At 38.0% G+C, this 61851-nt stretch overlaps 7 protein-coding genes and 2 long non-coding RNA genes across 14 annotated transcripts; 5 read left to right on the top strand and 4 right to left on the bottom strand.

Moving 5' to 3' along the window:
• Positions 1-783: 783 nt before the first annotated feature.
• LOC110758937 (subtilisin-like protease SBT3.6) lies at positions 784-4568 on the bottom strand. The gene is made up of 10 exons (XM_021960915.2): positions 4449-4568; positions 4259-4350; positions 3864-3961; positions 3589-3744; positions 2741-3414; positions 2577-2662; positions 2119-2364; positions 1907-2021; positions 1627-1819; positions 784-1538 (listed from the first exon to the last, which is right to left on the bottom strand). The coding sequence occupies exons 1-10, from the start codon at positions 4566-4568 to the stop codon at positions 967-969; spliced, it is 2352 nt and encodes a 783-aa protein (XP_021816607.2). The 3' UTR covers positions 784-966.
• A 2996-nt stretch (positions 4569-7564) lies between these two features.
• On the bottom strand, positions 7565-11608 carry LOC110758877 (subtilisin-like protease SBT3.4). Of its 4 annotated transcripts, none has more exons than XM_088253847.1 (11): positions 11234-11608; positions 11043-11142; positions 10832-10923; positions 10615-10712; positions 10281-10436; positions 9516-10183; positions 9349-9434; positions 9009-9254; positions 8804-8918; positions 8255-8447; positions 7565-8177 (listed from the first exon to the last, which is right to left on the bottom strand). In XM_088253847.1, the coding sequence occupies exons 2-11, from the start codon at positions 11133-11135 to the stop codon at positions 7603-7605; spliced, it is 2322 nt and encodes a 773-aa protein (XP_088109973.1). In that variant the 5' UTR covers positions 11136-11142; positions 11234-11608; the 3' UTR covers positions 7565-7602. The 4 variants fall into 4 exon arrangements, with proteins under 4 accessions (XP_088109973.1, XP_088109975.1, XP_088109974.1 ...); XM_088253849.1 differs by having other exon boundaries at positions 11266-11608; XM_088253848.1 differs by having other exon boundaries at positions 11319-11608.
• A 5986-nt stretch (positions 11609-17594) lies between these two features.
• LOC110758870 (Galactosyltransferase family protein) lies at positions 17595-21708 on the top strand. Of its 2 annotated transcripts, none has more exons than XM_021960823.2 (12): positions 17595-17714; positions 17804-18033; positions 19281-19383; positions 19469-19530; positions 19649-19860; positions 19953-20016; positions 20117-20189; positions 20420-20540; positions 20652-20739; positions 20824-20940; positions 21035-21144; positions 21413-21708. In XM_021960823.2, the coding sequence occupies exons 2-12, from the start codon at positions 17930-17932 to the stop codon at positions 21559-21561; spliced, it is 1203 nt and encodes a 400-aa protein (XP_021816515.1). In that variant the 5' UTR covers positions 17595-17714; positions 17804-17929; the 3' UTR covers positions 21562-21708. The 2 variants fall into 2 exon arrangements, with proteins under 2 accessions (XP_021816515.1, XP_088109777.1); XM_088253651.1 differs by having other exon boundaries at positions 17596-17714; positions 20815-20940.
• Positions 21709-25233: 3525 nt separating this feature from the next.
• CP5 (Polyketide cyclase/dehydrase and lipid transport superfamily protein) lies at positions 25234-28787 on the top strand. Its single transcript, XM_021960876.2, has 6 exons — positions 25234-26231; positions 26418-26580; positions 26743-26919; positions 27024-27107; positions 27674-27755; positions 28008-28787. The coding sequence occupies exons 1-6, from the start codon at positions 25876-25878 to the stop codon at positions 28451-28453; spliced, it is 1308 nt and encodes a 435-aa protein (XP_021816568.1). The 5' UTR covers positions 25234-25875; the 3' UTR covers positions 28454-28787.
• Positions 28788-39272: 10485 nt separating this feature from the next.
• Positions 39273-40673, top strand: LOC110758891 (uncharacterized). Its single transcript, XR_015835817.1, has 2 exons — positions 39273-39949; positions 40113-40673. It is a non-coding gene; the product is annotated as an uncharacterized LOC110758891 (long non-coding RNA).
• Positions 40674-42659: 1986 nt separating this feature from the next.
• LOC110758897 (granule-bound starch synthase 1, chloroplastic/amyloplastic) lies at positions 42660-46847 on the top strand. Its single transcript, XM_021960859.2, has 14 exons — positions 42660-42823; positions 43476-43842; positions 43929-44009; positions 44143-44241; positions 44347-44436; positions 44561-44624; positions 44718-44818; positions 44891-45000; positions 45106-45349; positions 45430-45606; positions 45698-45889; positions 45975-46061; positions 46179-46307; positions 46405-46847. Exons 2-14 carry the CDS (start codon positions 43492-43494, stop codon positions 46519-46521), a joined length of 1842 nt encoding a protein of 613 aa, XP_021816551.1. The 5' UTR covers positions 42660-42823; positions 43476-43491; the 3' UTR covers positions 46522-46847.
• A 333-nt stretch (positions 46848-47180) lies between these two features.
• Positions 47181-48144, bottom strand: LOC148294543 (uncharacterized). The gene is made up of 2 exons (XR_015835935.1): positions 48015-48144; positions 47181-47427 (listed from the first exon to the last, which is right to left on the bottom strand). It is a non-coding gene; the product is annotated as an uncharacterized LOC148294543 (long non-coding RNA).
• A 498-nt stretch (positions 48145-48642) lies between these two features.
• LOC110758898 (Glycosyl hydrolase superfamily protein) lies at positions 48643-51378 on the top strand. Of its 2 annotated transcripts, XR_015835934.1 has the most exons (4): positions 48643-48990; positions 49120-50249; positions 50558-50764; positions 51161-51378. XR_015835934.1 is itself a non-coding variant. In XM_088253273.1 (3 exons), the coding sequence occupies exons 1-3, from the start codon at positions 48927-48929 to the stop codon at positions 50624-50626; spliced, it is 1263 nt and encodes a 420-aa protein (XP_088109399.1). In that variant the 5' UTR covers positions 48643-48926; the 3' UTR covers positions 50627-50867. The 2 variants fall into 2 exon arrangements, 1 of the variants encoding a protein (XP_088109399.1); XM_088253273.1 differs by lacking the exon at positions 51161-51378 and having other exon boundaries at positions 50558-50867.
• Positions 51379-51545: 167 nt separating this feature from the next.
• On the bottom strand, positions 51546-59489 carry LOC110758896 (ubiquitin carboxyl-terminal hydrolase 9-like). The gene is made up of 14 exons (XM_021960857.2): positions 59296-59489; positions 58963-59139; positions 58080-58328; positions 57743-57887; positions 57093-57152; positions 56879-56974; positions 55829-56230; positions 55584-55724; positions 55210-55380; positions 54297-54554; positions 53807-53958; positions 52863-53390; positions 52476-52746; positions 51546-52217 (listed from the first exon to the last, which is right to left on the bottom strand). The coding sequence occupies exons 2-14, from the start codon at positions 59112-59114 to the stop codon at positions 52053-52055; spliced, it is 2790 nt and encodes a 929-aa protein (XP_021816549.2). The 5' UTR covers positions 59115-59139; positions 59296-59489; the 3' UTR covers positions 51546-52052.
• Between the last annotated feature and the right edge of the window lie 2362 nt (positions 59490-61851).

Genomic DNA, 61851 nt, shown 5'->3' with positions numbered 1-61851 from the left:
TTGAATATGATTTGTTAACTGCAAATACACCAACTAAAAATTATGGATTGCTTATATCTAAATATAAAAAACTCATCTGTGAAACTCTATAATATATTATGTGTACTTTGATTGATAGTCTGTCCTCAAATGATGAAGAGTGTTAGTTGAATGATTGTGGTGCTGCACTGCACTGCATTGAAGTAGGCCCCTACCACCACGTTTATTGGACTGGCTTTTTATGAGAGCCCTGCCGTGAGATTTCCAAACCCACAACTTACGAGTGGTGCTTTTGCCTTCCATTAGTGGGACTATTTTCTTTTTCAAGGAAAAGCAGGATTGTTTTGGGACGAAAAGCATTTCTGTAGAAACCCCATCATGTTTCAAAAAGTAAACATGATGACAGCAGAAGGTGAGTGGGAGGATGACTTGGGAAAGTTGGGGTTGCAATTGACTTCTGTCTGTCCATTTGAGCTTGGTTCATGAATCAAAAATAATGCTAGCGAAAGAAAATGCTGTTGCATCATTTTTCATATCCATATCAATTCACCAAGGCACCTGGTTCTCTGTTCTTCAGTGCACTCACAAAAGAGAATCAAATTCCTTGTCTACTTTCCTTGTTCATCAAGCAGACTCATATATTCTTTATCTATCAATTGACATTTCAATTATGGCAACAAAAAAAAAAAAGGCTACCAAATGACATTTCACTTTGACTTTTCAATGGCCACACAAGAAAGAACAAACATAAGTATACTGGTCTCCTGCAGGGAGGCCCTGGGCACAGGCAGGCAAGGCCTCTGCCTAGGACCCCCAATTTATATAAACCCTATAACTTATGTTTAAACTCAAAAAATGTAATAAGCTCAGAAATCTTATTAAACTATAATAGTATTTTATTAGATCTTGATTATTACATTCTAATGCCAAATTACAACTCCATCATTAATTTGCATAGTTATCCTTCTGGCATGGATTATTAGATTTTCAATTGCCATCTGTATAATACTGAATGATTTGTGTTCTAACAGATATGGGACTTGTCGCCAAATGCTCCCCATCTGTCCAAGTGAGGCTTCCGAAGTAGTATCCTGTGTTCACTTGGTGGGTGGTGGAAACTGCAACAGTGAAAGAAATTGTTTTAATGGTGGAGTTGAAGACCAAAGTGTCAGGCCTAACAGCTACACTGATGCCAGGTGGAGGGTCTATGTTAGCTTTGTATACTGAGTTGACTGGACCAACATTTGTGACACTTCTGGTGAGTGTAATATTTTCTCTCAGATTTGGAATTGTAATGGAAGGCAGGTTCACATCCAGAACAGAAGGCTTGACCATGGAACAAGCTGTGGTTTGTCCAACAAGTTGAGAGATAGCTGAGGTGTTGTAGCCAACAGCACAAAGGTACTTAATATAGTCTTCTGTGCCCATGTCATATATGAGACCAGGGTCTGCTGCCTTGTTTGGGTTCACAAGGCCTCCTCCATAATCAAATGGATTAGCAACCTTCTGGGGTGACCCCTCAGCGAAGATAGGCTCTCCGAATGGATCCGTTTTCCATGCTGTCATGAAATTTTGCATTAATGTGGTTAATTAATTTACACCAAAGGTTGCAACTTTTGTTTGTAATCATAACGGTAATGGATGAACCTGTTGTTACTAGGGCTGATCTTATTGCAGCAGGGGACCAATTGGAGTGCAATGCTTTCAAAAGTGCCACAATGCCTGAGACATGAGGAGTTGCCATTGATGTTCCTGAATGCAAGGCAAATCCTCCATCCATGAAAGGATCATAGGGAGAACTGCCAGCTAATATGCTCACACCGGGAGCGGCTATGTCTGGCTGCGACAGCAAAAATACTAAATGGTTTAATTGGAATTCAAGTTTGTTACTTTTAAGGGGCTTCAAGTAGTAGGGTTTATTTTTTACCTTGAGTATGGCTGGAGCAATGGAGTTAGGCCCTCTAGATGAAAAAGTGGCAACCTTGGTTGATACAGGCTTCCCAACCAGTGTTGCAGAAGGGCTCAATTTTACGGTTGGAGATCTGTTTACCAAAGAGAGTAATGGAAATTTAACATGTCAACAAAGAAAATGAGCATGATGGTGAACCGATTGATGAGGATGGTTAAGAACAAAAGTACCCGGTGGAACGGATGTAGAATAGTATCTGAGTGCCAAGCTCATAGTCTACTTCAATGCATGGGAAGTCATTGCTGCATGAACCTAAGACATCACCAGGAGCTTTGGCAACAATAACCCCAACCCCACCAGCTGCCCTAACACTGGAGACCGCAGTTGCTACTGGAGTTCTACTGGCCACTGTTGTGAAGCAGAGAACTACATTTCCAGCCACCGGTGTGTTGTTAAGTAAAAGGGACTCGCAGACGCTGCAAGTGAATCTTTGTTATAGGACAATGCAATGTATTGTGCAAAAATCTACTTACTACCATGATCTTTGAACAGTATTTAAGCACCAAAAATAAGTATAAAGAAGGCAAAGTTTTGGATTTATCTCAAGCAATCATTTAAAAATTCAAATCTGCTAGACAATAAGGGAGACAGAAACTAATTAGAACAACTGGACACATAAATACATTACCCAGCTAGTGAAGGGATAAGTCCTGGGTTCTCTGGGTACACCAAACCAGTAAAACCAACTTCTTTTCCTGCAAAAATGGCTTGACCCTACAAAATAAAATAAAAACTTAGATTAAGAAAATGAATTATATATATGGTAACTTCATGAAGTTTGCCACAAATTACCAGAATGGTTAAGTTGTTCCCAAGTGTAATAGGTGTAGGAAAGGATCGATCAATTGTAGTAGCTGCTACAGTTAAGATCCATGGTGCTGTGTTTTCAACTGTGTATGCAGAAGGCCCCTCATTTGCAGCTCCACAAACAACAGGTATACCCTTGGCCACAGCATGGAACGAACCAATGGAAATCGTATCGCGGTCATCAACCTCTGAAAACAGAGGAAGTTGGGTGCCAAGAGATACTGATATAACATCAACTCCATCATGAATTGCATCATCAAAAGCTTTCAATATGTCAGCAGATGAGCACTGCCCCCTTGGCACATTCCAGCACACTTTATACATCGCCAAGCGAGCGCGGGGCGCTCCACCTCTTACTGATCCCAGGCCAAGGCCTCTGTAGCTGGCATTGTACACAAAGGAGCCACCAGCAATGGTAGATGTGTGTGTTCCATGTCCAACAACATCTCTTGGGGACAAGAAATCTGGGCTGTCAGTGGTGTTGAATGGCTGCTTATTCTCAGCAAGGAAACCATCAATGTACCATTTTGCTCCTATAAGTTTTTTGTTACAATCTGCTGAGGCATTGAAGCTCTCTCCAGATACACACTGACCTTTCCATTGGTTTGGGATTGGTCCAAGCCCTTCATCATTAAATACCTTTGACTCTGGCCATATACCTGCCACCATTTTAACACTACTTTTTAAAATCATATTTTCTATAACTAAACTCACAAACACAAACACATCCACCCCTGCACCCTAGGTACTAGGTTTGATTCCCCTCTCGCCCAATATGGCTTGTCTCAAAAAAAACTTACAAACACAAATACAGAAAGAGAAGTGAGAGCAACCTGTGTCCAGAAGGCCAATGACAATTCCATCTCCCAAGTTTGTGTCATGCAAAAGGTTAGTGGGAGAACTAGGAGAGAGGCCAAGATAATCCCAACTCCTAGTTGTTTGCAGAGAATAAAAGTGACTGGGCATAACCCGGATAACTCCAGGTAACTCTGAGTAAATAGAGATCATAGAAGAAAATCAGTGAGAGTAATATTTGGAATTTGACTGCTGAGCCACAAGAATTGAATCTCTTTAATAAGTTGAAGCCAGTGTAAACAGGAAAACCTACCTGCAATCTTCTGAGCTTGAGATTCTGTGACTTTAGCTGCGAAACCGGAGAATCCATGCTTGTAACTGTACACCATAGAATCATAAGCGGCTTCTTTGCTGCATGGACATAATGAGGCAAATAGTCAACTTGAAAGTCTTGAACAAACATAATACTTGTGCAATCAAGGATTTCATCAATTCCTCTGGGGCCTAATCTAAATTTTTTTCAACTATAGTATGTGTGGAAAATGATGTTATCATATAAAAACATATGACACTAACATTCCATTTAATGAGCGTAAAGGTATTAAGGGTTTTTTTTTTATAACTCTTTCGTTTAAGTGGTGCTTCTTTTCCCAATATTGAAAGAGGTTCTGAATTCGAAGATATATAACGGGTTTACAAGATAAATACCTCCCAAAAACTGAGGCCAGCATGTCGTGATGCAAACTGGTTACAACCTCAGGATCGTGGTGACGCTTTTCACCCATATAGACTATGTGAACCTTTAAAAAGAAAAATAAAAAAACAATAGTAAGAACCACAAATATATGTTTTTTTTGTGTTTGGAGAAGGAAGAGATTTCTAGTTTGGGAGCATTCACTTTACTCTTGGCATGGACCGTCCTAACCATAGTGTTTTGGGTACAAAGCACTAAGAAAATATTAAATGTCACAAACATTGAAACTTTGTTGCTCATCTTCTTCAATAAAAGAGAAGCCATGGCGTTTAAGCTTCAAGTTTTTGAAGCTTAAAAGTTTGGTGCATTGCCTTATATAGTGTTTGATTAAACACATTAAGCCCATGGGAGGGTAGGATTGTTTCTTATGCAAGCATTATATGATGCTTACACAAATGAAATTTGACTTTGACACATATTATATACATTCTGTATGAATTTTGTTAATGAAGGAGGAAGGCTTCCTGATTCGTCGAAATTCAAAGATTGATCAGTACTTATCCGAGGGTTTTGTTACAAAATATGATTGTGAAGTGGCTAATTGGATCATAAGCCTTGTCTTTGCAAAGATTGTAGAATAATATAAGTCTCACATTGGAAACTTGACTAAATAAAATACAACATATAATGAATGGTACCACTACTAATATTACTGAGGCCTTCTGTAATAAAATCTCACACCTATTAGGCTTTATAGGTGGTTAAGTTGGGGGACAATATCAGTGTTGCTAGTAGTGGGCTATTGGCTTGTCTATCTAAAATTTAACAAAAATTTGACTAGGGTTATGAACTCTACAACCTCCTGGAGTTAATTAGCATAAACAAAGACAAAGCGTAAAACAACTAATAAAAAATGGTATTACTTATCTGGGGCTGATTAGAAAAGGGGTCTAAGAAATTGGTTTGGAAGACTTGGGGACTAAAAAATGAATAAATTTATGTTAAGAACAAATTAAAGGATTGGGGCCTAAGAAACTTGCCAACCAATGTAATCTGAGAAGATAAGTTTGCAAAATAAACAAATCAAATAATTGAGAAGTCAGTCCTGAACCCATTTCTTTATGAGCTCCTAGAAGTTCTTGCTAGAATGATAATGATGAATATGATATAGAATAACAATGGAAGAAACCCTCCTATTTCTTAATGATCCTAGTCAAATCTCTTTTTAATTATAAAAGTAAGAAAGATAATGGGTGGTTCCATAAAAATAAGACCATTTTCTGAGTTTGTTTTTTATTTGTTGAGGCCCAAAAAATCCACGGTTCGGCCCAAATAAATTCTCGGCCTAATGCAATACCTTACCGAGGAGAAGCTCGATTAGGGCACGCGAAAGTTCATCATACGCGCTTGCACACATGCCACGCCAAGCAAATAAGCTACACGTCGCGCTACAAGCTTAAGTGGGCCCAAGCCACTCAAATGCCCGGGGCTTGCTTGAGTGGGTTGTGGTATGGATGGTAATAAATCAACATGAGGCCCATTGATGGGCCAAGAAATGGAAGCCCTGAGTCGCTTGGGAGCCTTGGGACTCAAGCCCATTTCTTAGGCCCAAACATGTGAGTGAGCACAAGAGGAAGAAATAGCCCAGTCAAAATAGCCTATGAACCTTACCAAAAGCCCAAACGTTTAATGAAAATAGCCCAATCAAAAATAGCCCAATCAAAAAGTAGCCTATTGACTCAACCAAAAAGCCCACTTACTTAATGAGCCATCTTGGCCCATACAATTACCCCAGCTGGCTGGGAGAACAAAAGCCACGAAGGGGGAGGTCTGAAGGTTTATTGAATAAAGCTGCTGGAGGTTCCAGCACATGGGGGAGCAAGTTCCAAGCAAAAATCCTTCAAGGAACCAAGGGATATTAGCACGCAAGGAGGGATGCCATCCCTTGAACCAGCATACAAACCCATTTTCTTTCCTTCATCAAATTTGGCCATGGAAAAAGGAAGAAAGAAGAGAAAGAAGATGGGTGAAAATAGAGGCTCTCCTTTGAAGCAGCCAAGGGAGGAAGCCTTGAGCCCTCAAAAGTCTCTGATTTTGTGGGATTGGGCAGAGCTAATTATTGCCACCATAAGGTAAGTCAAGAGGGAGGAGAAGAAAGAAGGAGGAAAGCTTAGCTAGATTGGGAGGAAACCATTAAGGTTTCTTGGAGAAGAGCAAATCCCAGCAGCTATAAATAGGACCCCTCTCTACCCAACACAACACACACTGGGGAGAGCAAGCTTCCTCTCCTACCTGCAAGCTCAGTAATTTTCGTGCTTTGCTGGTCTATCACCCTTATTTCCCTCATTTTTTCCTCTTCTGGCAGGCTGCTCAGAGTCACCGACGAGTTGCCGGAAGTGATACTCAAGTCACCCATTTCTCTCTTTCCCTCAATCTCAACCAAACCTCTCTGCAAAACCCTTTCCTCTCCTACCTTAATACCCCATCTTTCCCCTAGAAACACTTAATTTTCCCTCAGTGCTAAACTCATGTTGATTTTGCTTCCATGCCACATGCCTCTCATGCCAAGCCCAAGATTTTATCTGTAAGCATGAAGAAATTATCTGTAAGTTGCTGTTGTTTTGGTTGGTGAAGGTAACCAAAATACTTCCTAAGGCCCTACTGCCATTTCGAAGCATTTGGGGCTTAATTTTCGAACTCAGACAAAGGGGACAATTTCATCAGCTAAGCCCACCTGCCGCCGGAAGAAAAAAAGCCCCTACATTATTTTACATTTTTTAATCCAAAAATATATAAATTTAAGAAAGATAAAATGGGTTGTTCAATTAAAAAAGGAGGCATTTTCTGATTTATTTTATATTTATATTTTTTTAATCCAGAAAGATATAAATTTACTATATTATCGTCATCAATTTAATATTTTCAATTCTTAATACTATCATCAACCAAGGACATTTTATGGTATTTTGAATGTTTCATCATTCTCCGCGAAAGTATTTAACCTGTGTTAAAGGGATAAAATTGTTATGAAAAAGTTAAAACAAAAATATCGAAGATTATATAAATGAACCATTTGTTTGGGAATTTTTTTTTATTTTTTTATGGGTCAAAAACATTGCTTCATTGTATCCCCAAAACAATTTTATAAATTCATGAAACCAATTTTACGTTGCAGTTCAGTTTTCTTGGATTTTGGGTTTTTGGCCCAAAAATTAGTTAAATCAGAAGTGAGGCCCAAACTGCTCAAGACCAACGGTTATTTTGGTTTGATGTGGGGCTGATTAAGGAATTTGACCACTCTAAATGTTCATTAACACAACTTTGACAGAGTAAATAGCTTACTAAATTATTTCATTATTCAGTCATCATTTGCATCATAAGGTTGCAAAAACTCTGTCCTCACAGACAAAGGAATCCTTACAACATGCACTCCATCAGCCCAGCTAAGGCTTCCGAAATAGTATCCAGTATTCATCCGGTGGATCGCGGAGATTGTGATCGTGAAATCGAGCTTTCGAACTGTAGAGTTGAAGACCAGAGCATTGGGATTTAGAGATACAATTGTACCAAATGGAGGCTCAATGGTAGCTCTGTAAATGGATTCAGGGGCTCCCACATTTGTTACACTTCTTTTTATTGTGATGGGATTTTTGAGACTTGGTATGGTTATGGAGGGTAAGTTCATGTCAAGGATAGAAGGCTTCTTAATGGGACATTTTGTGTTCTGCCCTACAAGCCTAGAGATGGCAGAGTTGTTGTAGCCCCTTGCACAGAGATATTGCATGTAGCCGGCTTTGCCTATGTCATATACTAAACCAGGGTCTGCTGCTCCATTGGGGTTCATAATGCCGCCTCCAAAATCGAACGGATTTGCCAGCTTTTGAGGCGATCCCTCTGCGAAGATCGGTAAACCAGACGGGCCATTCCTCCATGCTGCATGAAAATTTAGAACATGGTTAAGTTTAGCATGTATCGTCAATGAAATTAGGAACATGTGATCATGTGGTTACCAGTTGTGACAAGTGCCGATTTAATGGCTGCTGGAGACCAATTGGGATGCATTGCTTTGAGAAGAGCCACAATGCCCGCGACATGAGGAGTTGACATTGATGTTCCTGAGTGCATGACATATCCACCCTCCCCTAGTGCATCAAGTGGAGAAGTTGCAGCCAGAATGTTCACACCAGGGGCAGCTATATCTGGCTGTCCAACAGAAAAATAACAAGAAGATGATCTAAGAAGAGTTTTATGGTGAATCTTGAAGCGAAATTGGAGCATAGACATGGACTTCTCTCTAAATTTGAAGAAGGAACTAGCTAATGTTATAGGAGACAAAACTTGAGAGCTTTCCAGTAACATGAAGGAAAAATAGATGATCTCTTGAAGAACATGTTTAGTGTTCAATTTACTAAAACTTTCGGAGGCGAAATTTCACTTTGTTGTCTGGTTTTTGTAGGTGTCCAGGGTAAGTAGAGAAAGATTTATGTGGACAAGAACTACATAGGCCCCCTGCCTTTTATATATTAAACATTTGCATTCAGTGTAGTGTGGATGCATACCTTAAGAATTGCTGGTGTAATGGAGTTTGGACCCCTAGATGAAAAATAAGCCACCTTGGCTGAGAGTGGCTTGCCAATAAATGTTTTAGGAGGTCTCAATTTTACAAGAGGAGATCTGTGCATTCCAAACAAAACTTGAGGATCACAAACAAACCTAGCCATAATAATCACGGTGTCAACAAGGATGATAATTAATCGATGTTACCTGGTAGACCGAATGTAAAACAGTATTCGGGTGCCAATTTCATAGTCAACTTCAATGCATGGGAAGTCTTCATTACATGGATATAAGGCGTCACTTGGATTCTTTGCTACAATGAGGCCAACACCGCCGGCTTCTTTCACAGCTGCTGAAGCACTTGTTATATCTGTCCTAAGACTGACTGTAGTGAAGCAAAGAACCACCTTTCCAGCTACCATAGTTTTGTTAAGTGACAGGAATTGGCACACACTGCAAAAGGGTAACTCATGAAAATGAACTATACATAAATACATATTGTTACGCTAATTTTGGGGATGTATTACAAAGTAAAAGATCATGTTACCCTGCGGCATTAGGGTCAAGCCCTTCGGATTCTGGGTATATCAAGCTTGCAAATCCAATCTCTGGCCCTGTAAACATAGCTAGTCCCTACATAAACAACAAAGTATATGCATGAAGTTGGAAATGCATACCAAGAATGTTATTTGCCACAATCACAGAAATACATACCAAGAAAGTTTTGTTACTTCCTAAAGTTATCGAAGTAGGAAATGATCGATCCATGGTGCTTGCTGCTACGGTTATGATCCATGGCGCTGTGTTCTGAACCGTCTCAGCTGAAGGTCCATCATTTGCTGCTGCACAAACAACAGTAATTCCCCTGGCCACAGCATGAAAGGAACCAGTTGCAATGCCGTCACGCTCATCAACCTCTGAGAAGAGGGGAATTGAAGACCCAATTGACAATGACAACACATCAACCCCATCATGTATGGCTTCATCAAAAGCTTTCAATATATCAGCTGATGAGCATTGGCCTCCAAGCACATTCCAGCAAACCTTGTAAATGGCCAACCGAGCATTTGGGGCACCCCCTTTGATTGTCCCATGACCAAGGCCCTTGTAGCTCACATTGGTCACAAAAGAACCAGCTGCAGTGCTAGAAGTGTGAGTACCATGTCCATGTGCATCTCTGGAAGACAAGAACTCTGTAGACCAGTTCAGTGGTTTTCCATACTCAGCAACAAGTCCATCGATGAACCAGCGGGCTCCAATGATTTTTCTATTGCAGTGTATTGTAGCATTGAATCTGTCTCCAGATTCACATACACCCTTCCAGTGGGATGGAACTTGCCCCAGGCCTTTTTCATTGAATGATTCAGACTCTGGCCAAATACCTGTTTCATTGAGTGCTTGTTCTCAGGGACCATTACATAAGTAGGAGTGTGAGTGTGTGCGTGTGCGTGTGCATTTTTAAGATAGAAAGAGAGCAACCTGTGTCAAGGACACCTATGATAACTCCATCACCCATGCTGCTCTTGTGAAGAATATTGGAAGGGGATTGAGAAGAGAGGCCAAGAAAATCCCAACTCCTAGTCGTTTGCAGCTTGTGAAGGCTATTCGGTATGACTCGAACAACACCAGGCAGCTCTAGAGTTCACCATTTCATAAGCATAAAAAAGCAACAATAAGCACAATCCTTAATGATGACATCTGAAGGTATAGCTCATGAATCCATTACATATCTATATTGTAAATAATTGTCAATCATTGCAAACCAGACATATCTTTGTTGCACCTATATATAGCAATACTTTTTAAAATATACCTGAAAGTTTCTGGGCTTGAGACTCTGTGAGCTTGGCTGCAAACCCAGAGAAACCATGTCTATAACTGTATACCATTAATTCTGAGGCCAATTCCTTGCTGCAGCATAAGAACCAAATTACTTAATAAACATTTTACTCAAGATTTGGATCATTTAAGCATTCGAGATTTCAAATTCACAGAATTGGTCTTTCTTTTCCTAAATCCATGTAAATTACCTTCCCACTATGGTGGCAAGCAAATCATGATGTGTATCTGTGAGCAACTTGGGGTTGTCATGCTGCCTCTCTCCCAGATAAACAATGTGTACCTGTTGGTTGAGAGATATATCAGAACACCATATTCAAGAAAAAAAGAATGAAAATGAAAACGAAAACCTTAAAGAACAAGAACAAGCGTTTGAGATGTGGAAACATGTATATAACATACTTGGCTATTTGCAGCCACCTTTGCTATCATTCCCTGGCCATTAAGAAAGCAGAGGAGGCAAAGTATAGCAAGTACTGAACTTGGGCTGCTCATATTGTCTCTACCACATAGAGAAAGAAAAGGGTTGGAGAAGGGTGATCAGAGACCAATTAAGGATTCAGAATATATCAAATATATGGATTAGAAAATACCAAAGTCAAAAATCACTTGCTATAAAATATACCAAATGCATATATGAAAATTTGATGAATTCTGCAGAACGCGGTTGTTTCTTACTCTTTTTATAACGGCATTTCTGTTGGTGTATGTTAGCTTGGAGGATCAGCCAAGTCAAGAAAAGTTGTGGAAAACTAGAAGATTATGAGCAGTGTGAAAAGTCAAAACTTCAAATCCCTTAATCAGTTTTCCATTAAATCATGATTTAAACCACTAATCAGTTTGGTTTTACGGCTTACGGATTAGTACTTAAATTTAGCCAAGGAGTTAAGTTCTATAGACCTTAGCTTAGCTGGGGATATAAACACTCCACACACTTTGCTTCACGCCAGCATAAATTTTTTTTTCCAGACAAAAGCTACAAACAGTAATTCTTATTTTTCGTTTAGTTATTTCTTGACCCAAAAGGAATTTGGGAAGAGAAAACTTGAAGGATACTGCAGAAGCAGCCAGACCTGGACAGATTCAAGGGAAGGGAAACTTCTCTGCTATTGCACAATATTTGACTTGGAATATTCTAAAATCTTGAGCATAATCCATAACCCTTATGTTGACTATTTACGTACTAGAAGAAAGAAACAAGTCATTGCTGAAAAGAAATTTAGAACTTAGAAAATAGAATCTCTGCCTTCTTTTGAAGCTTTGAAGATAATCCACAAATCAATTCATGTAAATAGTGTACTTGTTTATCAAATTTAAATGAAACCACATATAAAGACAAGTCGTTTGCAAAATTAATGGATTAGAAATAAAAAGTCTGCTCATATGACTTATGACTAACAAACATTAACAAGTGGTTGACGATTCACGTTCTTCTAGAGCCTAAGAGCACCTCCACCCAAAAGGCAAGGACAAGGCAAAGGCAAGGCAATAGTGTCAGCCTTGCTTTTTTTGGTTCCACCCAAAATGGCAAGGGCAAGGGCAAGGGCAATTACTATTCATTTTAAATTTTTATATATTTTTTTATACTTAAACCATTAATTTTGGCATGATAAGTGAAAAATAGGACTAGGTATTTATATATATAAAAAATTCTAAAAATTTTGGTTTTTTTAAAATTTTTTGAGTTGTTGACGTCATCAATGACGTCAGCAAACCCAGGCAAGATTTGCCTTTGGGCATGCCCAGGCGTGTGGACCACATCAACTACCTAGTCTTACCATTGTGCGCTGGAGCCAAAAGCTGGGCCTAGGCCCCCTCTTGCCCCAGCAAAACAGCAACGCTGGAGGTGCTCTAATGAGTAATGCTAGAGACACTCATTTTTAGATATCAAACTAATACCGCAATATTTTATTTGTTCTCATTTTAACGCAACTCTGAACTTTATTTATTCATAATAAATAAGAAATTGTCATATCAGTTAGTGTTCATAAATTTATATAATAAGTTGGAATTTTAGTATTACACAATATTCCAATTCTTTTTATTGTTTACAACAACTGTTTTGAATTGATACCACACAATTTTATTAAGAGTCAAATGCATGATAAACCAAAGACGACTTTGGAGCTTTTTAGTATGAATGGAATATGATATATGAGGTAACGTAAGCTTTATCCCTCATTCATTTGATTTTTCATTGGATAACAACCTAGGCATATCGATCCCTCATTCATCAATGAATCATTGAAAAAAAAGAAGACACGTTTAAAAGAACAAGCCTTCCACGCAGCCACTCTAATGTGCATAAACATAATCTTGGACAGAAAAAATTAGATTACCAAATTATGACATAATGTGGCCCTTTTGCCTCTTTTTGTTTCTTGGTTTTTTGTTTGTAAGTGACTAGAATATATGATATATTTTAGACCAAGTCGAGCTTTCCAATGAACATATTTTTTAGTACAAGTGATAGTTTAAATTACAGGATATGGGTTTTCCCTCACACATACACACAATGTCATGGGTGTTTAAACATAAGACCACTAATCTACAAGTCAAAATCCTTTTCTATTAGACTAGACCGCATTGACCGACCAATCTTAAAGAACCACATTGACATTTCTTTTTCTTATACATGTTTGATGAGGAATTTTGTTTTCAACAGCTGAACTATAGCGGGCAAATTCCAAATTCCTGCAGAAAAATTAAGAGCTCTAAATTCTAAGTATCCAATCAGTCCATGATTAAAAAAGAAAAAAAAACCCTCAGTATGACCAGACTTTTGCTACAATCCGAGATGATCATCTGTAAGGTAAGAAGCTCCACATTACCAAATTACTGTGACAAAGCTACTGCAGTATATAAAAATAACCCAAAAGTTATTTTGGAGCGTAATTTTTGTTCAGGTGGTCAAACGTTCATGGGGAATTACTGCATTTCTGATTCTGATTTACCTAAAAGAATCATTGGCTGTTCCCCACTATATATCTCAACTATATAGTTCAATGGGACCCATTAAGATTGAAAAATCTATGAACAGATGAAAACAAGCTTGTTGATCCTGTTCTTATATTACATTGAGAACTGTTTAACTGTTTGTGTTTCATGATGCGTATGTTTTGAATTTGATCCTACATTGGTAGCAAACATGATTTGGTTTTCTGCTGCTTATTGTTCTATAACATCTAGGCTTTTTATCACAAATGGTCCCTTAGGTTTGCAAAATTATCGCATTTCATCCCTAACGTTTTTTTGTGACACTAATGGTCCATAAGGTTACCCTTCACACATCAAAATGGTCCCTGCCGTTAGCTTCCGTCAAATTTTCTGTTAAGTAGCTGATGTGGCACGTGTGTGGAGCCCACACATCCAATAGTATACATCCATGTGGCTTTAAATAAAATATATTATATTTTAAATATTTTATAACTTAAAATCCAAAAAAAAAAAAAAAAAAAAAAAAGACATGTACCTCCTCTGCCGGCGCCTCGCACCCATCCTCGCATACCCACTCTGCCTCTCTCCCTCCTTTTCCTCCCTTCTCTTCTCTCTCTCCCTCATCTTCCTTGATTTTTACAAGCTGATCTACCATAGCTTGATGAAATAAACACTTGGGTCCTTTTTTGTTTGAAAATCAATGAAACCCACAACCAAGGAAGATCATTTGCTTCAGTTTTTAAAATAGAAGCTAATCATTTTTGTTGAATTTCTGCACTCGTTTTTACCCAGAGCATTGGAACCAAGATCGGGCTTAGCATAGTTGCAGTACCTTGGGTCCTTTTTTGTTTGACCAAAACCTGCAAATCATTTCCATTTTAAAAGGTAAGTAATTTGTTTAATTTATTTGTTTCTTAATATAATGGCTCCGACATAAATAAATTGTTGTGCAAATATAGTGTCTGATTCATCATATAATTTTTCTTTCTTTCTTTTTTCACGTTTATAATCCTAATAAAGTGCCATGTTTTGTTTTGATGTGATAACCTTGTTCAGCTCAAGAATTGGAGAAAGATGTACTTGGTTCATCAGCTAATTCACTCCCACCAGAGAAAAAACTAGGCATTTTTGACAAAATCTTTACTGCATACCATGAGGCAAGGAGCTGCATTCGCAATGAGAATGACTTGGTATGGAAGTTGCCCAATATTAGAACATTCCTGTTTTGGAGAGAGGAGGGAGGAAGAGAAGGGAGAGAGAGGCAAAGAGTGGGTCTGCGAGGGTTGGAGGTGCTGGCAGAGGGAGAACGCAGATGGTACAGGTTTTTTTTTTTTTTTTTTTTTTGGATTTTAAGTTTAAAAATATTTATAATATAATATATTTTATTTAAAGCCATGTGGATGTATACTATTGGATTTGTAGGCTCCACACACGTGCCACGTCAGCTACTTAACAGAAAATTTGACGGAAGCTAACGGCAGGGACTATTTTGATGTGTGAAGATAAACCTTAGGGACCATTAGTGTCATAAAAAAACGTTATGGACGAAATGCGATAATTTTGCAAACCTAAGGGACCATTTGTGATAAAAAGCCATAACATCTATGAACATTTGGCTGCCTAAGATTTTGTAGCCAACCATTAAATTTGTGTCACCAGTTTCAGATCTCAAATTGGTTATTTGAGAACTGAAAGTAGTGACATAAACAAAGCTTAATTAAGTTAAGAGAACATCCATCCAACACAACTGACAAGCTCAACAACTTTATAGGCTTGTTTATTTTCTTCTGCAGAATCTGAGCCTGACATTATGAAGGCATGAAAAAACTATTAGCATGAAAAACAACCTTCAAACACAATCAACTAAGACACTTGAGCTCACATATTCAAAGCTTAAATTTGCCTCAAATTGCAGCATTGGATTTAAAAACCAGAAAACAAAACAGAACAGAACAAAAACAAAATCCAACACTTGATCTTATGAACTGCTAAAATTACTCATGTCAGAAACTAAAGAAAGTTGAAAACATTAAAACAAAAAGTGGTCGTGGGGACCAGTCCAAATGAGAGGTCATGGCATGCAATCAGGACCCGTGAAGGGGGGAGGCTGCCTGCCTGCTACTACTCTACCACACTATACTAAATTAAGTGTGTCCTTCACTTCATCATGCATTCACGTCGTCTCTTCTCTATCTCTCTGTGCCTCTCTGATTTGACACCCTGGCATGAAATGGACTATATTATCCTCTGCTTCATGTCATATTTTCTATCACCATTCACCAACCTACCTTTTTCCAGCTTTTATATTTTTGAATTCTGCCACAGAAAAAATGGTACCAATTTATGGCTTTTGCATGGGACCAAACTGCCCTATTTGGCTTCATAAAGTGTTTACGTCTTCTCCTAAATTGGAGGGGAGTACTATAATTCAGTGAAATGGAGTTTTGTGATTTGCAATAAAGGCATTCTTTTTAGCTGGAAATGTTGTTGAAAAATAAAAGTTCTCAGTTTCATACAATGCTTTCTTATAAAATATTTTGTCCATAAATTATAATAATTATTAAGTATAATCATGTTTGCATGTGTTATTAATCCACCACACCTCATGTTTGACAGATAACCTAATAAGAAAAACCCCTTTATTAATTTACCATAAAGGAAAATAAGAAAGAGGAATACAATGTTGAGCTATCAAGCATCAAGCGTTTTTTATTGGCAAGGGAAAAAAAAAAAACAAGAAACTAACAAGTTTTCTTTCAGAACATGCCCAAACATGTAGGTTAACGATGAAAATGCTTTTATGCAAATTTCCTATAAATCATAACATTAATATTCTACAAAAACTCTATAAATATATCCTTAAATAGAGTTCTTGATATATATCTGTGAATGTTATTATCGTGCGGAAGTCATGTATTTTCTACTACCTCTTTGTTTACAATAATATCCGCATGAGAATAACGTGTGCGAACATTTTAATGAGAGAATAACTATATATATATATATATATATATATATATATATATATGTATCAATTAGTTGCAGGCCAAAAATCCGAGCAGTGAAAAAGTTGCCTGCCAAAGTAAATGGATAATTTTAAAAAACTTTGTCAACTAGTTCAACTAAGTGCATACTCTCAGTTGTATGATTACATCTCCATAATGAAAAACGTGTATTTGCCATATCGTGTAACAAAATAAACGAAGACAAAACTAAAACGATGTCAATTTGGTTGCATAAAATGATCAAATAACATTGTTAAATCAATTATTAACAATGATTTATTAGAGTCCAAATTTGATTGGATCATTCGAATAGAATTTGATTTAGACAAACCGTCCCAACGACTCCAAGGGCCAAATCTACCTGAAATTTTTGTTTCATGTCAAAAGTGAGTTTTGTACTTTTATGCAGTACCAAATTGTTGTTAAAAAAATGTTGATTACAGCCAAGAAATTCAATATAAGTCCTAAAATGTATCGTGATTGTTGCGTGAAACACTATACCATATGTGCATCGAGATCCCAACTTTGATTTTTGTTACATAAACATGATCTCTGTCACTAATTCACTATTCATGCCCGATAAGATGGGGTAAAACAACCCATACAAGCAAGAAGACTAATCAGGGGTGTGATAAAAACCAATACGAGCTTATAAACTACAACTTTGCTAAGATCAATTGCACACATGTGCATGTTCAAATTTTTAATCGTACCAGTGCCACGATCAAAACTTATTTATTTGTGTGTGGGCGACAGAACATAACATAACTTCATCACAAGTACATAAATCTATGAGATTCCAGTTTAGTCTTTATGTAAAAAACTCAATTATGGAGGAAATAAAAAGAAAAAGAAAACGATAGAAAAACAGAGAGGCAGGCGCGCAGAAAGTGGCGAATGCCGATCAATGCATTGCTTAAGAATAAAGGGGTATTATTGGCAGTTAAAGCTGCCATGGCTTTTGTCATTTTCAAAATATTTAAATATTTAAATATTTCCCCGTGACAGATTACTGAACACAAAGAAACGGAACATACATAATTACTAGGTAGCGCATCTCACCGTGTGGGAGTTTGATTGATTTAAGAAAGGCAAAGCTGGTGAAAATTAAGTGAAAAACATCACCTTTACGGTGCGTGGCCTTACCTTAATTCCATCAATTTGCTTTCCTTTTCAAATGTGGCTCTATTTCAGGACATGATTTTGTTGCTGTCTGTGCAGATACTGGTGCTCTTTCTCTAATGGGGTTGCTTATATCTTCTTTGTAACGCTCCCTCCACGCCCCATAAGCATAACCCCACTTGAGCAAAAGGAAGGTTCCTTAAAGCTGAAGCCTTTTTGAATCAAATGGGTCTGAGCAGACCTCACAAGGTTGGCAATGGAGTCTCCGCCAGATGGGTCTCTCTCTTTTGCATTGCCAGCTTCTTCTTGGGTGTTCTTGTTGTCAACAGGTTCTCTCTCTCTCTCTCTCTCTCTCTCTCTCTCTCTCTTGTTGCAAAATGTCCAAGATCTTGTGCTGAGGAGCTTCTAGATTTGCTTCTCATTCTAGTGGGGTTTGTAAATTTTCATTCTTTATGTTGTTTGCTGCAACTTACCCTTCTTTTTAGACGCTTTTGCTGCGGTTTGTAAATGATCCTCTGGTTTCTGGATTCAAAGTTCTCTGCTTTTGGCACCCTTGTTCAACGTTTACACTTTTGCTGTCTTTATGTAACCATTGGACTAATGGGTACTAAACAACTTGTCTTGTATAGAGATACTTGATTTAGCAAATTCAAATAAGTCTCTTGCTGATATATGATACTATACTGTAAGGGAATTATACCTGTTGCGATCTCCTGCCTTTTTAGTGTGGTACGCAGTAGATTCAGTGATGTTTAGCTTTGGACTCTCAGTCTGAGAGGTTTAGTCTGATTGGATAATGAGTTCCCCGTGATATTAGGAGCTCATTTGCTTGGAAAGTTGATTTTTTGGTTGAGTAGAAATTGGGGAGCTTGCTGATCGATAGTAAGTTGAAGACCAGGCACTGGGCAAATGGTTTTTGAAAGTTAACTCCTTGATGGGGTGGTAAACAAATTAATGGCTGCCAGTTGAGAAGGTTCAATAGTGCTGGAAGAGATTTCTAGCAAATGGAGGAGTCGGTGATAGACTGGATATCCTAAATGTTGGACCGTTGTCTTGGATAAGTTGATGTTTAGATGAACTCATGAGTGGTGACTTGGTTTCAATCATAGATTCACATTGTACTGAAACTCTTTTTACTTGAAGAAGTAAATTCTGGTCATAATAGTTTCTGTTAGTGTTGTAAAAGGGACATGAAGATTACAAATGAGAACAACTTCAATACCAATATGCACCCAATAATACTTTGGGTTAAACAACCATAAAGTAGTAAGTGAGTTGAAATGTAGAATTTGAGGAAAGGAAGTTGTATCAAACGAATGTAATAGGAACAAAATTTCAAGGAAAAGTAAAGAGCTTAAACCAAGAACTAAGGCTAAGAGATATATTAATTTATGGCTAGGCTAAGAGTATGTTTCTTCTATATTGTACAATGTATATGTTCTGTATATTGTTTTTGTATGAATTGAGGTTGTAGGGATCATGTATCCCACTAATGTGACAAGGATAATATAATTGTCTAGTCCATATTATTCTTTTCTACATAAATATCGGTCAGTTGCTCATGTTTATCTTGCAGGTTACTGGGTGTTCCTGATCCAGAAAAAATTGACGAGGAGGCTTCATCACTGGAGAAACGTCAATTAAGAGCTCTGCATCCCAATGTTAATTGTGAGAAGAAGGCAAGTTCCAAGTTATTAGATCCATATATTCATTAGCCCCATTTCTGTGGTAATACAAATGAATAATTTATCTATGCTACAACAGGAGGCAGCTGACCGGGCGGGAGACATCCTTTTTCAAGTCTCACAAACACATGATGTGATCATGTAACTTCCGATGTCCTTAATTATATTTATATTGTAATTATACACACATTTTTTGGTATGTTATTGTATAACTGAAGCTGGTTCATCATATGGATAAATTTATGTTACATGTTTCCAGGGCATTAGATAAGACGATCTCCTCATTGGAGGTTCAGCTAGCTGCAGCTAGAGCTTCCAAAGCTGACAATGGTGAAGGATCTCCAGTGGTTACAAAAACAGGAAGCGAGCCATTGAAAGAGCGCCAGAAGGTTTTCTTTGTCATGGGAATCATGACTGCCTTCAGCAGTCGAAAACGAAGGGAGTCAATCAGGGAAACGTGGATGCCCCAAGGTGGAAATCCAAAACTCAGTATCCATTCTCTTGCATAAAAAATTAGTAGCTGCTAATAAGAAAGAAAAGATTTTTTTTGGGCACTTTTCCAGGGGACGAGTTAAAGAAGTTAGAGACAGAAAAGGGAATTATAATGCGGTTTGTTATTGGACACAGGTAGGCTTGCTCTACATTGCAAGTGACTAGCTTAATAAACTGGTTACTTCAGAATGAAAAGTTTTTGACAAAATTTACGGTTTCATTTTTTTTTCCTCAGTGCAACTCCAGGTGGCGTCTTGGATCGTGCCATTGACGCGGAAGATGAGAAGCATAAGGATTTTTTGCGACTGGTAAGTAACTGAGTGCCTAGGACCAAGTAACCTGTTATCTCCAGTCAGTTATTTGGAGACTCATGCAATGCTTGATGCATATATATTGTCTTGGGAACCAATCAAAGGAACAAAATTCTTAAACCCTTTGGTGGGCTTTTTATAGTTGTTTTAAGTTTAAGTTGTCCTTTGGTTCAAAATTGAAATCACTTCTGTGGACCTTATGCAGTGTTACCATTGTATGTCTGCAGAACCATATAGAAGGATATCACGAATTGTCATCAAAAACCCAAATCTATTTTGCGGCAGCTGTCACTAAGTGGGATGCTGACTTCTATATTAAAGTTGATGATGATGTGCACATAAATCTTGGTTAGTGTATATGTTTTCTAATGCAGCTGTTTCTGCTATGGAAATTCGGGGGCAAAAAATTGATGCAAATTCGGGGGCACTAAATTAACTTCAAGTCTCATCATTTGACAGGAATGGTTGGTTCCACTTTGGCCCGTCATAGATCAAAACCTCGTACATATATTGGTTGCATGAAGTCTGGACCTGTCCTGGCAAATAAGTAAGCAGCCAAATATTTTGCATCTCTCTTGTTTTATTTATGTTCATCATTCTTCATCTGTACCTTTTCTGATAGGGGGGTCAGGTACCATGAACCGGAATATTGGAAATTTGGAGAGGAGGGAAATAAGTATTTTCGTCATGCAACGGGTCAAATATACGCAATTTCCAAAGATTTGGCAACTTACATTTCAGTACATAGGTAAGTCCTCTTTCATATGCACAAGACAGTTTCTGCATTTTTTTCTTGTTATATATCTTGAAAATGTAATTAATTGTTTTTTTTCCGTCTCTAGGCACATACTTCACAGATATGCAAATGAAGATGTCTCTTTGGGTTCTTGGTTTATTGGTCTTGATGTTGAGCACATTGATGAAAGAAGCCTTTGCTGTGGGACTCCTCCTGGTAAGTGCTGGGAAATATGATTTTCAGTGAATTAAATTGTTAATTTCTTTAGAATCAGTTAGTAGTTTTATTGAGAAGCAATATCTCCTTAGCTATTAAAACTCATCTGAAAAACTTCTTACGAAAAGTGAGGCATTTTGCAAGCGTAAAAATGTAATCTTCAGTTCGTTCTTCTAACTAAAGATCACATTATAATTAGTTGATTTTAGAGATTATTAAACTCTCTGCTGTATGTTACTGTAAACTCTCTCTACTCTCTTATCTCTAGAATGTGAGTGGAAAGCTCAAGCAGGAAACCCTTGTGCTGCATCATTTGACTGGAGCTGCAGTGGCATATGCAAATCAGTGGAGAGAATGGAGGAGGTGCACCAGCGATGTGGGGAGGGTGATGAAGCCATTTGGCACACTAGTTTCTAAAACTTGTCCTCACTTTGATTGTAATGTAAATGTGTATGCATTAACAGAAAATTGGTTAAACACACCATCTGCCCCATTTTTGCTAATTATTTATGCGCCGGGACAGTTGGTATATCATTAATTTAATCATTGCACATATAATCTCAAGTCGGGATAGATGAAGAATCCAAGTTTGATACTATTAATTACTCCTTAAACAGGCCTCGCCATAGGGTGTGTTGGCTGTGCATCCGCATTTGGCCCCAAAAAGTCTTACAAAATACTCTTTTTATGTAAAGCAAGCAACTAGTCCGAGCCCAACAAGAAGTTCACTCCATTCGGGATGTCAGTTGACAGTATCTCAAGCCAATTACACATTAGTATGCTTTTGGTGTTTTTCAATTGACAGTGTGCGATTGGTTTGAGATATCATCAACATAACATCCTAAGTAGAAATCAAAATTTTCTCCCAGGCTTCATCAATTGTGGCAATAACAGGCTCGTGGACTTTGTGCCTCTACTATAAAGGGCAGTCAAATCACATTGGTGCTCAAGCATGAAATTCAAACCTACACGTGTAAATCACCCTTTTCTTTTGGGCTGTGCGTGTAAACTGTGGAGCACTTGATGTTGCATTCCTTGTGTGTATAATTATTTAAAGTTTCAAACATCGAGTAATCCCATCTTATCTAACATCAGGTTAGGTTGTTGGAATATCAATTTCAAACAACATATTCAAACAAACATGTACTCAATGCCTCAATAATTTAAATTTCCACGGCACAAAAAAATGTTTGAAAGGAGAAAATTCCTCTTCAAATCTATTTAAATGAAGTAATTATTACTGAGGTTAAATTGGACGGGGAAGGAAGTGTGTGGTTTGAAGTATGGGGTCGGTGCATGTGGCAGCCGAAATACATTTGCGGCAGATGAACTATCACATCCGATGGGATTTCCCCAAATCCTATATGGTGTAAAATGATTCTGATGGACCATCATATCACCGTTAGCTTGGTAATTTAGTCAAGTACACCAAATGATCCTCCTCCGCAAGCATAAAGTGGTCTAACTTTGGATTCACATCATAAGTTAGGGGTTTTAAAACCCAAGTTTTTAAGTAATGGGGTCCAAAAATAGACACTTTGAGCATGTTGAGTGAGTTAATGGAAAGGTATACATGTTCTTCTCAAACAATTGAAGAAGGTGTTTGGTATTCTATTCAAGTAGGGAACTCAAAAACTTTAAAAATAAGGAATTTTAAAATTTATGTTTTAAAATTCAAAAACTTATTTAGTATGCAACTCGAAAATAATTTTGAAAAGAAAAAAAATCAGTTTTTTTTCTTTCTTTCTGTTTTTAAGTACTTGGGTGTTTTTGAGTTTAGGTTTTCAATACTAGGTATACCAAACATATCTTTTGAGTTTTGAACTCAAATTCTATTCTTGAGTTTAAAAAGTCGGATTCAAATTCAATATCAAACAACCCCTTTCGAGTTCGTTTGAGACTGTTTTTGTAGCTAGGAAGCACTTTATGAGCGTTTTTTATTAGAAACATGTCGAAACTTTAATTAAAAATTCAAGTGTGCTTTCTCTTATAAAAAACGCTTTATAACTCAAGAAGCACTTTAAGTCTTTCTGCCAAAAAGATCAAAAACTTCTTTGATTGTAAGAAAACGATTTTAACCCTTCAAGAAAAGTCTCAAACAAACCCTTAATTTAGTTCTTTGCATTCTTCGAGTTATATCTAGGTTTGTACTAGAGTCATATGAGAATAATTGTAATTGACTAAAAAGACTTGTCTATTCTTCAAACATAACCATCATGGAGCTCAAGGATCTAAAAATATATAAGTCGGAGGTCAAAAAGGCGATCCACTACACACGTTGACGTGTCCCACTAAAAAAAACTACTCACCAAATAAAATAAGTTACATGACGAAAACATGCTATACGTGATCGACTGTGGTCGGTTTCATTTGAGCATGATATTGTATTATTGTGTTCTTATAGCCAATATCTTTGGACAATATTGCAAGCAACTTTGCTCTATTGACCTATACCTACAAAACCCTGTTATGTTCACATGCTCATTGTAACCCTGTGCTTTGTAATTTGACTAAGTTAAGGTTGAATTATGTGGTGTAATTTGACTATATTAAGGTTGATTATGTGTTTTTGAATTCTACGTAACAAAAAAATCACTACACATGACCCGTATTGCAAAATGGTCAAAAGTTTGGCAAATGAGAACAAAATTTGAGAGAAGACCATGCATATTATTATGTAGAGTTTTTAAATAATGGTTGTCGTACGGTTACGAAGTATTGTTAAGTCAGGTGTTATAATATAGAAGAATAACGTGAATCATATCTCATAGATATATGTTATAATATGAGTAAATTAATTACACTATGTTGACGTGTGTGTGACAGTCATAGCCTAGAATTTCTCATTATTATGTTTCTTATTATGGCAACAATCCAGTTGTGATTTAATTGAATTATATTAGGCTTAGGCCAAATTGTTGAAATCTTCCATTCAATTTGACCAAACAATATGGTATATGAATTGACTATCTTACCCTCATTCCACTAAGACTATAGCCAAAGGGTGTGTATGTCCATTGGGGTAATTGCAATACTCCACCATCTTAATTAAGTATTGAGGTCAATTTTCAATTGCTAGTCAGAAAGTTGCAGCATGGTTTAGACGCGTCCGTTTGATCAATCCAGAGAATGCATCAGTCAAAATTCAAATGCTTGAATGCTGCTTTATTTCATATCCAACGGTGTCTAAGCCATCCATCAATATGGTGGCTGCTACACCAGCTTCTCTTTTAGATGTTTATTTTCTGCTTTTAGAATTAGAACGAAGAATAATAAACTAGGCTTATTCTATCTACCGCAAATCATTAGTCTTCTAACCTAAAATATTGATTAGTGTTCCTCATTCTATCTACCACACAAAATAGTGCTCCTAACCCAAAAAATCAAAGAAAAAGAAACTGTTCCTTGTCCCTTTGTGGGTAGCATTGTTTGTTTCAATGAGCTTACTTGCTACTCTTAAGTTCTTCTAACAAGTGAGAGGACATTGTTTTTGTTTGGATTATGTGCTTATGTATTTGTTCTGTTAAACCTAATCAGAGACCAACTCTAACCTACATTTACCATTTGATTAGTAGATAGAGTGGTTATGAGTATAAATCCAACCGTATCTAATGTGAGGTGGTGATGCATTTTAAGTTTAGGATGATAATTTACAACTAGAATAATTGCCGATGATTAGTACCGAATAGAATCAAAGATAGAATCTATTATCTAATATTGAACCGGACAATAACAATAGATAAGAGCCTAAATAGTAGTATTGTCATGATCCTAGATTCTCAATCTCAAAATCTAAGAATTTTGATACACTTAGCCAGCCACACACGTGGGTACGTAAATTGTGAGTGTTGATGCATTGTTAGCCGCACATTCACAAGTAATTTTAAAAATAAATAAAATTGGACAAAAGAAAAAGGGGAAAAATAAAGACAAACAAATTACATATGGTTTCTGTTTAGCCAACATGAGTAATAAAGAAAAATGGAGAATAGAAAAATCCAAGTCAGAGAACGTGATAAACGAGAAAACGCGGCAACCATAGAAAGAGCCAAACCAAGGTATATAAAGATGGATTGGGGGCATTGCCCAATTGAACACAAAGGGCCTTACCAAACCAAACATTAATAAACACCAACACACAGGTTTCTCAAAGCACAGCCTAATTTTTTTCACATTCACTCAAACTCACTTACTCAAAAAAGAGTCAGAGAGGCCTTCCCTTTGGCTCTTCTTTTTATTGTTTACCCTCAAAAACCCCAAAATTAAACATTTTGGTTGAAGCCATTGGCCAAAAAACAATACCAAAACCATAAGAAAACAAGCCTCGCTCTCTGGCTGGTCCTGTGGTAATCTCAGCAACGCATCTCTCTGCCTCTTATATCAGAAATCTTATCCAAAGCTCGCAGCTTTCCTTTGTCTTCTTCTTCCTCTGCTCACTCCCTGCAATAACCGTATCTATATCTCATCGTTCTCCGCTTCCTCCTCCTCCTCCTCCTCTCCCTTTAGTTTATTATTATATTTTCTTTATTTCTATTTCTATTATCTTTCTTTCTCCTTGTTGGGTCTTGGGGTTTTGTTATCAGTTATCTTCTTTCTTTCTCTCTTCCTATCTGAAACCCTCGAGTAATCGCTGTGCTTAACGCGTACCAGTATCCGATTCAATCGAGGGTTTTTCTCTTTTTTCTTTTTTCAATTTCTGGGTTTTTTTGGATATTGGGTTTCGGGTTGAGAATGGCTTTGGTTTCGGCTTTTCTGGAGATTTTTCAGAGACCCACAATTGTTGAAGTCTTGGGCGAGCTTATGATGTTCATAACCCCTCTTTGGATTGCTGTGATTGTTGGGGTTTTTGTTGGGTGGGCGTGGAAGCCTAAATGGGCGAGCTTGGTTGGCAGAGACTTGTTGGATTGCCCAATCTCCAAACAAAAGGAGTGTTGCTCATCGTCACGGACATCATCCACGTGTTTTGGTCCTATTCCCAGCTTGAGTTCATTGAGATTTCTGCTGCCCAGTTACCCTCCTTGGGCCGCCGATGATAGGAATCAAAAGGAGGCTCTTTCCATGCCACCTACAACCAATCCTGATTTCAGGTTTGTTGACTTTCCCAAGTATTTTGACAATTTCACTACTTGGGTTTACCTAACTTTTTCATATTTTGGTGTTTAATGTGTTCAATTCACAACTTTCCTAAGTGGTTAGTGTGTTAAATTTGGGATTTGGGTCATTTTTAACTTCTATGAGCTTCAGCTTAATGAGTAAATATTATGGTATGGCAGTTCCTCACAGAATGAAAGAGAAAAATCCGGTCTTGTGACCAATCAGGATTTACGGCACATATGTCAGCTGGTTGAGGAGAAAGACGGAGGTCCTGCTTGGATTCATATGATGGATCGGTCCACCCCAACCATGCGCTATCAAGCTTGGCGTAGAGATCCCGAGGTAGCTATCTTTCCTTTTCGCTTTATTGGATAATTGAGGTCTTCCAATCTTCTCATTTAGTTTCTGATACAACTAACTGTGGATGTCAGATACATGGTCTTGTTTTGCTTATATGTACTGGTTGATGAGGTTAACTGACTGGATTTCATTTGTGTGTTCTAGACTGGACCTCCACAATACCGCAGTAGTACTATATATGAGGATGCTACACCAGAGCAACTGAGGGATTTCTTTTGGGATGACGAGTTTCGATCGAAGTGGGATGACATGCTTATATATGCTTCTACTTTAGAAGAATGCCCCACAACTGGAACCATGTTAGTGCACTGGGTGCGCAAGGTGAGAAAAGTGTTTACTTGTTTTTTTCTCTTTGCTTATTGAATTGCCCTGGTTGCGTTGGCTTATGACTTACATTTTTTTTTCTTTCTTTGTTCCGGGCACAGTTCCCATTCTTTTGTAGTGACAGAGAATACTTGATAGGACGTCGCATTTGGGAATCAGGACGGTCATACTACTGTGTAACAAAGGTATGACGAGGAACCTCACAGATAAATTTTGTGTTTAGTCACAGAGAATCTGATGTAGCCTATTTTGAAGAAAAAAATATGAAAAGGATTCCTTTAGGTTCCAATTTCATTGTTTTCTTGCCAAGGCTACATGTCTAGTGTGAATTAATGATAACTAAAATGTATTAGTTTGGTTGGATTTGGTATGTTAAAGGTTATTGTAGTTATGAATAGTTGAAGTACTAAGATATATGTGGATTTCCATTCAATATAGTAATTTCTGACTCTAAATAGTTTAGTAGTAGAGAATTTGTGGATTTGAAAATGTCTTGTGAGATATTGCACTTCTTTCATTTCTCAAGCAATATGAGTTTATTTTGTGTGTAAGCAGAGATTACCAGAGGAAACTAGTCTTTCCACTTATAGTCCATAGTATACAATTAATCATTGCTGCAAGTGCTTGTTTTGAGCTGGTTCTGCATGTTTTCAGTATAACTTTAGACCTAATGTTCATCATGTAGTGATTTTTTGATTTTTTAAGTTTGTAATCCAGGAAATAACCTGTTGGCATCTTTTACATGTTTCAGGGAGTACCTTGCTCTTCTGTGCCAAGGCGCGACAAACCTAGACGTGTTGATTTGTACTATTCAAGCTGGTGCATTCGTGCAGGTATTGAAGTCTTACCATGCATCTTAATTATGTGATTTTGAAAGATATACAAAGTGGTTTTGGTTTCTTAAAGAATAAAGGGGCACCAAAAAAACTGTCAAGCTTCCTAAATGAAGGATCTTTCTTTTCTTTGATATATAATTGGCAGATTAATTTTCTTGCTTTGAAATTTAAATATTTGTATTGCTTTCTTATCTGAATTGTGGTCTTGGGAACAATCACTAAGATTTCTTTGTGTTGGGTATGAACCAGTTGAATCAAAGAGAGGGGATGGCCAGCTTACTGCATGCGAGGTTTTACTATTTCATCATGAAGATATGGGTATTCCTTGGGAAATTGCAAAACTTGGAGTCCGGCAAGGTATGTGGGGAGCTGTAAAAAAGGTTGAACCTGGCTTGCGAGCATATCAGAAGGAGAGAGCCTCTAAAGCCCCACTTTCACGGTGTGCTTACATGGCTCAGATCAACACCAAAGTCAGTGCTGACTACTTGAGATCGGTGGAAAACAGCACTAGTGACACCATGGCGATTGAAAAATCAGATTCATCGGAAAAGAAACCAGAAGGGAAGAGCATACCTAAGCTTCTAGTTGTCGGTGGGGCTATTGCCCTTGCATGTAGCCTTGACCGGGGGCTCTTGACTAAGGCAGTTATATTTGGAGTGGCCCGAAGGTTCGCAAACATTGGTCGGAAGTTGTGATCAGGAATAATTGTCGCTTCATTCCGGAGACGCCAGCTAATGTTACTGTAAAGTGAAGTGAGGAGTTGCCAGCCAAATGATGAATCTCTGCACTTGCCCCATTTCGAGAGGATTGGAGGTCGTATTCTTTGCCCTTTTTTTTCTTTGAGCTATGAATATAGCTTTAATTGTAGAACCCCAGCCAAAAGAGAGATGAAAACAAAGAAATGTCTGGGAAAAGAGGAGAGATCGTATAGCTGTATTCGTTAAAGTTGGAAATGTCATTAAGGGATCTTGTGCTGCAAGAATAACAGTAACATTCAGGTTCTTTTAATGCTCATTTTCTTTCTTTCAATTTATTGATTTTGAGTTGCTTCATAGTTTTGCATACAAACTTGAGTGACAGTTGACATAGCTTGATCGATGCCTGCCCTCAATCAAAACATTACTTGCGAGCACAGAATTTTAGGTGAACTGATAGATTATGTTCCAAGGCAAAGGGAAAACTGCATGTTGTTAAGCTAAGCATATTGTTAAATGTTAGGCTAAGATGACATCATGATGGTGGATATGGGACCTCCAGGGAGGTTGTTAAAGAAGTTCATCTGGGTTCGTGGGGAAACAAGTGACCAATCACAATCAGCCACTTGTCCACTACTGCTTGGAGCTGGAACCTTGTAAAGTTGCGTCTTTGGGTCCTCAAAGACATGTGGAATTCTATATGCACGTGGCCTATCAGTCAGCACCCATAAATCATCGAAGTTAGGAGTTAGGGGTCACAGTTCACACGATAACATCCGACTTCCATAAAGTCGGCTATTCTCTGTTTTGACGGATCTTGTGTTTGAGTTGGACAAGTATCAAAATGAAATTAATTGGACCCAAAGCAAAGCAATCGATAATTGAGTTATGATCCCCTTTCGTATAGACAGCCGCCTATTGTCCTCATCCAAAACTCAGCATTCTTGGCTGAGAGCACGATTTTGCTATGAAAAAGGCAAAGTGGTAACATAGAGGCTAATTATGTTGAAGAATGTGAAGTACCACGTTAAAATTTTTACAAAATAAATACAAGATATAATGAGTAGTTTCACTACTAATGACATTGAGACCTTTCGTATAAAATTCTATATCTACTAGATTGTGTAAGTAGTTAAGTTACTAACATTATCGGCACTAGTGATAGTAAACTGCGATTCTGTGCCTATAAAATCTTAACATATTAGTAAAGCCTGAAAACTAGTTTTGAGTTGGGTTTTCTTGAAATTCCCTATTTTCAATCGAACCATTTCTTTGTTGGTTACAGACACCCGCCTAGTGATTCGGCCCCCCACGTGTCAAAAAAAGTACAGTCGCGGCTATACTATTTTTTATAATAAAAAAACCGTAGTGTATCCGTACGGCTATACTCTTAAAGTATATTATATTTAAAAAGCGTATGGCCGCGCGGCTATACTATTTATTAAAAAAAGGATCCGGCTAGTGAGTTGCAGTGTAAAAACTGTATAGCCGCTCGGCTATACTATTTATTAATGAAAAATTAAAAGAAAATGACCCTTCTAGTTGCATTAGTTCATACTTTATAGATATTAATTTTCAATCAATAATATGTAAAAATTTGTGTGTATTTTTGAAATTTTGGTAAAAAAAAAATAAATGTATTAAACATGAAAAATACGTACGTATGTGTACAATAAGAGTATTAAACGTGAAAATGAAAAATTCTTTATATGGGTAATAACTCTGGAAATGTAAAAACTCAAACGGTGACAATAGAGACTCGGATAATGGCCTAATAATAATGAATAATGTTCTAAAATACTCTTATCGATAAACAAAAAAGGGGAAAAACAATTTTAAAAAAGAGTATAGCTGCGCGGCTATACAATTTATAAAAAAAGACCCTAGGAAAGCTTACTCTTGTTTTTTTTCTAAAAAATTCCGGAGTATAGCCGCGTGGTGATACTATTTATTGAAAGAAAAAAAAAAGTGGACCAGCCAGCCTAGCACCCGCCTTGCCATTTTGTGTCCCACGTGTCAAAAACAGTATAGCCGCTCGGCTATACTGTTTTTAATTAAATAAAAACCATAGTATAGCCGCGCGGCTATACTATTTTTAATAAAAACCATAGTATAGCCGCACGGCTATGTGATTTATTTTAAAAAAAGGGTAACCCACCTAGCTATTCGGCCCACGTGTCCAAAAAAAAGAACGGTTTCGTGTCAAAACAGTATAGCCGCGCGGCTATACGGTTTTTTATAATAAAATCTGTAGACTTTAGGTATATTTTATTTAAAAGTGATTAGGCACAAAGTTAAATCATAGGACTTGGCGTTTGGATCTCCAAAAACATTTTCTAACAGCTGGTTCCTTGGTGGAGAAAAGGCCACCATCTGCAATTTCAAAGACAGCCTTTTCTGGCCAGCCTTTTGTCAATCATGCAAATCTGAAATTGAAGAAGACATTGCGGTGATTATGAAATGTTGTTCAATAAGATTTTCTGTGCTGATATTTTTAAAATATACATGTGTCCAAAAACATGATTTCATAGGATTTCGCTGCCGATATTTTTTCTGTGTTAAGCTAACAGAAGAGTAACACGTGTGCCCAAAACGATGTCGTGCCTGGTTTTTGATTGTCTTCTTCCAGAAAGATTATCTGAAACTTATCCACTTGGAGAGTGTTTCTATTCAAACCTAGTGCTCTTGAGAACTCCAGAGTTTTCATTTGCTTCTCTCTCTTGCAATTGATGCAAAGGATTGGCTTAACATGATATTAATACAGACAGTTTGGTTGCAAGCACCTAGAGGCTAGAGCTCACACTCTGTTCCCTCCTCCTCTGGGTTTAGTGTTTTTAAGGTTAAAATTGCTTTAATGGCTGCAAGCCAAAGCTGCACAATTTATAACCAAAACCCAGTTTTCAATTCCTGATTTATGAAATGGGAAACAACTCAAAATTTAATTTCAGCAATTAAAAAAAATCCAATCAATATGGATCCAAAATGTGGGGGAAAAAATAGGTGAAAGAATTGTATTGTAATATATCCTATATCAACGTTTACAACAATTTTTTTTTTTTTTTTTTTTCTGTGTAACAATCTGAATATCTGATATTAAAATTCCAGCGGTTGTTGTAGTTGTTAATGATAGACGACGGTCTCAAAGCAGTTGAGCCCATCCAACTCCAGCGCGAACCGTGGCAGTGCCTTCTGGCTCTGCTTCTTCTTCACAGGCTGAGCTTGTTGAGGCATGGAGATGGAGGCCTCCCTGTTGCCCTCTTGCTTTGCACCATTCAAATTATCTGCAACTGATGCCTTGTTGTTCAGCACAGTCCCAGTACTCCTCTGCTGCTGCTGTGCAGGGAAGGAGGCCTTCACCATTTGGCCCAAAAACTCAGCGTAGAAGAAAGCATCAAACGAACTGAACATGGAATTCATGGCTGCTTGTACAAGTTCTGTGTTTTACTGCTCAGATGAACCAAAACTTGAAAACCCAATTCTTGAAATTGAAAAAGTTGTAGACTTTAGAGAGAAAATAGAGAGAAGGTATTTGATATGAGGGACTTGTACAGAAAATTGAAATATATAGGGTTTGAGGGGAAGGAGATAGAAAGTTCGAGAGGAAGAGGGGCCTTTCCTTGTTGCTCCGTAGTCTGTACTAGCCGCGTATAGAAGGCTCCAGCTCGGTGGAATTTACTTGGAAATCAAGTCTTGGTGTCTCCTCTTTTGACCTGGTCTATTATCTTGACTTGGAAAATTGTATGCACATTGATCACACTTGCCAAAAAATTTACTTTGTTTTTTCCTTTTTATCTTAGGAAATGGAAAGAAGGATATACATTACAACGCATGTTCCTTTTTTAACAACGCATCCTCGATGAAATTAGGAGCTTCTTAATTGTAAAATATCATTTACAGACAAAGTAAACGGGCAAGTTTAAAACGGCACAATATTTAGCGTCGCCAAATATGAATGTCATCATATACAAGTCTCTCCAGCATTGAAGTGTTTCTTATAAATGGCATGCCATCAGTGGGCCCCCATAATTAATTGTTAACTACTAGTTCATGTGATTAGATGTTTATTTAGTGCCCGTTTGACATTGCTTATTTGAGATGATAAGTGATTTTTTTTAAATTTTGGAAAGTCCAGTCTGTTTGGTAAACTGTGAGAAAATCACTTATTATTAAAAATTGCTGTGAGAGAAAGCTAGAAGGGAAAGCAGCTAATGAGGTGCTTTCATTTTCTGATTATGCAGGAATCAGTTTTGAAGAGGCTCTGGGTTTAATGATTATGCCATAATTATTTTCTGATTATGAAGAAATCAATACTAACAATACTTTTAACAAAAAGTTTACCAAACGCCAAACTGTTTTCCCTCACAGCTGATTTCTCTCACAGCAAATCTAACAACGATTATTTTCACAGCACAGCAATGCCAAACTGGCCCTGAGAAAGAAGAAAGCTTTATGTACAAATTTGTCTGCATAAATGATGCACAAACGAATTTTCACCGTCGAGTCCTTATAGATGGGACAATAATGGTGAATATAATTTTGTATTTATGGAAGTTCCACAGCAACTATCATAAGCCATGAAAAGGTTCTAGTCATAATAAATAAATAAATAAATATATGAAGGGATCAACTTGACTAGATTTACTTTTGCTTACACACAACATGTTAATGATATGCATAATCAATTTATAAGGTGACATAAGTGTTTTGCTTTTCCTCCTTTTGATGATAAAAAAATGCTGCTAGTTGAAACATAATACAAAAATGGACTTAGCACAAAAGGTACTTAACGTACAAACCTATGAAAAAAACATTACACGATATGATTTGATTTATATATAGTTTAGAATCGCCTAATCCTTTAAAACATAATCCGGTTATTTTATACTTGTTTATTTCCTCCTCATTAATAAAACACTATCGCCTTTGTGTAAAAAAAAAAAGTATAGTTTACATTAAGTTTGAGAAATAACAACTTCGGATTTCACAATTGAACACAAAGAAGTTGAATTAATATAATATGATGTGCATGTATATCTATCTAGTCGACTTAATTAGTCTCATTCCAATAACATTAAATATTTATTGCAAAGCTAGAAGAGACAAGACAAGACAATTCAGACTTGTTAGTTGTTCCATGGGAAGAAGAGTAGCTGCCACCTAAAGTTGAATTTGAATTCTGGCAAAAGACTGCTATTGGAGAGTCAACAGTCAACTCATGGATGAAGATGGAAGGAAGATGGGAGCCATTGGAGTTTATGTAGGGTTGTTATAAGTATTATTCAACCTTGAAGACTCTGAACTGTATTTGAGCTAATGAATGAAGTGTGGGTGACTTTACTTTTCGCTTCTTATCATTTCGATTTTGGTAGTTCCGATTTGCAATCAAGTCCAAATTGTAAACTTCGCGACATTAATTGATGAAATTTGATGTTGTAAATGTGCAATCAACCCATAACTTAACCATTTTGTTTCATTTTTCTTAAAAAATTTACACTTGTGAAATCCAATCTCCAACCACAAAAGAGGTGACTTCCTTTTCTTGTGTTCCAAATGTTAATGATGGTCTCTCTCTAAAATTCATTTGGGCGGAAAAGGCCATCAAGAATTTAATGAAAACTAGAATAAGCCCCGTATCTTAGCAATGGACTAAACCCACTTCAGAGAAAATAAGCCTTTAGTTGTCGGTGTTTGGAAAAAAGGAATGGATGGCTATGCCAGATTGTGATCTCAGAATTATTTCATTTTATGTTGGAGTTTATCATGGGGAATTGGACCTCTATTCTATGGTTTTTGGTTGGACAAGTAAAATAAAAGAACATTGGATGAACGCATCAAAAAGATCCGCAAATTAGTTGAAAGAATTGTATTGCAGTATATCCTATATCAACATTTACAACAATTTTTTGAGATTAAAATTTCCAGCGGCAGTTGTAGTTGTTAACGATAGACGAGGGTCTCAAAGCAGTTGAGCCCATCCAACTCTAGCGCGAACCGTGGCGGTGCCTTCTGGCTCTGCTGCTTCTTCACAGGCTGAGCTTGCTGAGGCAAAGAGGCCTCCTCCCTCTTGTTCAAATTATCTGGAAGTGAGGCCTTGTTGTTCACCACAGCCCCAGTACTCTTCTGCTGCTGGGTAGGGAAGGAGGCCTTCACCTTTTGGCCCAGAAACTCAGCGCACAAAGCATCAAACGAACTGAACATGGAATTCATGGTTGCTTGTAGAAGCTTTCTGTGTTTTACTGCTCAGATGAACCAAAACTCGAAAACCCAATTCTTAAAATTGAAAAAGACTTAGACTTTAGAGTGAATTTGGGATTTTTGATTGAAAAGTTGTGTGTTTTACCGCTCGGATGAACCAAAAGTCGAAAACCAAATTCTTAGAATTCAGAAACTTTTAGACTTTTAGAGAGAAATTGAGATTTGGTGATGAGGGTTTGTGGAAGAAATTGAAGTATATATAGGGTTGATTGGAGGAGAGAGATAGAAAGTTCTAGAGAGAGGAGGTAGGTTTTTGCTGTTTCCTTGTTTGATTGGGATTAAGAATGCGTGTGAAGGGAAATAGCCTGGATGCTCTGTATTGCCGCCTATGGAGACGAGCCTGACACAACTTGGCAAGGAAGATTTCAGGATTCTAAAAGACGGCTACTTTGGAATTGGAATGAAGTCACTTCTGACTTGGTCTATCTTGACTTGGAAATTGTGTGCACATTACTTACTTGCCAAGAAAAAGAATAACTTGGGTTTTTTCTTTCTATTTTTAGACAGGGCGGTTTGTTACTGGAAAGAAGAAACATTATAAAGCATATAATATTGGAAGAAATTATGAAACTTCTTTTCCCATGATTTAAGGAATCTAGCAAGTTTATGTGTTACAATGTTCACTTTTCTGTAAATACGGGATTTAGTCTAATGAAAAAAGTTATTAACTTGTAAATTAGTAGTATCAAGTTTAAACTCGCAACATATAAAAAATACAAGAAAATACTATGAAAATCAACTTTAGATACTAACTTGTGTACAATCTTTCTAATAGAGCGTGAGACCCATTATATTGGTGGGCTTCATCTCTATTAGAGAAACGGTACACAAGTTGGTATCTAAAGTTAGTCTCCCTAGCATGACCTTGTAAATGGATCAACTTGACTAAATTTATCAATTCCCAGACGAGACAATTTCTCTCTTTCCTTTGGCGATAAAGAAAGAAATTGCTGCAATTGAAATATAATACAGATGAACTTAGCACAAAAGCTGGTACATGTATATTAAATTTAATATATATAATATGATGTGCATGTATATCTATCTATCTACCCCACTTTGGTCCGGTCTTCTTCCAGTACCATTGAATATGTCTTGGAAAGTTAGAAGGGACAAGAAAAATCAGACTTGTAGGTTGTTGCTTGGGAAGAGGATGAGCTGCACAGCCTAGAATTATTTCTGCCAAGACTAGCTAGTATTGAAGAGTCAACGGTCAACTCATGGATAAAGATGGAAGGAAGCGAAGAAGACCACTTTCCCATTGGAGTGAGAGAGGTATTGGAGTTTTTGATAAGGGAATGACGAAACCTCATAAGGCCTCATTCATGTATGGCATATTGGTGGTAGGTTTGGTTCAAAGTATTGAAGAATGAGTGTGATTGACTTTATTATTATTTTTTGAATACAAGTAATTGAGAAAGGAGGCTTTACACACAAATATTTTTCGGGTGTACGAGGGTTTCGAATCTCTACTCACATGAGTAAAGAAGATTGAAGAGCTCAACCAACTGAGATATACCCCATTGACACGTGATGACTTTAATATTTGAAAACAAGTAAGTACTTGTTTCGAGTCATAGTCTTCTCTTTCCCTTGTGTTCCAATTTTTATTGATGGTCCCTAAGCTTCATTTGGGCCCAAAAGGGCATCGATTACCTTCCTCAATTACTAACCCATTATATTTACCATGGACCAGCCCACTTCAGATAAACAGTCTTTACTAATGTCTGGTCCATGAGTGGAAATCCCTTTCTTCAAAAAGGGAACAAAAAACAAATATTTATTTATTTATGGATAAATACCAAAAAACAATTATGGGTTTCATAATGTAGTTGCTTTATAGCCTTATATTACATGTCATGGGTATGTAATATTATGAACATAAAGATATGCACACACTTGGTATGTTATGGTATGTAATGAGAATTCGAATTCCACTTTATTCTGTGAATGTATTTGTAGGCATAGACTATGCATGCTTACTCATAAGTAATGGGTATTGCAATAATTTTGATTCTTAATTTTCTCTGTGAGTGTTGAAATTATTTCGGTTCACAAGAATTGATTAAAAAAAAGTTGCTGATCTCATAAAAACAGTATGAATGAATTGACTGTCTCACCCAACTAGCCAAATTAAGTAACCACAACCGAACAAATACTAAGTAGGTTTGATGAACTTGGAAACTAGCGTTTCAAAGCAGAACAATCCATCAAAGGAAGGAGCAAAAGACAGTGCATCGCTTTGCGGTTCCTCAGCCAAGGCTATAGGTTTAGACGATGAACTGCTGCTGCCCACATTCTTATACTTATTCTTGGTCTCATTAATTCCCCTCTTGGCTTCAGAATTCTCGGCATCCTTTGGTTTGGTGCTAATTGCCTTGTAATTAGGCAGAGGCAAACCAAATTCATCATAAAAATAATCAGCACATATGTCCCCAAGAAATCCACCGAAAACAGACATTGTTGTCAAACAAACAGCAACCTTAAGGATTAGGTTTTGAGGAACAAAAGATTATGGATAAGCACAAGGATTGTTTTGCCCTTAATATATAGGCAGAGGCTTTAGGATGTTAATATTCCTAGTGAATTTAGGAAGTGTTTGGTTTGGAAGGGTTTTGATTTCCTAGTTTAAGCACAACTGCATGCTTTTCCTTCCTAAGCAAATTAGTACAAAGTCGTGTTGGAAATTATTTACCTTTGCTTTCAAATAGGACTTTGCTTTTTAGAGGGATCCATGATCACATATAGTGCTTCATCTTTTATCTCTCTTTGAACCATATTGTCGGGAGATTATCTAGGGATGAAGGGTCACATATTGCATTTTGACCACAACATTATCACAAAGATACACCAAAAATGGGTTGAAGAATCTTGACCAATTTCCTATAATATTGTTTTTTTTTTTCTCATTCGACTTATATTATTCTCATTGGCAAAGTGTGTGTAAAGATTTTTAACAAATTCATACTTAAGGCGAACACCATTGTATTTGTTAGATTGACAAATTCACTATCCTTTATCGTACATAAGATAAACACGATTGTAGGAATTAGATGAACAAATTTATTATTCTCTATTGAATGTAATCTAACTATAACTCGTTTTAAAATGTTCACATTAAAAACAAATTGGTGCACTTATTTGAAAATACTTTTTTTTTTTAAAATGAAAAAGAGTTTAAGAGGAGGGGAGGCTACCCCATCTCAGGATGAGAGTAGGCCTCTTTGAGGACTTACAGATTTGAGGCTATGTTTGGTACCCCTCACTTGACTGGATTGGCTTAAATAATACTGAAAATCTATGTTTGATAAGAAAGGTAGTGATCAAAACCCTTCACTCACTCCTCTAATATAGCAAAGTTGAAAAGTGGTTCACAAAGTAGCGAACTCGCTAAATAGAACACGCGAGTCCGAACTACACAAATTTCTTCGTCTTCTTCACATGGAACTAGATTGTCTGGATTTTCGTTTTCAGTAAACCGTATCAACACCAAAAACCATACCCAATTAAACACCTGTCACCACCCAACCCACTGCATAGCCCAGAAACTTGACGTCTCCACCTCCCTTGCACAACCACAACATCCCCATTCACAACAGATTCCCACAAAGCCAATAATTCCATTTGAAAAAAATTAAAAACCAGAGAGTGACATTTTGGGGAAAAAAAAAATCAAGGGATGAAGAATTTGGATTCTTGAAAATAGAAGAAGATTAATGGTGGGTCTGCCACCTTTAGAAATGTTTCTTCCCCAATTAATAGGCTACTGCGTTTCCCTCTTTCATCGCCTCATCCAACTGTGAGCAATCCAATAGGACCCCATCATCATCCTAATCATCCCCATCTTGTTCGTTTTGTTGATGTGGGTCAGAATCTGATAGCCTTAATTTGGGGCAAAGTGGGATGATAGGAAGGAGAAGAGGCATGGTTGTGTTTGTGGACAGCACGGCCTAAGCTGTGTGGTTTGGGGAGGTAGGCAAATGGGGTTAAGGAGGATTGTAGGTGGTGAGGTGATGAGGAGAGGAAAAAGAGAAGATATTTGTGGTTTTCTCAAATATTTTATTAGTTTATAGTTAATTAATTATTTTAGCTTAAATTTTATTTATTAATTGTTTATATCTATTATGATGTTATTATCTAGTTTTTTTTAATAGAATTTTATTATTGTTTTAATTATTTTTTTAGAACATAAATTAATAAAAATACACTTGAAAATAGCATTATTCTAAAAAAAGATATTAAAAAGCCTTAAAAAAAATATCAGAATCCTGAATTAAATTCAAATATTACAATATTTATTTTTTAGTCCGATATAACACTAAACATAAGTCTTCACTATTTTTACAACTTAGTTCAACGCAACATCAAATGTAGGTTGGTACTTAATCCAGCTTAATCCAATCCAAATTAATCCAAAATAATCCCAAAATTTAATTCAGTCCATAACAGTTCGCCATACCAAACGAGAAAAAGAAAAAAAAAAAAAAACAAGAGTCAGTCAAATACTCCACAAAACAATGCGTGAGCGGAGAGACTGACCAAAACGGCGTCGAGCTTAAACAAATAGAACCTAACGTAACCTATTAAACCCCCATCCCTCTTCCCTCCACAACTCGCATTCCAAAGCCAGCGGGCCCCACCAGCGTTTAGGAATCTTACGGCCCAATAAAGCATCTTTCCTTGATCCACCAAAGAAAGAACCACTCTAACCTACTCTCCCCCCCACCCAACCTAACCGTGCACCCACCTCAGTTCTCTAATCCCAACCTGCGGGACGCACCTACAGGCTCATCACCTACCCTTCAAAATCACCACCACACAATCGTAACCGTCCATCTGTTTGACTCGACAAGTTAAAACAACGCCAGCGTGGCGGAGAATCTCGACACGAAGGCGGAATTAAATTTAAAATTAAACCCCGTTAAATGCGGTTTGAGGGAGGCCCGCTACCCGCGTATATATATAACGGCCCACCACAGCGCCAGTTAAAGCCTCTGCGAGCGGAAAATTCAGAGAAGAAGGAAATCGCAAAGTTCGGGTTGAGATCCGGCGAGCCTCGTCGGGTTTCGCCCATCCAACTTGGAATAGTTACTTCGGAGCCTCGAACCAACGGTCTTTCCCTTCTCGTCTCTTCTCTTCTCTTCTCTTTGAGTTCGCAAAATGAAGGCGTCGGGAACACTGGTGGCGTCGGTGGTTGCCGCTTCCACCATGGCTCTTACGACGTCGTCTTCGTCCAACCAGGTATGCACATGAATGCTGCAAATTTTTCATATTTTTTTCTCTGTGAAGATTGAAATTGGTGATTGGATCTACCAATTTCTCTGCTTCGGTGAACTTCGATTCACGAAAAGTGAGTAAAAATCCCATCTTTAATCTAATCTACATGATAATTGTGTTTGGTTAGAGGGTTTCTTCTGCGCTGGTGAAGAACGGTGCACAAAACTGTCAAACGGCGTCGGATAAGGAGAAATTCGAGCCGAGATTCGACGGGTTGAGGTTCATTGAGACGTTGGTGACAGCGCATAGGTGATGGTTGAGACGTTAGTGACAGCGCATAGGTGATGGTTGGCGCGGAGCTCTTAATTAATTGTAAGCCCGTGATTAGAATTCAATCAGAGACAAATTTCTTTCCTTTTTCTTCTCTCTTCTTCTCCGAAGTTGAAGACTTTTTTGGTGGTGATTGTTAATTGGGTCATTCTCAGTCTGGTGTTTATGTTCTCAATCTCGTAATTACCATTTAATCTCATAATTATCAAGTGAGAAGCTCTCGTCTTTTCCTTAAAAATATGGTCATAGGAATCTTCGGGATTCCGGTGCATGTCACAAGGTCTGGCCTTTGTTTGTATTTCGTTGTAAATTGTCGGTAGCAAATTGGTTTGCTTGCGGACGAAATTATTTGGAATTGTATAAAACACATTTTGCCAGCCTTTTAGTCATCATAATCATATGCTAATTAATTCTTAAATTTGCCTCAGAAGAAAGGATTTTATCAGTTGTTTTTGGTCAAATAACCCAACGTGTTGGGTTTGCTCACCTGCCCTGTTTCAATTTTAAATTATTTTTTGCTGTTGCTTAAGACTTGCTTAGCCTATCATTATTCTTTAACCCAGAAGTCAAAAGAAATGTTCTTCATGTGAAATAGACAACCCTTTGGTTAAAACTTGTATACCTTGTTTTTCGTGAAGAACTAGGGAAACATGGAGACTTCCCAATACCCTGCGTATTCTAAGATGGGTCCTAAAAGCACGGGCCAGCTATTAGGGAAGATCCCATTGTATTTTTTATTTTATTTTTGAAAGGAAGCTTCCTTTTTTTTTTTTTTTTTTAAGATTGAAAAAGGAAGCTTCCTTAAGGAAATGAACATAGGGCGAAATTTCATTACTTTCTCAACCCTTCAATTTATTTTAAATTTATGCGATCATTGGATGCCACAAAAGTTTGTATACAAAAATCATGTGGTCCATTGAACTCTATGACGCGATGCCTTGAAAATTACACATTAAATAACTCCTAAAAAGGAAGAGTTAAATTTACGAATTTCTTTTGACATTAAGAAGAAAAATACCAATCAAACCACACGAGTATGTGTGAAATTGTGTAACAAGATGTAGTGAACACTCGTGTACTTTTACAATCTAACAAAAGAAAAATACTAGTGACAAGCAACGGTCCACGCATTTGTTTAGGCAGAAAACGTATGGCCACAAGTAGGGGGCGAGCTCTTGGCTGAATGTCATTATAGCAGCAGTGCCTTCGTTTAGTGGAAAACTACGGGGCCAATGGATTGAGGGAAGACAAAAAGTACAAATTATGAAGCAGGAATATTCAATATTTAATTTCCTAGAAGAAGAGGGGTTGAGAAAATACAAATAAAAATGTGAACACCACCATATCATAATCATTTGTTGAAACGCACGTCTTAAAAAATCTTGAAAATCATGTTCATGACAGACAGCGCTGCTTCTAGTCCCACGTCGTTTTCTTGCAATTGACTAGTAGTGTGGTGTGGGTCGTGTCTTGTGTTGTATTATTATTATTCCTGTTTTCCTAATCAGAAGCTTCTGTTGTAGTTTGCTTCTCTAAAAAAACACAAAAACACAAATCCTATAAAAGGCAAACAAGAAATCATGTTACTTGTGACTAAAGGCGTGTTTGCAGCAGCAAGTCCATTGATCTTTAAAACGTTCTTCATTAGGCTACTTGACTGTTTTATGTAGTAGAAAAGGATTTGCACTGAAAACAGTGAACACAATAATAATGAAAATGAGAAAATAATCAAACTGAATACGACTTGACGAATGATGATGGAGATAATTGAAGTGGACAAATGGAGATTTGAAAGGTGTAACGGAGTCAATGAACACTTACAACATTTGTAGCCGTTATCTTTATCAAAATGCCATGAGTTAAGTTTGTATAAATTTCCTCCTCGCCCTACCGAGCATTCATCTTCCTCAGCTGCAATTATGGACGATCACGATGATAAAGATTGTTGCTTCAGCCACGTCCGTGCGTAATTTAATATATAAATGCAACTTGGGAACGTTTTTTAAGGTACCAAGAAACGAACCACCGTCCATTTTAGGCAACCCCACAACTGCATAGAGTCAATAAAATCTCAAGAAAACTACTTCAACTGTGCAGTTTGATTGCTCCACAAAATATCTGGATGTCGTTTTGTACCTTGTCTGCTTCCTATGCAGGAACCCTCCCCATCAAAAGCCCCACCAACACCAAGCCATGCACTCTAAACCACACGATTAGCACTCCAGATTGTGTCGTTTCCGCCGCTTGATTGAAGAAAACATCTTCAGCTGCTGCTGCTGCTCTGTTCCAATGAACATTAGGTGCACTGAATGGCCTCACGTTTGTGGAATATCCCCGAGGGATGCAAAAACCACACGTGATCATACTTTAGGTTTGGAAGCCCAACCGCTGCCTTTCTGACACGTGTACTGGCACAATAATGTAGGTGGCAAGTACAAATCCCCACTTCCCCAGTGACCATTTCGCACCAACACCCACACTCTCAGCTGGCTGTTTGAGTGAGACTCGGACACTCAGAGAGAGAGAGAGAGAGAGAGTGTTACAGGTGCTTTGTCAACTTGAAACTTGGTAAGAAACTTGACTAATACCATTAAACATTAAATATTTTTGCAAATGATTTAAATTTGGTATGATCAGTTCCGAAATTTGCTCTTATCTTGATAAGTTTTAGTACTTAAAACCAACGTTCAGAGTTTTTCTCAATTGGTTGTGTTTTCATATTTTTAGTGCAGAGTAAATGCAAGTGTAAAGGAAAACACTTTGGTGTCTGATTTGATAATCATTTCTTTGGGTATATGTTGCTTGAGTGATCTATGATCCTATGAGCCTCAAAGTCTTAAATTTTGATTGATCAGCAATTTTGGCCATCTTTTCTTTGAGTAATCTCTCACCCCTATGCGCCTGATCGTCTTTGATTTTGCTTGATCATCTTGTTCTGTATTTTGGTTAATTTCTGTGGCTTAGAGGCTCAACTTTTAAAATTTTATTTTTTAGTTTGAGTGATCTCTGTGAGCTTCAGAGTCTACAATTTTGCTTGATCATCTTTTTTGGGTTTCTGTTCTTTGAGTAATCTCTCACCCCTGTGAGCCTGAAAGTCTTTGGTTTTGCTTGATCATCTTGTTCTGTATTTTGGTTAATTTCTGTGGCTTAGAGGCACAACTTTTTAAATTTTATTTTTATGTTTCTAATTTTATAAGATTTGTTTGGTTATGTGTTTCAGAGCGAGGTTATCAGATATGTCGACTTTGGCAGCCTCACACTTTGTATCAAGGACTTCCCATGTAAATGGAGGTTCAGGATCAGAAACCAGAACAAACTTGGGTCAGATGGGCCTCTGGAACCAGCCAATGACTCACAATGGGCTAAGGTCTTTGAGCAACTTGGATATGCTTCGAATCAGAACCCGTCCTATTGCAGTTCCTAGGCAAGCCATGAAGAAAGCTGACAAGACCGAGGGTGATCAGTGTGTGGGGAAGATTGTATGTGGGACAGGCATGAACTTGGTCTTTGTGGGGGCTGAAGTTGGTCCATGGAGCAAAACTGGTGGTCTTGGGGATGTTCTTGGAGGCCTCCCACCGGCTATGGCGGTTTGTGACTTACTTGAGTTTGATCCATGTTTTTCATTTCTCTGGTTTAGTTTGACTGATTTTTGTGCCTGATGATTGATTTCTAGGCTAACGGGCACCGTGTTATGACCGTGTCTCCACGCTATGATCAATATAAAGATGCATGGGATACTAGTGTACTGGTTGAGGTAAGTCTTGCATTTAGTATATGCCTCTTTAACTTTAAGAATCTAATGTTGTTTCTGGGCTTCTTTCTTATTTAGCGAGTGATGTATGTTTAGGAAAATGTGCCTCAAATGATCAGAAGTTTTGATTATGCAGATAGAAGTTGGTGGTAAAATTGAAACCGTTCGCTTCTTCCATTGCTACAAGCGCGGTGTTGATCGTGTCTTTGTGGATCACCCATTGTTCCTTGAGAGGGTATGAATATTCTCTTTATTGTCTAAGGCCATATGTTTCTAGATTATTGTATGAATGAAGGTTCAATTAGGTCTTTGACTGATGCTTGGCTTTCTGGATATGGAGGTATGGGGCAAAACTGGATCCAAAATCTATGGTCCCAAGACAGGAGTGGATTACAAGGACAACCAATTGCGCTTCAGCTTGTTGTGCAAGGCATGTCATGCTCTTTTCTTTCATTTTCTTTTTCTAACTTGTCTAGAACAATTAATTTTCCTGTTGTGATGACTCACATATGAATAAAGTTGAATTATGAATTAGTCTTTTTGTGAACTTTCAGGCTGCTCTGGAGGCTCCAAGGGTTCTTAATTTGAACAGCAACGAATACTTCTCTGGACCATACGGTGTGCATCTCACTCTTTTTCTTTAAAAAAGAGTATGATTTATTCAAGAAATAGCATATTATTAAGGATGTATCCTTGGCTACCTCATTGCAGGAGAGGATGTTGTATTTGTTGCTAATGATTGGCACACTGCTCTTATTCCTTGCTACTTAAAAACCATCTACAAGCCAAGGGGTCTTTACAAAAATGCCAAGGTAAGGTGCCCTGAGTTTGAAGAGCATTATTTTACATGAAAACTGTAATAATGCTTGATAAATGAATGGCAGGTTGCATTTTGCATCCACAACATAGCTTACCAGGGCAGATTTGCCTTTTCGGACTTCTCACTGGTTGATTTGCCGGACCAACTTAGGGGTTCTTTTGACTTCATTGATGGGTATATATTACACATTTGATGTAGCAACTATATTAAGGGCTCAAAAGTTTACTTTGTGGATTTGGCAAAATTTTCCTCTTTCTGAATGTTTGGTTAAATTTGCAGGTATAACAAGCCTGTGAAGGGAAGGAAAATCAATTGGATGAAGGCTGGAATATTGGAATCAGACAGGGTTGTGACTGTGAGCCCATACTATGCCCAAGAACTTATTTCTGGAGAAGACAAAGGTGTGGAATTAGATAACATCATCCGTAAGACCGGAATCACTGGTATTGTAAATGGCATGGACGTTCAAGAGTGGAACCCAGCCAGAGACAAGTACTTGGATGTCAAATATGATAACACAACTGTAAGTAAATCCTAAGGGTTTTCAATACCTTGACATGGCTGGCAGGAATTTTTTTGTACTGATCAGAATTGTATGTCCAGGTACTGGATGCAAAGCCTCTATTGAAGGAGGCCCTTCAAGCAGAAGTTGGGCTGCCAGTTGATAAGGACATCCCGGTGATAGGCTTCATCGGTAGGCTGGAGGAGCAGAAAGGTTCAGACATTCTAGTAGAAGCCATCTCGAAATTCATTGGAGAGGAAGTACAAATAATAATCCTTGTAAGTATCTGATGAATCAGCTTTCTTTACCCTGTTGCTGTCAGCAGTAGGCATAGATGTGAGTTTGATGGAAGGATGCTGTTTCTATTAGGGAACTGGCAAGAAGAATATGGAGACGCAGATCAAACAGCTGGAGATCAAATATCCGGGCAAGGCTGTAGGAGTGGCAAAATTCAATGTGCCATTAGCCCACATGATTATTGGTGGTTCTGATTTTATGTTGATCCCAAGTAGATTTGAACCATGTGGTCTCATTCAGCTGCATGCTATGCGATATGGAACGGTAAGGAGCTAGATTTGTACATCAACAACCAATGTCTTAAACTATCAGTCACTTCCTCTAATTATGCTGAATGCAATATCTTTAGGTGCCTATTGTTGCCTCAACCGGTGGACTTGTTGACACTGTCAAAGAAGGCTTTACAGGATTTCAGATGGGAGCTTTCAACGTCGAAGTAAGTCAATGACTTGCTTTGCATCTGTGACGTCACACAATTGCACTACTTTTTTATATTCCTTTGTTCCACTTATCTTCAAAATAATGAATGATGTGTTTTGGTGGGTTGTTTTAGTGCGAGGAAGTTGACCCAGCAGATGTGACTGCAATTGCTACTACTGTCAAGAGAGCTCTTGCAGCATACGGTACTCCTGCGTTAAATGAGATGATCCAGAATTGCATGGCCCAAGATCTTTCGTGGAAGGTTCGTACGATACTCAATTGCTAAGCAGCTAGTTCTCTCATAAATTTTGAGTTTAATGTTGCTTGGTTTGCAATTAACCGTGTCGGATCGAATGCAGGGACCTTCAAAACAATGGGAAAAGATGCTTTTGAGCCTGGAAGTTGCCGGTGGCGAACCTGGAATTGAAGGGGAAGAGATTGCTCCCCTTGCCAAGGAAAATGTTCCCACTCCCTGAGCATTGAGTTTCTAGTATAATATTAACCTGTAAGTGAGCTAACTTCCACCGGTGGTAGCCGCTATTGGTTCTTAATCTCCAGCTTCATGTGAGAGCCATATGCTTTTGGTGGAAATCTAAGCTTTTCTATAATCAACTAAGTGTGAGGGTGAAAAATGATCTTCAAGTTGTGCATAATTTAATGAATCTGACACTTATTTGCTGTGGTTATGAAGACCTGAAGAACAAGTTTGTTTTTCTTGCCTAGTCTTGTACTTTTAATATATATTGCAAGTAAACAAAATAAAATTTATAGTATTGCAGAAAAATAAATTATTATTATTACATTTTTTTTTTTCTGTTTTGGTTTTCGTAGGGTTTTTCTCCCCTCCTTATTCTTCTCGTTGCTGGTGTGATTGTCGAAAACAAAAACAAGAAATTGAGCAAAGTCTATAACTCGGATTGAGAAAATGAAAGATTTGAGTTGGCATTTTTGACCTAGAAGGTGAAGGAGATACTAATAAGAAACCTCGCTATCAAATAAGGGTGGTGATTTTCCCAGTCCCCTTTTATCCATCTACACCCCCTTTTGTATTTTTAATACTTTTTACTATAAGATAAAAGGTTAAGTGAATAAAAGATGAGTGAGAACATACAATTTAAAAAAAATTTAGTGTAAGTTGATAAAAAGGGAGTGAGAAAATCAATTCCCGCAAATAACATATAACTAATACAACAAGAATACCATTTTCAAACATAAGGTGCATACCAAACGAGAATAATTGATCAATTTCCAGCAATTAACAAAAATGTCGGCTAAGATAGCAAGATGGTGACATTTCACTTCGTCTTTATAGCAATGCTGCCAATGCAGCTCCAAGTTGACAAGGTTATAATTGGTTAAGAGAATTTTATGTATCTTTCAGTCTGCAAAATGGAGACGAAGATACTCAAATTAGCTTACGGATACCCGAAAAAAACAAAAGGGTGTATGACCGAAAACTAGAATAATTATAATAGCAATAACGATCACCATGAGCGTGCGGTAAAGAAAAAATGATTATACAAAGCAGAAAACCCACAAAATCAAAAGTAATAACAAAAGGCAGCATGGTGGAAGTCAGAATAATAGTAAATTATGACTCAAGTAATCAATCCAATTGCTCCAAATGATGCTCTAGGTGGGAGTTTTCGTAATTCTTATCATACATATGGACAAAAACAGATAAACCATGAAAATTGATACGCACACAAAATGATTAGTTCAAATTTTTTTAGTATAAGCGATTGGGGATGGGCTATACAAATATTTATTGGGCGTTTGAGATTTCAAACACCTGTCCACATGGATGGAAGTAGAAGAGCTCAACCAATTGATACCCGATGGGCAATAATTAGTTTAACTTTAAGAGATGCTCAACTTGACAACTCAACATCTAGCTAGTAATTAAATATATCCCTAAGATTAATTAAATGCATGTTCATGGTTGAGAAAAGACATTTGATTTACGTACCAGTGACACATGTGTGCGGACTTTAGAGCTACATTTTCATTTTTGTTGCATTGAATATGAAGCAAGAGTTGAGACATGAGATAAGCGAGAAGATATTTGTTCTTGCAGCCAGAAACGGCGAAAGGTTGATTCACACAGCTTTGTTTTTGCTCACCTTTGCTTGGCATGCATGCCACGTATCTGGTGCTGTATGGCAATGGCTCTGCCGTTTTTCTTGAACCATGAGAAAACCAACATAACAGCCCAACAGCGCCTCCTCATGAAAAAGAGGCGAAAAGAGAAAGGGTCAATAGAAAATAAAGCAGAGTTTGTGAGTTGCCCAGCCTACCCTTCCTCCTTCACAAAAATTAAAATAATAAAAAAGCTCCCAGATTTGAGTGGATTGGGAATGGTGATCATGTGAAGCTTGTCGGACAACAGTAACTGGACCCCACTCAAAACCCATCACCACCGCAGCATCAATCATAGCATTCAAGTGAAGGAAGAATCAAAACTCACTCACACCAAATCACACCAAATCACATTTCTTAGCATGACACTGTAAACATAGAGAGACCCTTTTATTCCCTTTGGTCCCCATTGTAGTTTCTACCCCTAAACCTGCCTCTGTGCCGTCCCTACAAGCCCTAAATATCTACCCAGTACCAACCAAATTCAAAGCTCACATTTTGTATCCTCTCTCTCTCTCTCTCTCGCAAACCCATAGCTTTCACAGTTGCGTGCCTACATTGGGCATTTGACCTATAACCCATTGTCCCAGCTCATTTCTGAATTCTGAGAGTGAGGGAGTGATTCTAAGAGCTCTATATACAGTGGTCACTCTCTCTCCTCACTGTTGGCCAATTTGGAGCTGCTGCAGCTTCTACATTTCTGCTTAATTCCCTTTTGCAGTCTCCAAGCTGAGCACCAAAAATGGCGACCAGCACTAGCTTCAGCTGCTGCTCTTCACTATTCTTATCAATTCTAATCATTTCAGGCACTGATAAATAAAACCCTGCTCCTCATCCTCCAATTTAGCTTCAAAGCTTTGATCTTTTTACTCTTTTTGAATTTTGGTTAACTAATTACAGCATTATCTCTGTTTTTGTGTTTTTGTTTTCAAAAGGGTTTGTGTTTGCTGAAATGGTGAATTCAATGGGGATAAACTACGGCCAAATCGCCAACAACTTACCTTCGCCGGACGACGTTGTTCCGTTGGTGAAGTCCATCGGCATCTCCAAGATCAAGCTGTACGACGCCGATCCCAAAGTCCTCAAGGCCTTCGCCAACACCGGCGTCCAGTTCATAGTAGGCCTCGGTAACGAGTACCTCACCAAGGTCCAAGACCCGGCCCAGGCCCAAAACTGGGTCAAGTCCAACGTTCAGGCCCACTTACCCGCCACCAACATCACCTGCATCTTCGTCGGCAACGAGGTCCTCACCTTCAACGACACGTCGTTGAGCAACAATCTCCTCCCCGCCATGCAAAGCGTCCACGCCGCCCTCGTCTCTCTCAACCTCGACAAGCAAGTCACCGTCACCACCGCCCATTCCCTCTCCATTCTCGAGACCTCGTTCCCGCCGTCGGCCGGAGCTTTCCGGCGAGATCTGACCGGCTGCATCACTCCGATCCTCAACTTCCACTCCAAAACGGGCTCGCCGTTCTTGATCAATGCCTACCCCTACTTCGCCTACAAGTCAAATCCTAAGCAGGTGCCTCTGGACTACGTCCTCTTCCAGCCCAACTCCGGCTCGCTCGATTCGGGCACCAATCTCCACTACGACAACATGCTCTTCGCTCAGATCGACGCCGTTTACTCCGCCCTAGCTGCGCTAGGGTTTAAGAAGCTTCCGGTTCACATCTCCGAGACCGGTTGGCCGTCGAAGGGCGACGAGGACGAAGCCGGAGCGACGCCGGAGAACGCGAAGAAGTACAACGGGAATCTGATCAAGCTCATCTGCCAGAAGAAGGGCACGCCGCTGAGGCCCGGGTCGGATCTCAACATCTACGTCTTCGCTTTGTTCAATGAGAACATGAAACCTGGCCCGACTTCCGAGAGGAACTTCGGGCTTTTCAAACCCGACGGGTCGCCCGCGTACTCAATCGGGCTGTCGGTGAGCAACAGCTCCTTTGGTAACGGTAACTTGAGTTCGAATTCGGGTTCGGGTTCGGGAGGGTTGGTGAATCCGATTACTCCCTCTCCGCCGGGAACTTCCAGTTCTGGCTACTTGGCAATTTCCTCCGCCGCGGTCACGGCAAGTCCTTCATTTTTACTGTTTACTGTTTTCCTGTTTTACTGTGTTAAGCAGCTGAGTTTTTAGTGGACCAGATGTCCAACGGATATTGGTCATTCAGTGTTGATAAGATTTTGGATGATTTAATTACTTGCGAGACAGTGGTGTCCGTTGGGTTTGATTGGGACAAATTTAATAGGGCATTTCGTGGAAAACGACGTCGGCTTACCTGTACATGTGCCAGCATACAGTCGCTTAATTTAGATGTTTTTCGGTTTAATTTTTGCTATTTTGGGTTGTTTAGTTCTGATTTGTGTTTGTTTTATCAGGAGAGATGCCATGTGATTGGTTTGATTCCCATGTTAGTGGTCTTCTTGTTGATGAAACATGTCCTTTGAAGTTAGGGAAAAAGCTCAGAGCGATAAGTGCTCAAGCCTTTTAATCAGAAATCAAGATGTGAATGGACGGTGGAAAAGATAGAGGAAAAAAAAAAAAAAAAAAAAAAAGAGGCTACTTGGGAATTAGGAAAAAAAAAGGTGAAACTCTGTTCCTTTGCTCATAACCCACTTTTATTGTGAATCACCATCATCATCACACGTCATCATAACATTTATGAAATCTAGAATTTTACCATACTTTTATCTGTTTGTCAATGCATTGTGAACTTATGCATCAACGGTCACCTCCATAACCTGCCTGTATAAAATTTGATTGTTACATAAAATTCCCAATGGACCCCACACCTTGATGCATTTTTCTTAATGATCCATCAGCATGTCTCTGGTAAGTTAAAAGGGTGTGGGGTTCACTGAGGAAAGTGATGATGGTGGGTGGCCTTTAATAACTCTTTTTGGTTGGCAGTGGCATCTCAAATGGTACCAAACTTATTTAACAAGTCTTTAACTTTTCTTTCTTTTGTTTGGCTTTTGCAGGAGAATTATTTTCATTGTCTTAATAACTCTAGTGATTAGGGAGAGAGGTGTTAGTTTAATGCTGCTGCTGATGAGGACGTCTGGAAGGAGGCAGTCTAGAGAGAGAGAGAGAGTTATTGATTTATTTGATCACTTTTGTATTTGTTTAAGTATGCATCTGTGTCATCTTAGATTGTGTTGTTACTCTGTATGGACAATATCTTACCTTCTCTATTCAAGATTCTTGCAGAAAATTAAAAAAGACAAAAAAGCCATATAAGCTCTGATGATTCACAATCCACTTAAGCTTGTCACATGAGGATCAATCAATAGCCAAAAGTAAAGATGCCTCCACCTAAAGAAACCCAAAAAAAAAGGCAATTTCAGCATGTTAATCTGTAAAGGCTAGGGGTAAAAAACACAAGGTTCTTTCAACTTTCCACCAATTTTGTCTCTGATTCTATTACAGTGTTTTTCGTACAGTACAGATCTGTCCTGTCTCGACATCTTACACTGCACTGCCATAATAAACATAGAACATCTTACAGAAGTTCTAAAATAATTTGCTACTCTTCCCAACAAATAAGAAGCAGAGTCAGGTGGATGTTTGAAGAAATCTTTACCCGAGGAAATCTAATGGATAAATGGCTACCAAAATTTCTTTTCCTTTTCCCTTAAAAAATATTGTATGAGATGGCGAACACATTCCTAGTACCAACAACCATGTCATGCAGCCCCTCGTACTACGGCTTTAGTCCATGCCAGTATCGTGCAATCTGTACCTTCAACCTGCCGATTGCCAGGTCCGATTAGCCAAGTAAAACAACAAAGCTCACCATTCCTCGACCAAGTCAGCTTAACCTATAGGAAGCTTCAAAACCCTATAATAGGAGGATGCACTCAATTGATGTCGTCAAGATTCCATATGAGTCCCTGATGACTCGGCCTCTCCAATCTTTTGTCCACTTTTAACTCTCCGATAAAATAGCACATAGGCAGCCGAAGTCTTGATGTCAGTTTCATTGACTGGAGAAACATGACTGTCATCGAAATGGTACCATCTGTTCTCATCAATCAACTGCAAGATTGGCAAACAAGATAACTTTATCTCAACAGACAATATTTTAAAGAGGCCTACAATATCATTGTAATATCATATAACTATGGAATACCGCTAATTTTTTGCCATTAGCCAGTGATTGAAATATGAATCACAAAGCCTACAGTATCATTGTAACACTAGCAGTAGCAGGGGGGAAGATGTCATCAACTAGCCGATCTCAGCCAGTAGGGCACCATTCAAACCCAGAAAAGATGAGATGTATCAGAGTTTTACCTTTGCATATGCAGTGTAGTGCCCACCACCTAGACCACCGTAATGGTTGCTAATGGCATATAGCTCATATAAATGAGGTTTTCCATCCTTGTTCATGACATATTGACTCAAATCAAGATTATGTATTGGGAAAGTCACTAGCGTATCAAGTTTATTCTTTGAGTATCTGCTATATGAGAACCGTTTCAGGTGAAAAACAAGAACCTCTGGCAACATCCACAAATCTAGTTTCTTTGTAGCTTGTCTATGTTCCTTGCACTTAGGACAGTACCTGTATTGCAAAATTCAAGAGCATACGTCAAAATATTGCCTATGATGATACCCACTTGCCTGAAAATTTAAAATAATGCCATATCAGAAGCCATTAAATTGGTAGAAGTACACTACCACATATCATCAGGTCCTAGAGGTTCTTCCTTCAGAAATGCCTCCAAGCATGTAAATAAGGAAATAGCTTCTTGCCGAGTTTTCTTTGCGGTAAACCCATTCTTGTGTACCTCAGGTAGATCCTTGAGGTAGCAAGCATCATATACTTCATCTTCTTGATTAGTCCAGTCCAGAAAAATCTTTATGGGTTTACCAGAACTAATGGACATATACTTTTCAATTGGTTTGCAGCTCGAACCCCTTTCATCAGCTAAAAATAGATGGAAGGACAACTCGCCACTAGATGTTTCCTCTAGTTCTATGTTGTCCATGGGCCTCGAGTTGTGGCTGTTTGATGCTTCATCAATGCCTTCTGAAACTAATCCATTTTCTTTTATGCTGTTAAGCTTAACTGCTCTCTTCAAAGGTGACAGAATTCTGGAGACAGCTCTATCAATATCAACTCCATTTAATTTGTCTTCTCCTAGATAAGCAACCAATGGTGTTCCAAAAAGCTTTCTCTGACCCTTTAGAGAATCTGATGTAGATCTGGAAATTGACAAGAGCTTTGGTTAAAATTTCAGCCAAAAAGGGGGGAAAAAAAAACAAAAGCAATAATGATAAAAGAGCTTATCCAATGGAATATATGCAGCAACTAGGCAATTAAGTGTGTATGGTTGAGGAAGATCCTCTTTCTCTTTCTACTCAGCCAAAGAAAAAGGCAACATGTATGAAGGCTAAGAATGACCTATCTACCAGGGCCTACATGAACCTCATTTTCAGAAGGATGCGATTAAAAAATAAGGGGTTCCATGGGCCTCCAATTTCAATGAAATCAACATTTTGTGGCAGGCTCATACACATCCTTTAAACCTCACAATCACAGGGTCGAAACAAAGTTCACACTTTGACAAGTTTACCTACAAGCAAATCCAACCGCTACAGATTAAGGAAAGCAAACTTACTTTTCCTGCCATCGATAAATGATTTCAAGTCTGGTTTTGAAAGCCGCTTCTTCTTTAGAATATCGATAAGCCACAATGCGGTCATCATTCTTAATTGACGACAATGGTTCAGAAAGGTTGTCTAAATATTTATAAATTCGATGTTCATATACCTGAAATAGAAGTGTTAGACTACTATTGTACACAAAAACCTAACTTATTAGAAAATGCGCCAACAACATGTTTCAAACTAACATCCCTCCAACTCAATGTGCAACCCCAATCCTGCATGTAGAGAAACATATGCATGCAGCCTTAATCCGAAGTGCAGAAAGTTAAATGGAGAATGATGAGGGATGAGACTACCTAGCCCAAAAACTTAACTAATAGGGAATGCTGGAATGAGCAAACAAATCATATCAAATCAAACTAACAAAAAGGTACAGTTCTACAGAATAAATAAATAAATGACAGAGAGAGGAAAATTATAAGTCAGTGAACTCAATATTACCTCAGCAAGCATAAGGCTTTCATCACTCTTCAAGCAGCATGCAGTACCCAATGCATCAAGAAGATCCTTAATGCAGCGATCTTTTATCAAAGTTACAGTGTATGGCATTGGAAGACCACGTCCATCACCATAAACCACAGTCACCGTCATTGACCGAGTGACAGTTGAAGGTAGAGGCAATGATAAGTACATAAAAGGGTCAAAAGTAATTGAAATCTTGCTGCAAACTGGGCATACCAACGTCGATTTATATTGACCCTGGACATTAGTTAAACCAGATTTTGATTTCAAATAACCAAAGATAAACCTTGTACATTCAACAAAAATGCCTCAACTATGAATTACATTACTCTAGAAGCCCACCATAAAGAAGAAAAGTGAGCACTAAACAACATGCAACTCACAAAATTACTCTTGAAACAAACAAATACCAAGCTAAATATAAAAAGGCAAGTAAATTTCGATACAATTTGATAAAAAATTGACCATAAGAATCCAATTTAAAGGCACCAAGATGTTAGCATAAGCAATATAGGATTATAGAAGAGCAAAAAGGCGGGCGTTTAAGGTTCTAGAAATCTAAAGGACCTAGCACTCCTTAAAAGCTGGAATCAGCCATCCCCCTCAAGCTTTGAACCTCTTTAAATTATCTGTTTCCAAATTTATACAGGTCCTGTATAGACCCTTTATTCTTGTATGCATCTTCCGTAGGTGCCATTTCAATGAATGTGTGCATGTGTATTTGAAAGCAACAATAGCAGAAAGTTTAGATGCGATTTAGTACACTTGCAAGTTGCCATGTAATAAGGACTAGAAACTCAACTACAAGAAAAAGTAGATGAACGATAAATATAGCAACACACAAGATGCACACATTATATGATACAACAATAACAGTCAAAAGATTTCTTACCTGGCAAACATCCACAATCAATGAATCATTTCGGGCCCTGTGATTTTTCCAACATTCATCTGCGACTTCCTCATCTGGACGACCATCTGAATCCTTTGTTTCAATGTACGGCTTATTTTTGACACGATTCAAATCTTCATGTAGGCCATCCAGTAGGAAAGCAAGAAGTTCCTACAAAGAAGAATTCATCATTCAGAGCAAATACAATAATCAGGTAGCTTATTATAAATACCCCTAGAAAATTATTCTAGATGGCTTTAGAAGACTTAGTGAAATGATAATAAAAACTGTAACAAGCTGTAACAAGCATTAGAGAATAGCATAATGTTACATGTACTAAAGAGAAGACATTGAAGAAAAAAGACAGTACTAACTTGAGAATCATGCTGATTATAGCCGCTGAACTGAGGAGCAAATCGAGCAAGTTTTCCCTTGAATGCACGTGGCGCAATTGTTGTTCGTCCTGAGGACCACAATTTCCTCAACAACTCACCAAAGGCAAGAGCAAGCTCACCCTGCCACGACATATGTTTGAAATTTCAGGGGAGAAAAGTAGCAAAGCAATCAGTGTTCAAGACTATCCATGTGGAACAAGTGTGAGGCAAAGATAGCCACTTACATGCATTCCTAGGGGATTTTCTGTGTTGATCTCATCTGAGTAATCTTGCAAGAAATACTCAACAAGAGGAGGTGTGTGGACTAAACACTGGATAGAACTATTCATAAAACAAGTATTTCCGAGATTCTGCAATCCTGCCAAACCTCCCCTATCTCCTTTTTTCATTGGATTATAAACATAACATTTATCATCTGTATCTGCTGATGCTGAGCTGCTTAAGGCACTTCCCTGAGGCAAATTATAACTATAATCCATTGAATGACCATTCGACAAGGTAGGCCCCCCTGCAATGGTCATAGATGACCTTGATGGTTCTATGGGTACTAATGCTAACTCATTTCCTGTTGAGTCCATAGAAAATTGAGAAGAATGATTTCCATCAACTTGCACCTCAAGAAGAATCTGCACAGAAAAGCATAGATCAATAGACTCACTACAGACAAATCAAAATAATCACCAAAACTGACTGATCTGAAGGTCCTCCTGAAAAAAGTAAAAAGTCCAAAACAAGGACTGTGCAAAAATAACCAGGCATCATATTTGTACTTAAAGTTGCAGCATAATCAGTAATAAGTAGGCAACCAAACACAACTTAGCCCATAGTTCCTACCAGAATCAAAATTTCTTGAAAATAAGTCCTGTTCAAAAGGAAAAACTCAGGATTTCTTAAGTTGGCATACTGTAACAATCAAAAGAGTCTTGATGTCTCTGAAATAAGTATGGAATTCTATGAAACAGTATTATTGGTCTTTCTAGTACTTTTAAGCTTGTTTCCTACTAAAACAAAAGAACTTTTTTTACCATATGTGGATAATTAAGTTGGAAGCACTTTGTGGCCAGGGGCAAGGCAAACCCCGAGCGGGGATTAATCCCTCCCTTCAGGTGTGGGGACACCTCATGGTATTTACCCAAAAAAAAGAACTTATTGGCATGCAGGTAATTATAAATTATTACAAGTAAAAGATAAAATCATAGCTGGAGATGCACAATCATGTATTTCAACTACCAAAGAATATTCTAATTAATGATCAATAACACAGAAGCACTCACTTCTTGATCCATCTGCAAATTCAATTGCTCCAGGGTTTGGTTGGAAGCATCCAATAATGTATGCTTCTGCATATTGAAGTAGTCCCAGATACGGGCCTATGATTGAAAGTTATAAACGTCAAACAAGACAACGTAACATAACTAAATGGTAACTAAAGTATAAAACTCAAGCCCAAAAGAAAGAAAGGGGGGAAAACTAACTATATAAATGTACCTTTTGTTGCTCGATTCCTCGAAGTGTGCACACCACCTTGTAAAGCTCTTGCACAGAAGCCTGAAACAGAGTAAGTTTGTTAGAACCTTCATTATCTACATATGGAGTCATCACATCTATGCCAGCCACAAGATTACATACGTCCAAGAATGGAAAAATTAAAACCACACCAAAGATTAACCTAAATGCTTGCATTAGAAAAATCAAAACAAAGACATCTGAACTCTTGAACTCAATGCTTCTAAGTCAATCAGAGGGGAAACCTGTTAGAAAGAAAAGCTTAGATGAAAAGAACTTAAAGCTCAAACAGAGATAACACAACAGGTTTATAGTACTACATCTTAAAACTTTCCAGGTAATCCTCTCAGAAACAGAAGCACCACATCAACAGTATTTTATTTATAGAAAAATAAAATACAAGATAGATTGACACATTCATGAACGAGAAGGATAGGTCATCAACAAAATACAATAAAGATTGCTTCGAACCACACTACACCTTCAGACAAATAAAAACAACGCAAATGCAACTCTAAATGGCAATCCCCTCTTAAACATCATTCTCTACAAGCAATTAAAACAATCTAAAAAATACTTCTCATGGACATAAATGCATGGAGGAAAAAAAAACAAAAGGATGATTGTTGTACCTTTTTGCTTAACCATATAACTGTCTGGCTGTTGTCTCTAGAATCAAAAAACTTAAGGCACAATGGGTAGACCTCCACCATCAAATTCTTGTGAACGTCACCCTGAGAAATCAACTTTCTTGGTAACACTGGACCTCCTTTGTACCTGTAAGATTTGTAGAAAATAACTGAAACAAAATTGGAGGAAAAATGAAAAGATCATTGCACCCCTTTTTGTATTGCAGTTTACTATCTAACATGGATATCAAGCACATGCTGTGTACATTTTAAAAGAAAATACAAGCAGAAGGATCATACAAGCGAGAGTGGTTCTATGAAAAAAGAAATAATTAATTACCAATCGGAAAGCTTTTCCCAAACTTCTTGAGAAACTAAGACATAGTCACGCTCTTCCACCAGCATTCTATGAAGCTGTAAATCAGTGCCCTCAGATTCATTTACAACTATATCAGAATTATCGATTGGTCCAGGTCTAGCTACAATCTTTGATGAGAGCAGATCCATTTGTTGGGATTCCGAATACCACTCATCATTTAGACGTTCTCCAGTGCCTTGCTCAACATACTTCTTCCAGCTTGAGTACCACCTGGACAAACAGTAGAAACTAGTTACAAACATGCAAAACACCAACAGCGGGTAGCCCAACAGTACAGCCAAGAAGTCTTCAAAGTAGTGCACCCATGCAAAGTAGTATAGGTTCTTACTTGTGCAGGTCACACTAAATTTTTTCTACAAAAGCGGAAAGAAAATTTTGCCTTATTCAAACTAAACCAGCTACCGGCCATACCGATACAAACCAATGTCACAATGAATGTATTCAAACATAAATATTATTGTAAAAGCACGAGACTAATTAATGCTCCCATGAGAAAACAACCATTGTTTGCGATAAAAGAAAAGGAATGCCATCAACAGTCTCTTAACAAAAGGCAGTTTTCAGGACAAAGCTACGATCAGTAAAAAAGAGAGACTGATTTCCTAAGAAGTTATAAACAAAAAAGAAATCTAATTCAGAATACCCAATTGCCCACTACAGAAGCATAGCATAGATGCATATTATTGGCTTAGAAAGCACGTAAAGCCCACCAGAAGCTGAATTCCCAGAACCAACCAAAGAAATACGATGCCAAAACACTTGTTAAAGTATTGAACATCACAAAGATGGTAGTCCATGCAAAGATAAAACCTTTGCAGTGAATTCAATCAAAAAGGAAAAAGACCTGTTAGAAACAACGTAGAACAAGTTGCCTTCTTTGACATTGGCTTCGGATTTGCGGGCCAATTCGTCGATGATCCGTTTCTCCTCCTCTGGTGTGTGCGGTAGGCAGCTTGCTCCGTTCTCCATCATGAAACCCGAATCCGCAATCGTCATGATTGACGATGACGATTCACACGACCTAACCCAACAGATTAATTCAACTAAGTAAAAAATCAATTAAACACAAAAGAGATCACAAATTCAAATCTAAACCAATTCAATCCCGACCCCAATCGAACGAAATTGAAAGTAAAAGTTACAAAATCAGAAAGCGAAATTGAGGAACTGGACGAACCTTCAAGTTCAATGGAAATGGAGGGAGAGAGATCGCGGGGCAGAGGTGAGAATGTACGGAGAGAAGAACCGTTAGAGAGAGAGAGGGGTGAGGAACCCTAGATTGCAGTTGAAGGTAGGTGGGGAGAAGACGTTGTTGGGTTGGGAGGTAATGGTAATTGATCTGGAGACTGGGAGAGACAAAAGCCAGAGAAGTCTCTTACCGTCCTTTTCAACGATCTGTTGTCTTTTCTTTTCTGGGTTAACTACATAAAACCCCCGAAACTTTTAGAGTCATTTCAAATTAGTACCCGAATGTTAAAATCTTGCAAAATGATACCCAAAACTCAAACAAAATCTACACAAAAGCCTCTCCGTCAATAAACCGTTAGTCATTCTGCTAAATGCTTGTGTGGCTGATGTGGGCCCCAATTTTTCTGCTGACGTGGCTCCACGTGGAAAACCTACATATGAAAATAAGTTGTTGCCAAAAATCCAGTCATGCAACTATTTTAGCTGTCTCAAACATGAACTCTAAACCTAAATCTCATCAAAAGCTAAAATTCAATTGAATAGGGATTAGGATCAGTCTTCTTTTCTGTTTTTAGTATAGGGATTAGGATTACTTTCCTGTAGCCATATTGATTGATCAGGTCATTATAAATACAAGCATTGTAATTCAGACTCAGATGGATTTTATCTGCGCGTCTTTTAATTGATTCTCTGTCTTCTTAACCCTAACCGTAATCTCTCTTTCTCTTCTTCTTCTTCTTCTTCTTCTTCTAATCTAATTGTTCTGTGTCTGTCTGTCTGTCCATTAATTCCTTCCTCTATTTGCTATTTGCTATCATCATCTGTTATATCGATCAGATGGAGCGTCGGAATAAATCCAAAGCGGCGGTTGAAGATGTTGAGCTCCATGACAAGTTATTGCAAATCCAAAAAGCTCTAGCCGCCATTGCCTTCCAACAAACCCAACTGACGGAGGAGCTTCGGCTTCTACTCGACAATAGGACTAGTACTAGTGCTGCTAATCCCACGGAGGAGCATGCATCAATGATCCAGACGACGGTAAATAATCCGGGGCCGGGGGAAGCTAGGTCTGTGTTTTTAGTGTGGTGGTTTCTTACCCCCGTCTCCATACAATATATGAAGTAAAATTATTCAAACACACATCTAGTACTAGTACAGGAGGAGGAGAAGTTGATGAACCCCCAGTACCACTACTTCTTGAACCTCTCGCCACGTTCTCGGGTTATTATTTACTTCAAAGTGCGAGCATCTCCTCCAAGTTGTATCTACTTCATCAGGACGGTCCCGATTTATCTATTCCCCCCCCCTCCAATAGATCATTTGGAGGATATGTTTTTGACACAGAGACTAGGGCAGTAATTTCACCCATTCCTCCTACCATAGCATCTAAGCCACTAGCAAATGTTGTGTCTGCTAATGGCAAATTGTATTATCTTGCGTCTCCAAGCTTCCTAGCATGTCCGGATGATCCATGCTTTGAGAGATATGATCCCAATCTAAAGGATTGGGAGCCAATGCCTCCTTTTCCATTTTATAAAGATCTGGAAGGTATAGATATAATTGGTGATGTGTTGTTTGTTATGGTGTTATTTTGTTTTCATTGTGCAACAGGAACCTCAGGAATTCCAAAGTCATTGCTTTTCATCAGAGTAGAAAGGGAAAAGAATGGAATCAAGTCGAAGTTTCTACTTATGCTCCTTTCTATGGGAGGGCCGCGGTTGTAGGCAACACTATTTATGCCTTAAATAGGCTCAATTGGGAGGAGATTATAGCATTATCCTTTAGAATGGAGAAAGGTGATGATGGTGGTGTTGCATATTCACTCAGCACATTGTTTAAACTGCAATGCCTAAAGATCGCAAGTCCACCGTTACCATTTTATCAACGTAAGACAGAGTATTTAGTTCATTTGGTTAACAATGACTTTTTTCATGTCAATACTGGTAGTTGCAAGGGACCTCGCGAGGTTCAATATCTTTGTATCACCATGTTTCAAATTGTTGTTGGAGAAGGAGGAACACATATTATGATCACTACCTTACATTCCACTGTTCATCATGTGGATATCAAGGGTCATGATTGGTTTCGGCTCCAGTATTGCTTCACACCATAAGTTTCCCTGGCCTTTCATAGCACTATAATTTGTATATTGAAATTCTATTACATTTTATCAATAGCACTAATTTTATCATATTATTATTATGTCTCAAGTGAGTGAGAGTTGCATGTTGTCGGTGTTATGGTATAACGTAAGCATAAACGAAAGCAACTTCCTACCCAGCTGCTGGAAGGAATATTGTCTTCCTTGTTTAGCAGGCAAGGGGAGGGAACCTATACGACATGGATGGAAACAAAATACTTGGATAAAATCATGTTCGTTAAGAATATAATTCTGCTTAAATTGTCACTAGTTTAAGAATATAAAATAATGATCAATTGCTGAGTTTAATTATATATAGTTTTTATGTAGATTTTATATACGTTTGTATTCATTCAGACGAAGGAGGGAGATGATATTTTCTTGTCGTTGTTGATTGGAATGTAC

The sequence above is a fragment of the Prunus avium genome, chromosome 5, assembly GCF_965620075.1.
Source record: "Prunus avium chromosome 5, drPruAviu1.hap1.1, whole genome shotgun sequence".
NCBI lineage: Eukaryota > Viridiplantae > Streptophyta > Magnoliopsida > Rosales > Rosaceae > Prunus > Prunus avium.
The sequence above is the reverse complement of the archived record's forward strand: the minus strand, read 5'-3'. Positions and strand labels throughout refer to the sequence as shown.

Excerpts from the sequence above, each read along its gene's own strand:
- LOC110758937 (XM_021960915.2), bottom strand. The coding sequence starts at position 4,568 with ATGGCTTCTCTTTTATTGAAGAAGATGAGCAACAAAGTTTCAATGTTT. Across the intron at positions 3,415-3,588 it reads CATTGGCCTTCTGGACACAG|GTATATGGCCAGAGTCAAAG; the intron begins GTTGCTCTCACT and ends AAATGGTGGCAG. Across the intron at positions 2,022-2,118 it reads TTCTACATCCGTTCCACCGG|ATCTCCAACCGTAAAATTGA; the intron begins GTACTTTTGTTC and ends TTTGGTAAACAG.
- LOC110758877 (XM_088253847.1), bottom strand. The coding sequence starts at position 11,135 with ATGAGCAGCCCAAGTTCAGTACTTGCTATACTTTGCCTCCTCTGCTTT. Across the intron at positions 10,713-10,831 it reads CTTGCCACCATAGTGGGAAG|CAAGGAATTGGCCTCAGAAT; the intron begins GTAATTTACATG and ends CTTATGCTGCAG. Across the intron at positions 8,178-8,254 it reads ATCGGCACTTGTCACAACTG|CATGGAGGAATGGCCCGTCT; the intron begins GTAACCACATGA and ends ATTTTCATGCAG.
- LOC110758870 (XM_088253651.1), top strand. The coding sequence starts at position 17,930 with ATGGGTCTGAGCAGACCTCACAAGGTTGGCAATGGAGTCTCCGCCAGA. Across the intron at positions 18,034-19,280 it reads GGTGTTCTTGTTGTCAACAG|GTTACTGGGTGTTCCTGATC; the intron begins GTTCTCTCTCTC and ends TTTATCTTGCAG. Across the intron at positions 20,541-20,651 it reads TGATGTGCACATAAATCTTG|GAATGGTTGGTTCCACTTTG; the intron begins GTTAGTGTATAT and ends ATCATTTGACAG.
- CP5 (XM_021960876.2), top strand. The coding sequence starts at position 25,876 with ATGGCTTTGGTTTCGGCTTTTCTGGAGATTTTTCAGAGACCCACAATT. Across the intron at positions 26,232-26,417 it reads ACAACCAATCCTGATTTCAG|TTCCTCACAGAATGAAAGAG; the intron begins GTTTGTTGACTT and ends ATGGTATGGCAG. Across the intron at positions 27,108-27,673 it reads CATACTACTGTGTAACAAAG|GGAGTACCTTGCTCTTCTGT; the intron begins GTATGACGAGGA and ends TACATGTTTCAG.
- LOC110758897 (XM_021960859.2), top strand. The coding sequence starts at position 43,492 with ATGTCGACTTTGGCAGCCTCACACTTTGTATCAAGGACTTCCCATGTA. Across the intron at positions 45,001-45,105 it reads TCTTTTGACTTCATTGATGG|GTATAACAAGCCTGTGAAGG; the intron begins GTATATATTACA and ends TTAAATTTGCAG. Across the intron at positions 45,890-45,974 it reads ATGCTATGCGATATGGAACG|GTGCCTATTGTTGCCTCAAC; the intron begins GTAAGGAGCTAG and ends CAATATCTTTAG.
- LOC110758898 (XM_088253273.1), top strand. The coding sequence starts at position 48,927 with ATGGCGACCAGCACTAGCTTCAGCTGCTGCTCTTCACTATTCTTATCA. Across the intron at positions 48,991-49,119 it reads ATCAATTCTAATCATTTCAG|GGTTTGTGTTTGCTGAAATG; the intron begins GCACTGATAAAT and ends TGTTTTCAAAAG. Across the intron at positions 50,250-50,557 it reads TTTCCTCCGCCGCGGTCACG|GAGAGATGCCATGTGATTGG; the intron begins GCAAGTCCTTCA and ends TTGTTTTATCAG.
- LOC110758896 (XM_021960857.2), bottom strand. The coding sequence starts at position 59,114 with ATGACGATTGCGGATTCGGGTTTCATGATGGAGAACGGAGCAAGCTGC. Across the intron at positions 56,975-57,092 it reads GAGGAATCGAGCAACAAAAG|GCCCGTATCTGGGACTACTT; the intron begins GTACATTTATAT and ends TTTCAATCATAG. Across the intron at positions 53,391-53,806 it reads ATTTATCGATGGCAGGAAAA|ATCTACATCAGATTCTCTAA; the intron begins GTAAGTTTGCTT and ends GTCAATTTCCAG.